This window comes from Osmerus mordax, chromosome 16, assembly GCF_038355195.1.
Source record: "Osmerus mordax isolate fOsmMor3 chromosome 16, fOsmMor3.pri, whole genome shotgun sequence".
Taxonomy (NCBI): Eukaryota; Metazoa; Chordata; class Actinopteri; order Osmeriformes; family Osmeridae; genus Osmerus; species Osmerus mordax.
The window spans coordinates 3,330,071-3,401,214 of record NC_090065.1 but is presented as its reverse complement, the minus strand read 5'-3'; the positions used below and the strand labels follow the sequence as shown (position 1 = coordinate 3,401,214).

At 46.7% G+C, this 71,144-nt stretch overlaps 5 protein-coding genes across 6 annotated transcripts in view; 1 reads left to right on the top strand and 4 right to left on the bottom strand.

The window, feature by feature from the left end:
- The window catches only part of LOC136958830 (collagen alpha-1(XV) chain-like), a 24,227-nt gene extending 20,581 nt beyond the window's left edge, over positions 1-3,646 (bottom strand). The window contains 3 exon segments of the mRNA XM_067252943.1: positions 555-1,099; positions 3,369-3,553; positions 3,555-3,646. Coding sequence (XP_067109044.1) covers positions 555-1,099; positions 3,369-3,553; positions 3,555-3,646 — 822 coding nt within the window.
- A 15,701-nt stretch (positions 3,647-19,347) lies between these two features.
- On the bottom strand, positions 19,348-40,183 carry LOC136958558 (solute carrier family 12 member 7-like). Of its 2 annotated transcripts, XM_067252551.1 has the most exons (26): positions 39,895-40,183; positions 33,483-33,574; positions 32,727-32,858; positions 32,440-32,586; positions 32,025-32,079; positions 31,807-31,937; positions 31,257-31,498; positions 30,670-30,881; positions 30,323-30,490; positions 29,904-30,002; positions 29,721-29,778; positions 29,130-29,304; positions 28,915-29,033; positions 28,620-28,718; positions 28,300-28,419; positions 28,095-28,199; positions 27,100-27,268; positions 26,210-26,405; positions 25,633-25,802; positions 25,244-25,375; positions 24,848-24,955; positions 24,159-24,275; positions 23,165-23,337; positions 22,856-22,870; positions 22,129-22,262; positions 19,348-21,839 (listed from the first exon to the last, which is right to left on the bottom strand). In XM_067252551.1, the coding sequence occupies exons 1-26, from the start codon at positions 40,007-40,009 to the stop codon at positions 21,748-21,750; spliced, it is 3,375 nt and encodes a 1,124-aa protein (XP_067108652.1). In that variant the 5' UTR covers positions 40,010-40,183; the 3' UTR covers positions 19,348-21,747. The 2 variants fall into 2 exon arrangements, with proteins under 2 accessions (XP_067108652.1, XP_067108653.1); XM_067252552.1 differs by lacking the exon at positions 24,159-24,275.
- A 2,080-nt stretch (positions 40,184-42,263) lies between these two features.
- Positions 42,264-44,371, bottom strand: LOC136959230 (zinc finger protein 648-like). Its single transcript, XM_067253502.1, has 3 exons — positions 43,925-44,371; positions 43,656-43,722; positions 42,264-43,526 (listed from the first exon to the last, which is right to left on the bottom strand). Exons 1-3 carry the CDS (start codon positions 44,327-44,329, stop codon positions 42,556-42,558), a joined length of 1,443 nt encoding a protein of 480 aa, XP_067109603.1. The 5' UTR covers positions 44,330-44,371; the 3' UTR covers positions 42,264-42,555.
- A 315-nt stretch (positions 44,372-44,686) lies between these two features.
- LOC136959231 (uncharacterized) lies at positions 44,687-47,297 on the bottom strand. Its single transcript, XM_067253503.1, has 4 exons — positions 46,913-47,297; positions 46,650-46,774; positions 46,240-46,360; positions 44,687-46,059 (listed from the first exon to the last, which is right to left on the bottom strand). Exons 1-4 carry the CDS (start codon positions 47,166-47,168, stop codon positions 45,167-45,169), a joined length of 1,395 nt encoding a protein of 464 aa, XP_067109604.1. The 5' UTR covers positions 47,169-47,297; the 3' UTR covers positions 44,687-45,166.
- An 846-nt stretch (positions 47,298-48,143) lies between these two features.
- On the top strand, positions 48,144-65,673 carry dnaaf11 (dynein axonemal assembly factor 11; the record flags this gene model as incomplete). The annotated part of the gene is made up of 11 exons (XM_067253756.1): positions 48,144-48,315; positions 48,452-48,529; positions 48,727-48,899; positions 49,107-49,327; positions 49,438-49,614; positions 54,262-54,339; positions 56,191-56,256; positions 56,362-56,431; positions 57,784-57,879; positions 59,458-59,537; positions 65,475-65,673. Coding segments are annotated over 11 exons (1,410 nt in total), but the record flags the coding sequence as incomplete, so codon positions are not given.
- Positions 65,674-71,144: the final 5,471 nt, after the last annotated feature.

Genomic DNA, 71,144 nt, shown 5'->3' with positions numbered 1-71,144 from the left:
ACATGCACCTCCATGGACACACAGACACACACACAGCCATAGATACACACACACACACAGCCATAGATACACACACACACACACAGCCATAGATACACACACACACACACACAGCCATAGACACACACACACACACACACAGCCATAGACACACACACACACACACACAGCCATAGACACACACACACAGCCATAGATACACACCCACACATGCACCTCCATGGACACACAGACACACACACAGCCATAGATACACACACACACACAGCCATAGATACACACCCACACATGCACCTCCATGGACACACAGACACACACACAGCCATAGATACACACACACACACAGCCATAGATACACACCCACACATGCACCTCCATGGACACACAGACACACACACAGCCATAGATACACACACACACACAGCCATAGATACACACCCACACATGCACCTCCATGGACACACAGACACACACACAGCCATAGATACACACACACACACAGCCATAGACACACACCCACACATGCACCTCCATGGACACACACACAGACTTACCACAAACCTCTCCATGCCGGCGCTCCCTGCGTTTGCCACAAAGATGCCCGACTCCTGGTGGAAGCTGACCTTCCCGCTCCTCCGGGCCAGCGGCAGCACCTCGGCCGGGCCGCAGTCCACCGTCAGACTGGCCCGGTCCCCCTCCACCACCACGCTCAGCATGGCCCACTCCTCCGTCATGGGCGCCACGGTGAACACGGCCGACAGCTTGTGGCTGCGTCCCTCGCTGTAGTGCAGCACCACGTTCTGGTAGCGTGCCCTCGCCGGGCGCACCTCCAGCCCCAGGCGCACCACCTCCTGCTTGGCGTCCGTGATGGCAAACAGCACGCCTCCCCGGGCGCTGGAGGGCCGCACCGTGGCGAGGACGGCGAAGTCGCGGTAGAAGGGGGAGGGCACGAAGGAGCGAGCCAGGCGGCCGATGTTGGAGTCCGGCCCGAAGCTGTAGGCGGGGCCCCCGTCCTCATAGCCCTGGGTGAAGGAGACGGAGGGGGGGAGGGGCACCCCCACCAGCTCCAGCAGGTCCACGTGGGGCTGCGTTCGCCGCTCTGTAAGGGGGGGGGGAGGGGAAGAACAATGCATTGTGGGATGGGGTTGGGAGGATGGGAGCCTGGGGCTGTGCATGCGTATGGAGTTTATGCTTCTTACTGTAATCCGCTGTGGCAGAGCAAAGTGCTGTTTTACAGGGTCTAATGCAATTCGACTGAACGACTTTCCGAATGACAAGACAGGCAGTCGATAACGTCATATTGGTTTGAAAATGTGTATTGTAGTTTTTTTATGCGTGTGTGTGTATATATGTGTTTGTTTGTGTGTGTGTGCATGCGTGTATGTGTAGGTATGTGTGTATGTGTGTGTGTGTGTGTCGGTGTGTGTCTGTGTGTGTGTGTGTGTAGGCTGTTGTCACGGAGGAGGCCTCAGACAGGCGGATCCATCCCACTCTCTCCATACTCCTCCTCACACGCCAGGTCTCCCGTGGCGACCACTCACATTCCACACCGCTGGCCTTGCCATAACCGTGGCCCCTCCCCCTTTCACATCACCCACATCTCTGTCTCTCTCACCCCACACTCTGCCTCTATCCCTCCAGCCTCCTTCCCCCTCTCTCAGTCCACCCTTTACCTCTCTCGCCCTCTCCTTCCCCCTCACTCAGTCCATCCCCCAACCTCTATCGCCCTCTCCTTCCCCCTCTCTCAGTCCACCCTCTACCTCTCTCGCCCTCTCCTTCCCCTCTCTCACACCTCCACTCCTCCTCCCACCTCCCTCCCTCACACCCCTCCAGACCAGACAGGTCATGTATGGACTCTGTAATTCATCAACTCAGCCAGCTGGAATCATACAGGATTAAATACTGGGGGTCTAGGGGTCAGTTTTGGACAAGCCCAACAGACACACACACACACACACCCTACATTCACCTTCCCCTAAGCACTGACTCTGTTATTAAGCTTTAAATTGACCGTGTTCCTTCAGCTCCTGTTTCCTCCACTGCCTGGAGAGTGGGCATGTCCTCCATACATCCGTCCATCCATCCGTCCATCCATCCATCCATCCACTTGACCTACAGGTGCAAACACAGCTCTGCTCACTGTGCGTACGAGGTGTACAATGAGGCCCCGAGGGTGTGTGTGTGTGTGTGTGTACTGTACTGTAGGTGCGACTACTGAGCCGGTGTGTGTAAGCGTCAGGCCATGTTTATGGTTCTCTCTCTCTCACACACACACACACACACACGCACACACACACACACACACACACACACACACACACACACACACACACACACGGTTTTACAATGCTCATACTCAAACCTCCATTGAGCCCCATGTCTCATCCTATTATTATAATATCATGTGATAGGGATTTACCTGGGACAAGAGGCTAACAGGAACCTGGAGCCCAACTCCTGGACGAACAGCCTCAACCTATAGACCTGCTCCAGTCAACCAGGCAGACAGACGCTATCACTCTATTCAGATATATATGTACACACATCCAACTGTCAGTCAGCCAGCCAGCCAGCCAAAATAGTGCAGCCGGTCAGCAAGTTAACAAGCTATCCAGCAGGTCAGCCAACCAGGCAGTTAGTCAGAACGTTAGCCAGCCAGCGAAGCAGTCAGTCAGTCCCTCAGTCAGTCTCTCAGTCAGTCCCTCAGTCAGTCCCTCAGCCAGTCCCTCAGTCAGTCCCTCAGTCAGTCCCTCAGTCAGTCCCTCAGCCAGTCCCTCAGCCAGTCCCTCAGCCAGTCCCTCAGTCAGTCCCTCAGCCAGTCCCTCAGTCAGTCTCTCAGTCAGTCCCTCAGTCAGTCCCTCAGTCAGTCCCTCAGTCAGTCCCTCAGTCAGTCCCTCAGTCAGTCCCTCAGCCAGTCCCTCAGTCACTCCCTCAGCCAGTCCCTCAGTCAGTCCCTCAGTCAGTCCCTCAGTCAGAAGGTTACTACAGCAGGCGGTGGGACGATTCTCTCGTCACTCTAATCCCAGTCATGATCCCAACAGCAAGATGAGAGCTGACAATGAACCATCACTACAGGCCGACTGACACACACACACGCACGCACACACACATCCAGGCTCTGTAGACTGTTCAACATGAACAGTTAGTCTCTACAAGCCACGTACTGAAGCTGACAGTGGACCCTTCCTCACTGAGAACATCCACCGCCATGTAACAACAGAACTAGGTGAAGCAACTTCTGTTCCCTCCATACTGTATGCCTCTCCAAGTACAGTATGCCAAACACTACCAATCCTCCTCCTCCTCCTCCTCCACCTCCTCCTCCTCCTCCTCCTCCTCCACCTCCTCCTCTCCAATGCCAGACTCACCACTCTTCTTCCTGAGTTTGAGGGGTCTTTTCTTAGCCTGTAGCCCAGCCTCAGGCTCCTGGTCCTGGACCGGGGCAACAGTAGGCTCCAGGGTGGGCACGTCCTTCTCCATGTCCCCTGACCCAGCCTGCTCCAGGACCAGGGCAGCTGTGGGGGCAGGGGTGGTGTTGAGGGGGGGGGGGGCGTGTGGTGGTGGCAGCCGCCCAGAAGTTCCACCACTGGCCCTGCACTGGAGCCCATAGCAGAGACAGGCCGAGGCACAGGTGCAGCAGACCCATCCTTACACACACACACACACACACACACACTAGCAGCTGGCTGTAGCCACGCACCGATAGCTACACACGCACACAACTGTGGAGTCACTCTTCTCCAGGAGAATCCAGCTTCAGGTCTCCACAGAAACGCTTAAGATTCTGGATCCACTTCTCTCGGGTGTGCGCCCTCTCTCTCTCTCTTTCTGCTCCCTCGCTCGGTGCTATCCCCCGCCTGGCCTTGCTTCTCTCTCCTTTCTTTACTCACTGTCTCTCCCTGTCTCTCTCTCTCTCTCTGCCCAAGCACACCACTCTCTCACAGACAAACTCTACTCTCTCTCTCTCTGTTCTCTCTGATGCCTGTGCCTTGGCTACTTCCCTCCCTCCCTCTCTCCCTCCCTCTCTCTCTTTCTACCCTCCTCCCAGTCTGCTGTCTCTCTGTAATTACCAACATCGACTCCCCCCTCCCTCCCTTGCCTCCAGTTCGTGGAAAATTAGGCCTTTACCCAGGCGGTTCTATACATCGTCCTCCCTCCTCCACTCCCCCCTTCCCTCTCTCCTGTCTCCCCTACCCTCTCTCTTTCCCTGCACAGTGGGAGGTTCACAAGCCGAACCCACCCTGTTAGCCCACCCCTCCTTCTCCCCCTTTCCCACCTTCCCCCCTCCTCCCTGTCCTGCCACCCCCCCCCCCCCTCCTGAATACTCCCAGCACCCCATCCTCCCTTTTCTCCTTGTCTTCTTTCTTCCAAATCTCACCACCCTCCCTCCTCTCTCTTCCTTACCTCCCTTCTTTCTCATGCCTCCCTCCTTGTATCAACACCAGCAGGAGTCGATCTGACCCCAGACCAGATCTGTGGGCTACACATGGATGTTAAACTCTGAGGACGGGGGCTTTCCAGACTGGTCTCAGGTCAGATGTGAGGCTGAGGAGAGGGGCATGTCTCTCAGTGTTCAGGACCAGAGGAATGCTGGCTGAGAGAGCCGGGACATGACCACTTAGGGCTGTCATTAGCTGAAACGTGTCTTGCTAATCTGGACAAAGTGTTTCTGTCCCCAAAAACGCAGTATGGTGGAAGTGGAAGTCACTTGGGAGTGGGAGTCAGGTGGCTGAGCGGTGAGGGAGTCGGGCTAGTAATCTGAAGGTTGCCAGTTCGATTCCCAGCCGTGCCAAATGACTTTGCGTCCTTGGGCAAGGCACTTCACCCTACTTGCCTCGGGGGGGAATGTCCCTGTACTTACTGTAAGTCACTCCGGATAAGAGCGTCTGCTAAATATGTAAATGTAAGTATGATACGGCAATCACAAACGAAGAAAGACTTGGAGAACTTCAATAATAATGAAGTTCCCCTGCTGCAAAAAAGACAGATTTTATAGATACTGACAATCACCAGAAACAATTTATTAATTCAAGTTCACTCAGCTTCAGTTAACATGGAGGCAACACTAAGTAAGAACTGTTTATTAAGTGAATACATTGGTTTAGTTTTTCCCTGGACAGAACTGTATAAACTGATACATTGACAGCAGGGGTGTACTGTATAAGGAAACAAAGGAGGTAGAAGAGAATTGATTGGAGGTGGTAAGGGAGTGATCTGATTGGAGGTGGTAGGGGAGTGATCTGATTGGACGTGGTAGGGGAGTGATCTGACTGGAGGAGGTAGGAGGGAACTGAATAAAGAATAAGGTGATTAAATCTGTCGGTAAGTAAAGATGAAGGTTAGGATGTGACAGAAGCAAGGGAGATGAAAGCTTGTCATGGATGCTTGTTATGGTGTGTGTGAGAGTGAGTGTGTGTGTGTGTGTAAAGCAGGCCACACTGCAGCAGGGATATGGGCCAAGACTGTGCAGCTCAGTGATCACAGAGAGGGGCCCCCGTGGGGACAATGAGAGGACTGTTCCTGCGGCTCAGACCTGATAGGGGATGGGACCTGGAGGGTAGGGGTGGTCCTGGGGCTGGAGGGGAGGGGGTGGTCTTGGGGCTGGAGGGGAGGGGGGGTGGTCCTGGGGCTGGAGGGGAGGGGGGGTGGTACTGGGGCTTGAGGGTAGGGTGTTGGACCTGGATCCAACACCCTGGACTGGAAGGTGGGGGTGTGGGGCATGGTCCTGGGGGCTGAAAGGTAAGGGTGGAGTGAAGTTCCTGGGCTGGGATTGGGATTGGAGGGATAGGGTCTAGGGCCTGGCTCATGGGTCTGAGTACTGGACTCTGGTTGTGGTGTTCTGACTTCGGGTCTGGGGGGCTGAGGGGTTCTGAGCCTGGACGCCTATCTACAGGCATGAGTGGATGAGTGTGGACAGGCTTGTTCCTGTCAGAGAGTTGTCTAATGGTCCAGATGATAGGCTTAGGTTAAGGGTGGGTGAGGAGAGGAAGAACAGCCACTAGCCTGAGCCCATCACCATGGTTCATGAGAGGGGGTCTCACTGGCCTTCACTAATCCCACTCTAATCAGGGGTTCTGTGGGTAGGGGTTAAAGGGCTAGGGGGGTAGGTAGGGTGTGTTTAGGGGTGTAGGAGTCTGTGGATAGGGGTATGGGGGCTGGAGGACTGAGGGAGGGGGCAACCATGGGGCCATATTAAAAGGGGTTGAAAGCAGGAAAGGATGGGCCCCATGGCTAGCAGGCTAGCCAGGAATTCAGTAAGGGTAGCCCCCTAACCCCTAACCTCGCCTCCCACTTCCCAGCTCCGTCAACACCAACCACCACAACATGCAGTAATTGGTTTATTGTCAGGTCCAATCAGCTTTGGGATGTTATGAATTTATTCCAGGAGATAAAACGGTATCTGAGGGAATCTGGTAAATAGTGTAGCATGACCTCTTACGCTATAGGGGACAAAGTCTTTTTTTATTTCAACTCAATTGATTCCCTTCATCGTCCGACAACGGAACACAGACACACGTTGTTTCCGAGACAAGCGAGGGCATGCCAGGACAAGGGGAGGTTCTGAGGGTTCTGTAAAACGGTGTTTCTGTCTTAAGTTGACTGCCCAGGGTTTTGTTCCACAGTGCCCAAGGCTGCCCCTCTCACTCCCTCTTGTGGGCAAAGGCAGAATAACGGCTAGTGGAGAAACAGTCACACAGAAAACCTCACAAAGTAATCTAGAGGCAGGCAGGCCAGATCATCAACCCCCTCCACCCCCTCCACCGGTCCACGACCCCCCCCCCCCCCCCCCTCCCGCCATAGCGACCGACCCCTGTGATGTCATCAGGGGTCCTGGTCCTGATCCGACCGTCGGGGATTACAGCCCCGTCACGGCAGAGAGCGAGAACCAAGCCGACAGACGGGGGGGGGGGGGCCCGAGGGGGGGGGCCCGAGTGGGGGGGCCCGACCGGGGTCCCACCAATTAGCGTGCGGCGGGAGGCTGGTCTGGAGGAACAACAGCCGTGCCTCGCCGCGTTGAATCATCCTCAGAGAGGAGCGGACGAGGACCCCGGCTCGTCAGGCCCTGACCCCTCCGACGCTGCCGCCCTGGGTGGGCAGCACATCAAGGGTGACCTGGGCCTGGGGGTCTGATTCGGCCAGACACATGGGGGCACCACGCTGCCCGGACACAGGCACACAGACCTGCTCCCCTCCAGACAGGACGTTGTGTACCGGGGGTAGATCTGATTTAACTAGATCTGTAAAGGGTAGATCTGTTTCTGGAAGGGTAGATCTGTTTTTTGCTTCCTCTGCGTGAATGAGATCAGTGGGTGGAAGCTGTGGAGTCTTAAAGGCAGGGTGTTCCTGAACAGGCGTGTTACAAGCTGCTAATGAGGGTGTTTAAAGTCCAACTGTCAAACGGAAATAAAAACATCATTTTGAATTTGTGTCGTGGGCCTTTCCGGACTTGAGTTGAGAGGGCTGGGCTGTGATGTCAGCCGTCCAACTGTTTACTCACCCTGCTGACTGACATGTCTCTCAGCCAATCCCTTAGCAGAAGGAGGAGGGGGAGGGTCCGAAGTAAGGTACACACAGAGCTGAACTGTTCTCTACACTGGGCCAAGTAATAATATATCATTCCACTTCTTGACTCTCTCTCCACCCACACACACCCACGCACACACACACTCTGCCAACCCGTTACCTGAATGCAGGCTCTGTTGCATATCTGTTTTCTTACGCCACCCCCCTCCCCTCTCCTGCCACTCTGATGCTGTGTTGCTAGGTCAGACTGCAGGTCCATGTCCTCAACAGGAAGTGTTCCACTTGATTTATTTGTAAGTAGAAAGACCAAATTCTTTATAGTTTCTTCTCGTCTGCCTTAACAGTCTTTTACAAGACTGAAGGGGCCAAAGCAGCCCAGGTCACATGGATGCTGCAAGTCTGCAAGTCCACAACGAAGGAATGTTTTCCACAAGGTCATGGAAAGCTGGAAAATCCTCATTGTCGGCAATGGATGACATCAGACCCTGATGACTGTGTATGTGGTGCAGTTTGATGTGACAGTACTGCTACTACTGATGTGACAGCTACTGTCTGAGTCAAGTCCACTCCTGGGACATTGTGACAAGGCCACTGTGAGAGATCAGGCCAGACCAGACCAGGCTACACTTGGCCAGACCAGACCAGACCAGGCTACACCAGGCCAGACCAGACCAGACCAGGCTACACCGGGCCAGACCAGACCAGACCAGGCTACACCAGGCCAGACCAGACCAGACCAGGCTACACCAGGCCAGACCAGACCAGACTACACCAGGCCAGACCAGACCAGGCCAGGCTACACCAGACCAGACCAGGCCACACCAGGCTACACCAGGCCAGACCAGACCAGACCAGGCTACACCAGGCCAGACCAGACCAGGCCAGGCTACACCAGACCAGACCAGGCTACACCAGGCCAGACCAGACCAGACCAGGCTACACCAGGCCAGACCAGACCAGGCCAGGCTACACCAGACCAGACCAGGCCAGACCAGGCTACACCAGGCCAGACCAGACCAGACCAGGCTACACCAGGCCAGACCAGACCAGGCCAGGCTACACCAGACCAGACCAGGCTACACCAGGCCAGACCAGACCAGACCAGGCTACACCAGGCCAGACCAGACCAGGCCAGGCTACACCAGGCCAGACCAGACCAGACCAGGCAAGGCTACACCAGGCCAGGCAAGACCAGACCAGGCAAGACCTGACCAGGCAAGACGAGGCCAGGCCAGACCAAGCAAGACCAGACCAGGCAAGACCTGACCAGACCAGACCAGGTGAGGATGGGGACAGCCAGACCAGGCCAGCTGGCTGTTCTTACAGTGATGTAAGAAATGGGGATGACCCCCCCCCCACATGAGGCCAGGTGAGGGCTACAGAATGCCAAGAATGAGTCTGATGGAGATGAAGTTACAGCTTATCTTACCACACACACACACACACACACACATAGCACACACACACACACACACACACACACACACACACACAGACAGACACACACATAGCACACACACAGACACACACATAGCACACACACATGCACACACACACACACACATAGCACACACACAGACACACACTTATACCCATGGAATCCGCTAGTTTCAATAGTAGACACAAATATTGAGATGTGTAGGGGCGAAAACCCTACACTCCTCAAAAAGAAGTCAAAACCCTAACCCTAAGTTAAAAAGGAAGCAATGCCAGAAATACCAAGCCCTGAAGTGAGCTCACTCTGGTAATCTAAATTAAATCACAGCCTTAACTGCTGTTTAACAAAGTGCTAACAGAAGAGAGAGAGAGAGAGAGAGAGAGAGAGAGAGAGAGAGAGAGAGAGAAAGAGGGACGAGAGAGAGAGTGATGGAGAGAGAGAGAGAGAGAGAGGGACGAGAGACATCCTTCTTCTCTTTCTTCTGGAGAAGCTGTGACTTCCTGCCTAGTCCATCCAGCCCCCCCCGTTAGAGGGTCATTAGCCAAGTCATAAGAGGAGCACGAGAGCACGGCAGACACCCTGCCAGGGACAGCCCCCTTACTGAGTCAAGCCTTGCATTCACCTAGCGTACAGCTTCATGCTATGGCTGCGCTGACGTTAACTGCATTACAGAGGCCCGATGTGGTGTGGGTTTTGTAATAGCATTAGTAAAGGGAAGCATGCAAGGGGATGTTTAGGACATCAGAGCACGTGCAGAGTCCAAGCAAACAACCAATAGTTGAGTAGAGTTCCTGGGCCTGACACGGTAATTTCATTGGTTGTGCATTCCCCGATGTAAAGAACCGAAGCCTTTGAGGTGAAGCTTGGATGTAATGACTCAAAGGCACGGGAAGCCAGGGGTCAGTCTGTACATCTGGAGGAGAGGATTAAGGAAGGAGCTGCTTTCATTCATTGTCTACACCTCCCTCGCTGTTCCTTCCTCCCTCTCCCCCTGCACCCTCTCAACCTCACCTGACCCCCTTCCTCCCACCTCCTCCTCCGCCCCTCCCTCTCCCCCTAACCCTTATCCTTTTCATCCCTAAAGCGCTGTCTCCTTTCAACCTCTGTCCTCCTCAATACACCCCCCCAGCACACACACACACCTCGGCAATACAGGATGTTTATTAGCTACACATTCCAGGCCGATGTGTGTGCTCAGCTGTGGGTTTCTGTCTACTCATCTTCCCAGCATGCACCGCTCCAAACACATCGTTCCGTCTCAAAAATGTGAGGACTGTTCCCTGCATCCTTACGCAAATCCTTCTTGTTTCCTCCTTGTTTCCTCTCACCTCCCTGCATCCATCTTTCCTCTCGCCTCCTTCCTTCCCTCCCTCCTCTATCTCTCCTTGCTCTCATCTCCCTGCATCCCTTCCTCCATCCCTCCCTCCATCCATCCTTCCGCTCACCTCCCTGCATCCCTCCTGCATACAATTCACACAAACATTGTGAAGTGAAACATCTCTCCTAGTTCCCCCCTCCACCCCACATCACTGAGGGGCAGACGGTTCAGGCCAGGCCCTGTAGCCTCAGGCAGGACAGATTAAAACCTCTCCATTAAGCAGCGATAACAGCTCGAGTTGTGTGTAAACAGCCCAGGCCCCAGGGCCCTGGCATTAGAGCAGCACCGTCATTAACCAGAGACTGAGCCGGGCTGCGCTGAGAGGCTGAGCAGGGCCCTGGATTAGCCCACACCTGGGGCCGCAGAGATACAGAGGATCCTGTCTACACCCCTGCTCTTCACTGGGACCCTGGAGCTCACAGTGGTCATGGGGGGTCAGAGGTTACTGTTCCGCTGTTGCCGGGCGGGGTACACTGCATTCCATTGGAGAAAATCCCAGGTCGAATTGAAGGAGTTAAGCAGGATGTTCTTGCTGGAGCCATCCCATAATGACTGATATCCGTGGTGAAGGTGACCTCAGCTAAGAATCAATCATAACCACAAACTGTGAGTGTGACAGGCTGACAAGAACTTCAGGTGACACAGTATTTGGATGGTCCACTCGGAGATGGCATTAACGTGCAAGGTCACGAGGGGACTGAGAGGGTGATTCTGGCCCAAGACGGCCTGTTAGGGTGGGGGGCGGGGTTGTGTTGTTCACCCCGGTCCAATTAGTGGTACTGGCACGCTGGGAAGAGCAGTGGGACAGCTTTGTGTGGCCCGTTACTGAGTGCCATTCTGGGGGATTGGGTCAGACAGAACGGGGATGAGGGTGGAGGTGGGGGGCTCCTTAATAGAGATCTGTTAGCAGGACATGGATGGGAAAAACAAGCTGAGACACACACAGACACACACACACAGACACACACACACAGACACACATACACAGACACACACACAGCTTCTGACCGTTGGACTGTACTAGGAAATCGGTTTAGTTTTCTCTGAGGTCATTGAAGTGCGAGTCAGGTGAGGTCAGGTACCGTCACTGATCTCTGACCTATGACCTGTGGCCTTTGACATGAGGAACCGTCACTGTTGTATCTCCAACTGCTTATCTGTTCTTAACTGATTCTGTCCTGACACATGACATCGACCCAGACTCCTGTGACTCATCCTTGTGTGATAAATAACAGTAAGCTAATTATCAGACTTCAGACAATAAACTTCTGTGATAAAAACAACTGTTTCCCTCATCTTGTTCATTATGTGAACCAACACCAGAGTACATCAGAGAACACCAGAGAACACCAGAGAACATCAGAGAACACCAGAGAACACCAGAGAACACCAGAGAACACCTGGACACGAGCCTGCCCTGAGCTCATCGTCCTGCAAACAGACTGGAAGGCAACAGACAGGTCAAACACAGGTAACCACTAGAAGAACAGGAGCTCTGACAAGGAGCACCAGGATATCACGGACACCTCAAGGTTATGAGCTGCTAAGATTCATCGCCTGTTGAAACGAGGTGATCTACAGTGAAGCTACACTCAGGTCAAGATACGGTTTGATGAAACAGGCAATGCAGTAGAGACAGAAAGAAACAAGAGACAGAACTTCACAGTCCATCACACATGCATCCACACACACACCTAGGTATATGTTAACGCCCAAATAATGGCCTCGGCATCCATTCTATCTCCACATTTTCAGCAACTGCTCTACAAACACACAACCAAGGATGCCAGCGCAACCACCTTCCAACGTCCTTTATGACCACATGGAACAGGGATAGTTTAACCGACAACTCCTAAGAAAATGTTTAAAAAAAAGGTAAACGTTAAGGCAATTTCCACAGTCAGAACATTTTCGCTTCAAAAGTCAAATATAACCGTTACATCACAGTTCCAAGCAACACCAAAGCTAAGGAGTTACAGTTGGCCTTTGTTCAATTCTCTATTTCTGCCGTGAACTTACAGTTGCCTGAATGGAACATTCTGGGACTGCTTCCAGAAAGGAACAGGGACTTTATGAGACTATAAAAACCCCAATGAGGTTGATGTGATGGATTGTGGAAGACGTTTCAGCAGCTTCTAGGAACACCTCCCACTGCTGTACCACACCGGCCAAACATGGCAGTCTTTGTGAGGAACTGAACCATGGAGAAATATGACGCGAAGGCCAGAGTGCTGACACGGGCTCCTGGGTGGTTCTCTGAGATGAGGAGAGAGTCCGGCAGTGTGTTTTGCGTGCACCACATCATGGGCTCAAATTAGACTCAATCCGAGGAAGCATAGTTCCATCCTGAAACGCAGCGCTCTCTCAATGCAGAACAGGGACAGAAATAGGGGTGGGACAAAACAACAGCTTTTCACTTTGCGACTCTGTCCTGACAAACAGACGGTCACAGCCAGCGCTGTCCGCAGGGGGACCCTGGAGGCAATGGGAGGAAGACATTAAAGGATTTGCATCTGAATCAGAGCCACCAGTTGACACCCAGGTGCTGCATTTGCCCAGTCCGCTCTGGGGCCCCCTGCTGTGTGGCCTCAGTGCCTGGTCTCAGAGGACGGGGGAGGAGGCCTGGGGCAGCTAACAAACACCACAACAAAACACATCCTGTAGCGGAGCAGTATGAGAGTCAACGGGTTATAGAACTGCGTCAAGAGCCGTGTCTGAAGTAGGGGTGGGTGGTGGCGGTGGGAGGGGGTGTGTGGACTTGGAGGTGTTCAAATAAGATTCTATTTTTTCGGTTTGGGTTGGTTTCCCGGTCGCACATCCCAGTGACCTTACTGACCCTACGGTAGTCGCTGGACTGGAGAACACTCACATCTCACACGTTTCACCACAACATCAGCAGCCTCCATCAACATTCCTGTCAGTTAAAGGGCAGATGCCTACAGTAAATTCAATCTAGCAATTTCTGCAAATTTTGACTCTATTTCCAAATGCTGTGTCACATGAGCTTCTGTGCGAGTGGAGAAGACATGGCCTTCATGCAGTCAGCTACTTATTCATACATCTCTACTCTGGAGGTTGGAATAACCATTTAAAATCATAGACAAGAGGACTAAAGTGCTCTTGCACATGTAGCCTGTATTTAGCTAACCCCATAGGCTAGATAGGGGGGTTTCCCCATCATTTTGCGATTTAATGTATCATTTTGCGATTTAATAAATCTTAAAAAAATATTCATTCCAACTAATGATTTTTTTTCATGAATTGAATACTTATTTGAGTCCATGCATGTTTTCACTTGAAGGTAAAATCCCAGCTATCTTTGATACCAAAGGTAGACCCAATGTAAAACAAAGTTTGCAACTTTTTCCTGACATGCTGCATACAACCCAGGAATGCATTTTTATAATTCATTTTCCAAAGAACCCTATCAATGAACAGAGAGTAAATGTACTGAAAGACACATTCACGAAAGTGTGTATTTAAATATCTTACCCTCAATGACCTCGACGGCGGTTGAACAGTGATAGAGCAGGACAAGATGCAACCCCAGACACCACCTGGAGAAAGGTAAAACAGATGAGAAGGCGAAATGTGTGCAGCTTTGGGAAAATAAACCTATACGGAACGTTGCAACCTACCGAATATTCATCTTCAGCACAAATACAGAAAATATCGAAGCATCCAAAACGGGTCTGTGTTTATAACATGTGTTTAAATTTCCAAGTAGAAAACCGCTCCCCCTCCGTTCGCTCTCCCTGCTGACTGCGCTCTCTCTCTCGCACTCGCTCTCTCTCTCTCGTACTCTCTCTCTCTCTCTCTCTCGCTCGCTCTCTCTCTCTCGTCCTCTCTCTCTCTCTCTCTCTCTGAGTACCAATTGAACAAAGACTGTCTTAGTTCACTGACTGATTCACTGGCCCACGGACACGGAAATCTGACTCCCTAAAATCCCCTCACTCAGTAAACTGCCGTCTTCACATTTGAACCTCTGTGGGAGAAGGCCCTTCGGACGACTAGACAGTCTACTGTAGATTAACGAGGCTACTGTAGATTCCCTTTGCATCACGAAGAAAGTTGCATTTGATGTAATTCCTTTGCTCATGTCGTAGCCTGCTGACTCTTCTGAAGACGGCACATCGCCTGGTTGGTCCTACCTAGGTCCTACCTAGCCAGGGATCTGAGACAAAATTCGTGATTTCGATATTGTCCTTCGACTGTAAACAATTAAGATGTTTGCGGTTCATAATTGCCCTAAACACAAAGTAAAGTGGAAAGTAAAATTTGGCCAAAATGGCATTTGTTTGAACGGCAACAAAGGCTGTTGTAATTGTACTTGTTAACACCAAATATTTCTTGCCTGTTTATTATGGAATTTCAAGTCCTTTAATCAGCCAGCCACATTTCTGCAGCACATAAAACTTCCTGACAAACCCACAACACTAACCCCAAACACTTAAAACACTTAGAACACCGTGGAACATCATGTGTTTCCTTGACAAACTCTTGTGTTGTGATTTGAAGACAACTATTTCTGTTGTGTTGCTCCATGTGCACATCATTTCCTCGGGAGCCAGAGAAAGAGAACAGATAGATAAGGACATTTAAAGACATTCTGGTTTCTTAGCACATGACCTCTATCTACTTCAAACAACAAATGATATCACAAAGTGATGGATCACAGCTGAGATGTCGTCATATTTGGATCCTTACCTTTTCATGCCTGAGGCACAGAAGTAAATTGATTTCCCCCAAATGGCATGTGAAATAATTGCCCGACCATTTGTGTCACCCAGAACAGGACAAGAGCTGTCAAGGTCTCTGAAGTGTTTTGTTAACATGGCTGATACGTTAACAACCTGTCATTAGTGGATGTTGGAATGATAATAGTTTTGTGGGAAAAAAGACACTCTCTCCTTAAACCTCCACCTGGAGAGTGAAGACAACCAGACTGCTCCCCCATCCACTATAGTTCAGGCTCAAACACTGCCCATTGTGAATATGTGTGTGTGTGTGTGTGGGGGGGGAGTACTTGTTTGACCAAGTAGAGAGAAGACAGAAGACATAACCACTCCCTACATATATATATATATATATTGCAGGGCACTGGACACTGAATCAATAGCTGTTACCCTCCTTTCTTGACAACGTATCCCCCCCTTTCTGGTGGCATGCTTCTCTCAGTGTTGTGTGTTGTAACACATGCAGCCCTGACCATGTGACCATGTGACCATGGGAGACCGCTGAGGTTCCAGCACCCGTCTCTAAACCACTTTGCTCTTCACCATGCCTTGGGAAAGAGACTGAGGATGAATGGAGACAGATCGAGAGAGGTGGATCTGCCCTGTGGCTGCTCTCTGGAGCGCGTTGGGACACGCCTAGGTCACTCTCACACACCCACACACCCACACACACACACACTTTCACACTTTCACACACACACACACGCACACACGCACACAAACGTACAATTGTGAACCCCAGGCCACACAGCTTAGTCTAATGTGGCCATTCAGCGAACGTGAGGTCAGGTGTCACATGACCTCTGTTACTGCGTATGTGTGTCACATGACCTCTGTTACTGCCTATGTGTGTCACATGACCTCTGTTACTGCGTATGTGTGTCAAATGACCTCTGTTACTGCCTATGTGTGTCACATGACCTCTGTTACTGCCTATGTGTGTCACATGACTTCTGTTACTGCGTATGTGTGTCACATGACCTCTGTTACTGCGTATGTGTGTCACATGACTTCTGTTACTGCGTATGTGTGTCACATGACCTCTGTTACTGCGTATGTGTGTGGAAATGTGTTTGTGTGTTTATTTTAGAGTCTGTGCGTGTGAACAAGGATGATAAACTGAGTTTTTTTTTCATTACGGTCTCATCTAAATTCAGCTGACTATGTTCTTTGTTTAAATCAACACCTTTAAACATCAAGTCTCTGCTTGAAACATGAACGGCTGTCTTATTCACACCCTGAATGTGACATGTGTTGGCTGTGTGTCTGTGTTAAAATCTATCACTGCTACAAAGACCCACTCTATTCCACCTACTTAGATTGACTACATTTAGAATGAGGTGAATCAAGTCTAAAGCCCTTCTAAATGAGTTAGAAGTAATTGAGTTGGAGCACTGGCAACTGTGTCTGGTCAAAGACCTTCTGTGGAGGAAGAAATGACAGTATTCCTGTGTTTATGATGTCATATCCTGTAACGTGTCACCTGAGGGAGTTCAGAGAAGGAGTGTGCTGGTGCTGTAAGACTGGTGTCATGTGGATCGGATCTTCTCCATCACATTTACATACAGATTACTTGACTTCTACTCATACTTCAATGCTTTTCAACCTTTTGAAAAGTATATCACTAAGTTACATTCAAAAGAAATGTCCAGCTGTCAGAATTCTGCAGGAGTCTTATAATCACAAAACACATTTCTTCATCCAAGGAGCAATAATGAAATCATCTTCTATTTCCACTGATTGAAACTCCCAGTTCTGTTCTGGGAGTTTCAATCAGCGTCTCAGTAAGTGGTTGAAAGGCGAGTGAAGTGTGGATTAACATTTTCCTAATAAAGTTCTGATCTAACTATATTAGCGGTGAGGAATCCGACAGACTTGCTGTCTTTCATATCTGAGATGTCAGCACGGGCTCATGCTGTGTATTCTCCTGTGTTTACAGTTTGTTGATTGATTGCTCGGGTAACCGGAGTAATGGGTGACGTACTCTGACACTCTATTTGAGTGTGTGTGTGTGTATGTATGTGTGTGTGTCCATGGGAGAAGACAGCCTTTGTATTCACAGCGCTGGTGGCCGGGTAGAGTGACTTGGAAGGAACTCTGATGATGGTGGAAGCTAGAATGCCCTTGAGCCCTGATTACAAGATCCAAGTTTCCTCAGTACCGATTCCATTAAACAGCACAGGACCCCACTAATCTTCCCCTGTAGACCAGCCTCGTTCAGCAAGGTGTGTGGCCGTGGGACAGAGGCGTTGAGCCAGGCAAGGTTTCTGGAGGGAGATTCACCGAAGCCAAAACTCTGAAATAACCCCCAACCCAACAACATTACATTTACATTTAGTCATTTAGCAGACGCTCTTATCCAGAGCGACTTACAGTAAGTACAGGGACATTCCCCCGAGGCAAGTAGGGTGAAGTGCCTTGCCCAAGGACACAACGTCAGTTGGCATGACCGGGAATCGAACTGGCAACCTTCGGATTACTAGTCCGACTCCCTCACCGCTCAGCCACCTGACTCCCAACATCATCTTCTAATAAAATCAGTGTATTCCTACTGTTGTTTAGATTATCAGAGCACACATGAACGCATAGACATTAGTAAAGGGAGCCAGGTGGCTGAGCGGTTAGGGAATCGGGCTAGTAATCTGAAGGTTGCCAGTTTGATTTCCGGCCGTGTCAAATGATGTTGTGTCCTTGGGCAAGGCATTTCACCTTACTTGCCTCAGGGGGAATGTCCCTGTACTTACTGTAAGTCGTTCTGGATAAGAGCGTCTGCTAAATGTAAATGTAAAGAGTGTTTTGGAAACACACTTGTCTTAATTCAGCACTATGGGACCATGGGTCTGGGGGAATGTCCCTTCCTTGGAGGTAGAAGCTGGAGGAGTATGAACCTAGCAGGGGTTCAGTCCTGCTGGGTACAGTGAGTCATACTACCCAGTTCTCCCTCCTGTAAAAATGGCTAAATCAGTGGTCAGTTTTGGTTCCCACGCCCTCATCTCACTAGGGAACACGAAAAGCAGCAAGAGAGTTAAATCAGTCTGCTTATTCATGTTAGAGATCCCATCCAGTCACATTGTTTTAGTGTAGTGAGAGGGAAAGAGGCTGTGTTTGAGCTCAGGGTAAACAACGACAACACATAAATGCACCATGTGTGCCAGCGTACTTATCTCTCTGTACTATATTTGTATTCTACGTCTAGCTGTTGAAGACAACAACATTAACTGTACAAGTTGCAAAATGCAGATCAAATAAATAAATAAACCGTTTTGGGATTACAACTGATTCATTAACCATTGTGTTATCTTCGGGTCATTCTGACCCATCAGTCATTGTGACCCACCGTCGTATTGCGACAACTTTACCGCATACAAAAACAAAGTGAAGCATTTTCTTTTAACCGTTGGGTTGTCTCAGACCCCCTACATTGCGAAGGTTAAAAGAAAATTATTTGTATTTGTTTTTGTATTGGGTAAAAACAACGATGGTTTGTTATGAACCTTTGGGTCATGTGACCCGAAGGCAGTATAAGGGTTCAAAGGGAAGAAAAGGGGAAATCAACCTCTTTCTGGAAGTCACGAACATCCGTCGTCATGTCTTATTGTGCCATCGACCCTTCAAGCTGATCGTGGGGAGGAAACGGAGGCAGGGGAGGCAAAGGCAGGACGAGGCATGGCGCCTCTGAGGGCACGTCAGGCGTGGCGGCGACATTTGGACGGAGAGGAAAACCCAACCCTAAAACAACGCTAACGCCCGTAAACACCTCGGCCTGGATGTCAGCGGTGTCTCTGTGAGCAGACACACAGCCCCCTCTCTCTTCTTCCTCCTGGGGTTCCGTGTCTAGTCAGTCAGCCGGCGCTGGGTCAGTGGGTCTGTGTCCAGCTGGTCCGGGTGCAGTTACATAAGCGGCTGCAGTAAACAGGGCTGTGTTTGTCCTGGCTGGACAGGGACAGACTCGAGGAGGTGGACATCCAGGTCACAGGAGAAGATGTCTGGTCTTTGTAGTGCATTTCTTTTCTTTTTTCACTATGATTCTTCTTCTGTTCTTTTGTGTGTGTGTGTCCCCTGCACCCCTCCCCCTTCCATTTCCCAACTTGAATTAATTGTCTTATCTTATTTCAAATATAAAATGTACTGTAAATATTGCTGACATATTTTCAGGAAAGGTCTTGAACTGGCAGAGATTAAGGGGCAGAGTGGTATGATCTTTGTAAAAGGTGAGGCTTTATGTTCCCATGGTGACATGACGCATAAGGAACTGGTCAGGTGACATGACGAGGGAATACAACATTTTATTCACATTCAATAAATCCACAAGTGTTCTGAACATGTCTCATTGAGCTGTATAAAACAAAACGCAAAACATGAAATATATCAAGCGATTAAACAAGATAAGTGGATTAAAGTATTGTTGATATCATCCTAAACAATACGATTGTGAGGGGTCATTATGTTTCCTAAATACAAACAACAACAAAATTGTATAAATAAATATTTTCAGAGATGATGGCCCAAAGGGGTGGGTTGCAAAGTTTCTTTAGATCTTATTATGTATCTCATCTTACTTATTTTTTAAATAAAACGTGTCCAGTCCAGAAGCCAACTGTACCCAGCAAAAGTTTTTACAAAAAAAACAACAAAGTGGTTATCTATACAGTGTCCTAATATTTAGGAATCTTAACCAGAGGTCAATTCTGCTTTCTAGATCAGCTCTGTGACTGTCTGATAAAGACCCGTCTTATTAATTCCAGGTTATCAGATAGATCTACCTTTTCTACATCTACTGGATGTTATCATACAAGATCCAGACTGTCTACTTCAAAATATTTTGGCACGTTATGGACTCTGGATCTTGCAGGGTGTCAGACCTCAGACTATGAAGTCATCGGCGGCGACAAGAGAACTTTGTAGATTCCATCTGTAGCATACATGGTTGAACTATGAGCTGGGACATAGTGGGGGTAGACTGGACAGGGTAAAGAAGACAACAACCGCAGATAAGCTGTATAATACAGAGAACCACACTTCCATCTGCGGTCTGATAAGAGATAAGACAGTCACTATGGAAACCAGGGACACTGTTATATGAATTCAAATGTAGACATTATGAAACTGTAGCATTTGATTTTGTGTGTAGTGGGTGCTGAATACATGAAGCGTTCCTATGTCGAGTTGATATGCTGTGAAGCAAGCTGCAAGTACCTCCAAGATAGAGCTAGCCTGTTCCGTCAGGGAGTACACACAGGACCATGTCAATAAAAACAACATTATGAAGGTGTATAACCTCAGCTAAAAACCATGCCCATCCACGTGCTGTAGTAGGACATACTGCCACTCAGGGTTGACTCTACTGTTAATAAATTCCATAAAATCAGGATTTACACGTCCATTTAAATTCCTCTGTTTGAGTTCCTTTCCATTGATCCTTTAAATTGCTAAAAATGTAAAAAAATTCAAGACGTTTTATTTTCACTTCCTAAATTAGGTGAGGTGAAATGGTTTAGTGGCCTCACAGACAGACTCTGGTAAAAGCAGTGTTACCAAACACTGTAGAGCCTCTACTGAACATGAACCCAAACAAACAATGCCTTCAATGTATCAATCATGGCTTTCATCCTACAAAGTGGAGCCGACTGACCCAATGGCATTACCAGGCAACAGACCACGACAAACCAGCCTCTGCAGACCTGTCTCGTGTGTTCTGATCAAGGTCACATGTCTGAGCACCACAGAAGGAGGGCTGCTTTGCTCATCAGCCTCCAACTGTGGACCATCAAACATCAGCCCAAGGCTGCACAGGGGTTTACAGCTTGTTCAGTCGTGAACGTTTCGAATACCCCAGATGGCTGTTATCCGCTGATCGAATCTCATCTGTTCTGGTGCATTTCTTAGGTTGGATCTATGGTTCTATGTATCGTCTGATTCTGGGTCTACTATGGCGTAGGTCTAGTTATAGTTCTGGTCTAAAATCGTTACAGTGCTTGTTTCCTGAGCTGCTCTGAGGTTCTAGGCTCAGCCAGGCCTGGAGGTGGGCCTGGAGGTGGGCCTGGAGGTGGGACTGTAGGTGGGACTGGAGGTGGGCCTGGAGGTGGGCCTGGAGGTGGGCCTGGAGGTGGGTCTGGAGGTGGGACTGGAGGTGGGCCTGGAGGTGGGCCTGGAGGTGGGACTGGAGGTGGGTCTGGAGGTGGGACTGGAGGTGGGCCTGGAGGTGGGCCTGGAGGTGGGTCTGGAGGTGGGACTGGAGGTGGGCCTGGAGGTGGGCCTGGAGGTGGGACTGGAGGTGGGCCTGGAGGTGGGACTGGAGGTGGGCCTGGAGGAGCACAGCCACAGCCCAGGCAGAAGAGGAGTCACCAGGCTGGGGAAGGCAGCAAGCTCAGCTGCTTCACTAGGGGTGTGCTCGCACTACTAGCACAGGAAAGCCAAACTTCAGAGAGTTATTATTGGATAGAGGAACCAGGGCGTTGGGGGGGGGGGGGGGGGTGAATGGTCCTCCCAGACAGCCTGCTTGCTACATGCTCAGCCTGCATCGCACTGGCATCGCTCCCCTCCCCACCTCCACCTCCACCAGGGTCCTCCAGCCCTGCAGAGGATAACCTTCTCCTCTTCTTCCAGACCCCACCCGCCCCCCAGGCCAGGCGTCCCAGCCTGCCCCGTGTCCCGTCCGCGGCACGCCGGCGTTAGGAGTAGATGGTGATGACCTCCCTGCCCCCGCCCCTCACCAGCAGGACGCGGTCCAGCCCGTCCATCAGGACCTCCAGGAACTCCATGTCTGCAGCCGGGGTCAAGGGTGGAACCGCTGTCTGGCAGGAGGGGGGCCACACACACGCAGAACACACACACATTGACCACACATCCCTGCCACCATCCCCCAATACACACACACACACACAGCCAGATTTAATGTGTGTGCATACTTGTATGACACACACACACACACAGCCAGATTCCATGTGTGTGCATACTTGTATGACACACACACACATACACACACCCACACACAGACAGCAGTATGATCTGCAGTCAGAGGCCCAGAGGTGGCCGGAGGGGGTGAAGGATACAGTTCTCGTCCCCTCCCTTGTTCTTGGGCGGTCCGGGCATGTTGAGCAGCACCAGCTGAGCGCCCTGAGACTTGTTCACCACCACCTCGTTCAGCTTGACCGCTGTGTGCATCCTCCGCACGTTTGTCTGGTTCCTACACACACACACACACACACACACACACACACACACACACACACACACACACACACACACACACACACACACACACACACACACACACACACACACACACACACACACACACACACACACACACACACACACACACACACACGGTCGGTGCACTGTTCTGTGTGACCTCAGGGGACTCGGACACACCTCTGATGTGCGAGTCAGACTCCGCCAGCAGAGGGCAGTATCACCACCCCAGTCCTGGGACACGACGACAATTAGTTGAATCGACGATAGCAGCGTGAAAAGCTCCAACAGGGTTGATGCGTTAATGTGTTAGAATTACTCCTAAGTGGTTATATCGTATTATAGGAGATCAACAGCTTATTGTTTATTATTCATCAGTAAGCAACAATGGTCTGTTAATCATTGGCAGGATATACAGGGGGAACTGGACATGCAGATGGAATGACTGTGCTTCCCATGTAGCTCAAGAATGCTTGTGTGAGGACGCATGCTTAGTACGGAGGAGGGAAGAGCAAAACCACACACACACACACCTACCTACATACACACACACACACACACGAGACAAAGGGAAACTTGACTTACAGACTCTCCCACTCTCTAGAAGGGAGGAGAAACAAAACAGAACACAGCCAGCTTAGATGCGTCTGCAGTACACAGACACAGCACACACAAGTAGGGGACATCATAGATAGATGGATAAGAGAAACACTTCATTTTCAACACAACATCCCATAACAATGTTTTCTAACACACACTGGCAGAAGATAGTCCATGCCAAGTCAGAGTGTAAAGTGTGTTACAATTCAACAGATGCACTATAGACAACTGAGTTAGGTCAGCCTGCCAGCATGCTGCTGCAGCACCAGCCACTAGGGGGCGCCAGCTACTCACGGCTTCATGTTGAACAGGTCCTTGACCCCCATGTTGGCCTCGCGGCTCCGGTTCCTCTCCGTGGCCAGCTTGTCTTTGGTCCAGGTCATGTGGACGCGGTCGGGCGTGGTGGGCACGGCCCGGTCGTTGATGGTGGTGTGAGATGCTGTGTTCCTGTCGTGGATCAGCTGGGCCTATAGGGCGACGGGACAGGGGTGATGTCATTACAGCGCTGGGCGTGCGGCGTGGGGGAATCGCCGCGATGTCGCCCACTTTCTAGAATGAGCCGTTCTGAATCCGAGGTGTATTAAAACAGTGGGTTCTCAACCTTGGTCCTCAAGTACCCCCTGTCCTGCATGTTTTAGATGTTTCCCTGCTCCAACACACCTCATTCAAATGAATGGATCGTTATCTAGTTATGCAGAAGCCTGCTAACGACCATTCCTTTAAATCAGGAGTGTTGGAGCATGGAAACATCTAAAACATGCAGGACAGGGGGTACTTGAAGACCAGGGTGGAGAACCACTGTGTTAAAAGGTCAGAAGCGTGCAGGAAACCATGCACAGAAGTGGTGACGAAAAGAAAGGGTTGAGAAATGAAATGATAAGAGAGATGAAGGGGTCGTGTCCAAGGGTGGTGGTGGTCCGAGGCAGGCTGGAGGAGTCTACACACTACAGTGCAGGGGGAGGGAGGAGAGAGGAGGGAGGAGGGAGGAGGCAGGGGTGTGTGCTGCAGTCTGGAGGACTACCAACATATAAAGAAGGAAGACTCGAGTCCGAGCCTGAGTTGCACAACGCTAAAGGCGCTGCAGATACCACACGCGTTGTCACTGGCAACACTCGGGTGATGCGACACGTCCTTCTTCACATGTTTCTAAGCAACACAGATTCTAACGTTCTACTCGACTATCTAGGAGGGTGATCTAGAAGGCGACGGAGAGGGGGAGGGTAGAGGTGCACGACGATCGTCTTATTATGGGATGGCGGACGGTCCCGTGGGATGGTTGCTAGGCTACCTCGTCATTCCAGATGCTTATCCCGGGGACCTGTAGTGTGTTGGGGGTGGGAACATCCACCACGGATGATCTCTTCCTCTTGATGGAGCTACGCGATTCGTCAGTGATGCTCTGAATCTTTAGATCCGCACCAAGCAGACACGAAGCAAACGGGATGTCAGGAGAGGTGACAGGTCAGAAAAACACCTGAGAGGTGATGTATCCGTGTAACAGGCTGTGTAACAGGTAGTGTAACATGTGATGTAACAGGTAGTGTAACAAGAAGTGTAACGGACAGTGTAAATGGTAGTGTAACAGGCTGTGTAACTGGTAGTGTAACAGGCTGTGTAACTGGTAGTGTAACAGGTAGTGTAACAGGTAGTGTAACATGCTGTGTAACTGGTAGTGTAACAGGAAGTGTGACAGACAGTGTAACAGACAGTGTAACAGACAGTGTAACAGACAGTGTGACAGGTAGTGTAACAGGTAGTGTGACAGACAGTGTAACAGACAGTGTAACAGACAGTGTGACAGGTAGTGTAACAGACAGTGTAACAGACAGTGTAACAGATAGTGTGACAGGTAGTGTAACAGACAGTGTAACAGGTAGTGTAACAGGTAGTGTGACAGGGTAGTGTGACAGGTAGTGTAACAGACAGTGTAACAGGTAGTGTGACAGGGTAGTGTAACAGCGTAACAGGTGGCAGTACCTCTCTCTCCCTCTCATTCCGGGACAGCTGCATCTGCTTCAGCATCTGGGAGCGCTGCTCCATCACCAGGGTCTTCTCATAGGTGAACGCTGAGATGTCACTCTCATGCTGGAGAGAGAGGGGGGGTAGAAGGTGGGGAGAGAGATAGGAGGTGGGGAGGGAGGGAGTGAGAGAGGGAGGGAGGTGGGGAGGAAGGGAGGGAGAAAGAGAGACCAGACTTGCCTGATGACATACTGATCTTGGTGCCTGTACATTTCTTTCCAAACTCCAAATATGTCTACATCACTCCTATCCCTCACACAGGAACTTGTGCTGTCACTACAAAACTCTATAAAAGCTGGTCTCTAAACATTTAGTGTAGTGCCTCCCTCAGGCGTGACAGGGTCATGAGCTCACCATCTCCACCACCTCCACCTCGGCATCGAGCCGCAGCTGGTACAGGAACGACTGCAGGTCCTTCTTCATCTGAATACTGTTGTCATCCATGTTGGCCACGGTGAAGATGCGCATCTTACACTTCCTCCACACCTAGGGAGAGGGGGAGAGAGGGGGGAGGGAGTGAGGGAAGGAGGGAGGGAGTGAGTGAGGGAGGGAGGTAAAGGGGGATGAGAGGAGGGGAGAGACACCATGAAAAGTCTAAAGACACTTCTCTACGCCTTTGAAGAAGCCATTTGACAAAGTGTCTTATCCCTCAATGAGAGCGAACAGTCCTGCTGACATTTGCCCCAACAGGAAGTTGCACAAGAAACAGGAAGTAGTCGTCTCAACAGGAAATAGGAACTCACCTTGTGCTGCCTCAGCAGGAAGGGCAGCAGCATAAGCAGACCTCCGTCATGGACGATCCACCACACGTCAATGGTCCCTTGCCCAAGGCGTGCCTGGTTGCTAGGGAAGTGGTCGATGTTCTTAGCAACGAGCAGGGCCTGGTGGGCCGAGGTGGTCTCTCTGACGGTCTCTGTGAGGAGAACGCAACTCTCAGACTTTACTGATCCCCAGGGAAAGCTGAGACAGTTGATTGGAAGTATGAACTGAGGAACAGCTACAGCATGTTTGGATGTTTTTATTGTTTAGACTTGTGTGTCTGCTCCTCACACCTGTGTGTGTGTGTTTCTATATCAGTAGACCAGTCTGTCAGTCAGTCTGTGTGTGTGTGTGTGTGTGTTTCTATATCAGTAGACCAGTCTGTCAGTCAGTCTGTGTGTGTGTGTGTGTGTTTCTATATCAGTAGACCAGTCTGTCAGTCTGTCTGTGTGTGTGTGTGTGTTTCTATATCAGTAGACCAGTCTGTAAGTCTGTCTGTGTGTGTGTGTGTGTTTCTATATCAGTAGATCAGTCTGTCAGTCAGTCTGTGTGTGTTCTGACCTATGAAGTTCTTCCAGGGGTAGGAGTCCTGCGCCTGTTTCCACCCCCCAGGCCAGGCCATCAGGACAGCGTTGTGCTTCATGCCCCCCAGGCCTGCTGACTGGATGAGGTGGGAGAAACCATCTCGCAGGTTGGACGACACCACCACGTGACAGAAGCCTTTGGTACGCTCCGCTGACATGGCCGCCTTCAGGTTCTGCGGGGAACAGGCGTGGACTGAGGTCAGAAGGGAGACTGGAGGGGAAGGTTATTCCAGGAAGTCCTAATTTTTTGTGTTTTTTATTTAACCAACTGATGGTGATATACAAGGTTAAATGATAAGGTAACAGCATAAGGTCCTTGTCAGCACATGCAGTGACACAACCTCGCTATTCCTCAATGGGATGTTGTTTTTGCATGGGTGTACATAAACAGTATGTGTGTGTGTCAGTTTGTGTGTGTTTTGTGTTGGTGGAAACATCTTTTACGGGACACAGTGCTGACTGTGCCGGCACCAGAGTCACAACCAGGAACAGATTCATTACTTGTGACCCTGAAGCCAGGTATTGATACTGCAGCCAAGACAGTCTGAAGCAGTTTGGGAAATACATTTCATAGTTTTGTAACTGCCTAAAATGCTTTTTCTACATTGGAATGTCGAAATTGCAATACAATTCAAGTGGGAGAGCCTTTGTAGGTTCCCATGCAATGTGTTGTGTGCATGTATGTGTGTGTGTGTGTGTGTGTAAGTGAGAGAGAGAGAGAGCGAGAGAGCAGGCTTTAATTACAACATCGATCATGGCCTCAGGGTTGCATGACAAAGCAGATCCACAGCGGGCTCATGGACGAGAGTATCTTTGTGCCTGGCTATGTGTATGTGTGTGTGTGTGTGTAATCAGGGCGCCTCCCACCTGCTCCGAGCGCTTGGCGTCTGAGCCCCTGGCCATGTATGTTCCCTCCAGGACAGAGCTGACGATGGTCAGGCCCTTGCCTGCCTTCAGCTGGGTGGTGAAGGAGAGCAGGCGAGGGTGCTTCACCCCCAGGTCACTGTCCAGCTTCAGCAGCACCAGGAGCTGGGGCCTGGGAGGAGGGGGAGGAGGAGGAGGAGGAGGGGAGGAGGAGGGGAGGAGGAGGGGAGGAGGAGGAGGAGGAGGAGGGGGGGGAGGAGGAGGAGGAGGAGGAGGAGGGGGGGAGGAGGAGGAGGAGGAGGGGGGGGGAGGAGGAGGAGGAGGAGGAGGGGGGGAGGAGGAGGAGGAGGAGGGGGGGAGGAGGAGGAGGGGGGGGAGGAGGGGAGGAGGAGGAGGAGGAGGGGGGGAGGAGGAGGAGGAGGAGGAGGGGGGGGGGGAGGAGGAGGAGGAGGAGGGGGGGAGGAGGGGAGGAGGAGGAGGAGGAGGGGGGGAGGAGGAGGAGGAGGAGGAGGGGGGGGAGGAGGAGGAGGAGGGGAGGAGGAGCAGGGGGATGAGGGGAGGAGGAGGGGGAGGAGGAGGGGAGGAGGAGCAGGGGGATGAGGGGAGGAGGAGGAGGAGGAGGAGGAGGGGGATGAGGGGAGGAGGAGGAGGGGAGGAGGAGGAGGGGAGGGGAGGGGAGGGGAGGAGGGGAGGAGGGGAGGAGCAGGGGGATGAGGGGAGGAGGAGGGGGAGGGGAGGGGAGGGGAGGGGGAGGAGGAGGAGCAGGGGGATGAGGGGAGGAGGAGGAGGGGAGGGGAGGGGAGGGGGAGGAGGGGAGGAGGAGGGGAGGAGGAGCAGGGGGATGAGGGGGAGGGGAGGGGAGGGGAGGAGGAGGAAGACAAACAAGGAATTGTTCAGTTCCTGAGCCAAGACGTCAGTATTCTGTTCATGACTCTTCCTCCGCGTCCACATCACTTTCAGTGAGTCACACACACACACACACACTTCAGTGTCCTCACCTCCAGTTCTTGGTGTGTGGCGGCGACTCCTCCAGGCGGATGAGGGCGTAGCGTGCAGCGTTCAGAGACAGTCCTCTGAGCCCATCTCCCCACTCCTTCTCTGCCCTACACACACACACACACACACACACGCCAAAAATAAAGTATCAATGGAGGGAAAAGACAGACGGACGGACGGACTCGGTCCCGTTGCCGTGACACCCACCCTCTATACTCGATGTACTTGTAGATGCATCCGGCGATGAGCATGGCGACCAGGGCGTAGTACCAGGAAGAGATGAACATGAGGGAGAGACACAGGCTCATGCCCAGGAAGGACAGGGTCCTGGAGGGGACACACAGCACCAGGAACACACTCACACACCAGCACCAGAGAAGAGCTCTACATAGACACAGCTGCTAAATGAATACAGGAAAGACTTTGTGTGTGTTTGTGTGTGTGTGTGTGTGTGTGGTTACTGGTCGTTCACAATTGTGTGTGTCCTGTGAGTGTCTGTCGCCAGGGCGGGGAGGGGTGTGACGGACCAGTGGTAGAACTTGAAGCGAGGTCTCCAGTTGGGCGTGCACAGCAGGGTCTGGACGGCACAGGCCAGGTTGACAAACAGGTAGCACATGAGGAAGAACCTGGAGCAGAGAGGAGGACACACAGAACGGCTTCATCACATCTCCAGTTCGATCAACACGCACACAAGTCACAATCATGGTCTTCTTGGATGTTGGTATTCAACATCTCTCCTCCCTTCTTGATTTGTAGCCTTTCTACATCCCCTTCCACCGGAGATATACTGTCTCACACACACACACACACACACACACTCACATGGACAGGATAGGAGCCACGGCGTCCAGTGATGCGATGAGGATTCCAATCTCACAGATGCCAGCCGTCATCAGCAGAGCCCAGGTGGGTTCCCCGTTGGCCTTGCCGTGACCAAACACCTGCTCAGCGAACAGCGTAGTCAGTGAAAGCGCTGGAGGGCTCTGATAGTGCTCGGGGAGATTGAGGTTCCCCCCCCCCCCCCCCCCCCACCTCACCTGCAGGAAGGGCACGATGCCGTCCCGCGCTATGGCCTGCAACAGCCGGGGGGCGCCAGTCAGACTCTGTAGCCCCGCCCCACAGCAGGAGAAGAAGGAGCCAATCACAATCACCCAGGGGGAGGGCCATGCCAGAGTACCAATCACTAAGTTCTTGTTTACAGAGTCTCCAAACCTGGGGAAGAGAAAGGAAATGACCTCACACACACATCCAAAGCTCAAACCAGCGTGATAATCTGGATCTGCTCAGTTTCAGTTGGTTTAATACAACACTGGTCTGGCTTTGTTATTTCCTGCAAGATACGTCCGCTAGGTTTACCTTTGTACCGTACTGTGAGAGTGTGGAGATACTGTGAGTCCTGACACAGCAGTACTTGCTACTGTATCAGGAGACACACACACACACACACACTTTAGCACACACTCTCAGTCTGCCATCATGTCAACTGTTGCTGTCCCGTTGTATGAACCTCACAGTTTATGATTTCTATATGTTGCAGGGTAGCTGTGTGAGATATGGCTGAGGTTTGATAACATGTTTAAATATGATTTTTTTTGTACAGAGCAACAGGACAATGTCCTCTTACTCACTTGTCTCTCAGCACAACTCCTTCAATACACGCTCCAAACAAACCCACACAGGAAATGTCTGTTTGGTGAAGTTAAGATGGAAAAAGCACTTGGGTATGCAGCAAAAACACGTGAACACACACACACACTACCTCACACACACACACACTACCTCACACACCAACTCTGCGTGTTAAAGGATACAGATGAAAGAGGTGGTTGCTATGGCGAGGATGGTGCCAATGGGAATGGACCTCTGAGCGTCTCTCAGGTCACCTGATCTGTTGGAGCCTGCCATGATTCCTGCACACACACACACACACACACACACACACACACACACACACACAAGGATGAGATGAAGATCAAGAAATGAAAGGTGAGGAGAGAGAGCAGAGAGAAGTAGAAGAGAGCAAAGAAGAGGAGAGGACAAACAGTAGGGAAGATGTGTTGCTAGGCTTCAGTACCTGTGACGGAGGGGAAGGTGTGTTGCTAGGCTACAGTACCTGTGACGGAGGGGAAGGTGTGTTGCTAGGCTACAGTACCTGTGACGGAGGGGAAGGTGTGTTGCTAGGCTACAGTACCTGTGACGGAGGGGAAGGTGTGTTGCTAGGCTACAGTACCTGTGACGGAGGGGAAGTAGATGCCCACAAGCAGGGTGAAGAAGGTGGCGATGTCGTTTGACACGTAAGGCTTGTTCATGTCGTTAGAGCTGTCCTGAGCTGGGACCGACGCGTGGTTCTTTGTCTCAACCAGCATACCACTGGGACCATAGTCCCCCCACATGTTGTCTATAGCACACAGTCACACACACACACACACACACACACACACACACACACACACACACACACACACACACACAGACACACACACACGTTATGCATCATGGTGAGAGTGTAAAGAGAAAGAGAAACGCACACCCATCTCTCCTCCCCTCCCTCCGTCCATCCTCCGCATGACCTCTGACCTGAGATGACTCCGCTGAGCAGACCGGGGATGCCCTGGATCTCCGTCACGTTGTTGAGGGTGAAGTACTCGTCGCAGGTGGCGTTGAGGGCGGCGCTGTCGCAGAACAGGCCCCACAGCTGCGTGGTGTGGGTCACGTTCCTGATCACCTCCGTCTTCAGACACTTGTCGAAGTTGTGGTTCTTCAGAGAACGGTTCCCCAGAAGACAGATACTGAGGAGCGAAGAAAGCCACACGTGGAGAACCCCACACCGTTACCTCACCATGCAGTCCTGGAACTGTATATTTGGGTGTGCTTGCCTTTCAAAAAAAAAAAGTTAACTTTTTTTTATCGTTTTGTGTGTGGATAAAAGTATCTACAAACAAGTTTTTTTACAAAAAACTTTTTTTTCCACACACAACACGACATAAAAAGGTTTCTAGTTCTTTCAAAATTATTTTTTCAACATTTCAAAACGTTTGGATGATTCGAAGAGAGATTTTACTAAATTGTCTGTGTCAAAAAGGATGCGCTGCGTGTCAATGGTGTCTTTTTGAAACGAGCAGCTAGTAGTACGGACTCCAGTGTGTCCTGTGCCTCAGACTCACGGGAAGTCAGGTGGCTCGATGGCGGTCTTGATGACCCCGGCGTAGATGGCCATGATGGACAGCACCACGCAGGAGAGGAACACAAGTGCCAGCTTGTTGACGTACTTCACCCCCACAAACACCACCAGGGCCATGAGGGCCAGGCAGCAGGTGCCGTACACGCGCATGTTGTTGAGCAGGGCTCCCTTCTCATCCTCCTGCTTCTCCGCCACAAACACTGCCCAGCTGGGAACGATGTAGGTCTGAGGGAGGGAGGGAGGGAGGGAGGGAGGGAGGGAGGGAGGGAGGGAGGGAGGGAGGGAGGGAGGGAGGGAGGGAGGGAGGGAGGGAGGGAGGGAGGGAGGGAGGGAGGGGAGGAAAGAGGGAGCGAGAGAATGGAGAGACAGAGAGGGAGGGGGAGAGAGACAGAGAGAGAAGGAGGGAGGGGATAGAGAGGAGAGAGAGGGACGGAGATAGAGAGGGAGGGAGTGGGAGAGAGACAGAGAAAGATGAATCTCATTATTCTGGGACACCTCTCTCCGGACGCCTTGAGACCTTCACTGGAGCTCACCAGCAGGATCTCGATGGTTCCCAGGATGTACATGGATCCAGCGAACGTTGTCCCAAGGTAGAAACACAGACCCACGGCTCCTCCGAACTCCGGACCCAGAGACCTGGAGATCATGTAGTACGAGCCCCCAGCTGCAGTGAAACAGTTGGGGTTGGTCGGTTAGTTGGTTGAATTGATCTTCACACGGAGATGAGAAAGGCATTGAGGTTGAACAGTACCTGGTACTACTCCGTTGGTTGCGATAGCACTCATGGATATGGCAGTCAGCATGGTCTGGTAGAGAGACAGACAAGTAAGAGAGACAGGTAGATACTGATAACTGATGGCACTGAGTTTTTGTGTGTGTTTGTGTGCCTGTGTGGGCAGAGATAGGATTTAACAATGTACAAATAGCTTACTTTGTTACTTAAGTCGATTTTTTCTGGTATCAGTACTTTACTTAGTATCTACTTCTTACATTATAATTCAGGCTCGTTGCTTTAGTTTTAATCTAAAAGTTAAAAAAATAACGTTTTGAAAAAAAAAAGGTTTCGGGAAAAAAAGTTTAGTTCTTGAGTGAAGGATGTGTGTACTTTTGCCATATGTCTTTCTGTGTGTGTCTTTGTGTGTGTGTTTTTGTGTGTGTGTACTCACACAAGCGCAGCACATGAACACAATGGCGAAGGTCTCCATGATGCCTGCGGTGCCGACGATCCAGGTGAGTCGCAGGAAGAGGATGACCCCCAGGATGTTCTGCATGCAGGGCAGGTACACCCCGATGAACGTGCCCATCTGAGGGGCCTGCGCACACACACACACACACGTACAGATTTGATCAGAAACTCCAGAAGGGCACATGGACGTCCTCTGTGAAAGAGGATGCAGAACCAAACGGATGCAGACACTTTCAAAATCCAAGATGGCGGCGCAGGCTTGTTTACCGTGACGGTGACCTTCTTGGCGCCCTCCTCGTTCTCCGCCTCCTCGTGCTCGATGACACCCTGCGTGAGGTTGGTGTAGTTGGCCAGCTTGTTGAGGAGAGACGACACCATGGGGTGGCTGTCCATCTCCTCCTGTAGAAGACACACAAACACAGCAGGACTGATATTCAGTCCAGTGCCTCGAGATACTGAACATGCCTTCAATACAGTTTAATGTCAAGTATGATGTAATTATCTAAAACTGACAGAGATGTTTACATTTACATGTGTTCATTTAGCAGACGCTTTTATCCAAACCGACTTCCAAGAGAGAGCTTTACAAAAAGTGCACAGGTCAACGATCGTAAACAACGAGCCCCAAAACATTGTGGGTAGCCAAAACATGAAGCATAAATTGTGAAAAGAAAATAAGTACTAACATAAAAATATAGTATCGATAAATATAGAGATGTTTGAGACATTCAAAGATGGAATGCGAGCGGGAGGATAGCGCCAGGCATGTAGGCTGTGAAGAGTCAGGTGGCTGAGTGGTGAGGTAGTCGGGCTAGTAATCAGAAGGTTGCCAGTTCGATTCCTGGCCGTGCCAAATGACGTTGTGTCCTTGGGCAAGGCACTTCACCCTACTTGCCTCGGGGAGAATGTCCCTGTACTTACTCTAAGTCGCTCTGGATAAGAGCGTCTGCTAAATGACTAAATGTAAATGTGAAGAGAGGAGATGTGTGGTGCTGCAGTAACCCTACAGTGCAGTAACCCTACCTCAAACAGAGCCATGTTCTTGCCATCGTAGTAGGCCCCTTTGTCCTCGTCGTTGATGAAAGGGCAGCTCTCTCGGGGAGTGTCATCTCCAACTGAAATACCAAAGTCATGTGTCGTCATCACTATGGAACCACACGCCTGCGGACCGCCATCAGAAACTGCCCCTCACCACAGGAACTGTCGTTTCTGTTCGGAGCTCTCGGAATATTCAAGCCTCAGACAGACCTTTCCAAAAACCTTCCTGCCTCCTCGATCTGCTTGTTATTCTGTATCTGGTGTAACTTTTCACTAAGCTGACTGATAACTAAAGTTTAAATTCCAGAACCTGAATTTATCTCACATGTGGAGATGGACTATAGTCTACCAGAGCAGTCAATACCAACTGTGATGTTACAGTCATGATCACAAGGCTACAGCTGATGAAGCTAATCAATGATGCTGACGTCATCATTCACCCCTCAAAACACAACAACAACAAGCTCACGGTTTCACATCCTAGCCTCACTCCTGATTGGTTTGAACATTGTTACATGTGTGTTGGATAACTTGAGCATGTCTACCCGAGCAGAAAAGTAATTTCTAAAAAAGAAAATCTGATTAAAATGCATTAAATTAGAGATTACTGTGATATATTTTCATTATTTGTCAAAGTGTACTTAAAATGAACTAATTTGGTATTTTCACATACCCATTGACAACGTATATGCACGTATGTACTTATACTTTGTAAGTATACTTTAAGTATACATTTTCTTTTTGCTTGGGCAGTGATGTCCTTATGGTCTACTGGTAGTTTGGGCTTGTCAGGAAGGGGTGTGGGTGCTACGGTTGACCCCCACTTGCACATCAGACAGCTCTAAAACTGCTGTCCGACACATTGGAGATCTGTATACCTGGACAAGGGCAATGCTGACCAACTGTCTGACTGTCTCCTCTCATTACACACACACACACACACACACACACACACACACACACACACACACACACACACACACACACACACACAGGACAGTTTTAGCAGCAGTTTGCACCAGTGCATAAAACAACCATAACATGACCTAGGGGTCTGAGTTTAGGTATACATAGACTGTACCATAGTCTAAAACAGGGGGGGGGGGTCTGAGTTTAGGTATAGATAGACTGTACCATAGTCTAAAACAGGGGGGGGGGGGTCTCATGAAGCAGAACAGAGCAAATACACAAACTGAATCTTTGATCCCTGAAGGAAAGGCACTAAAGTCTGGCTGCACCTGAACGCTCTTTCCAGGGGGAGAGGGGATAGTTCTGCTGGTGTCAGATGTGGGCAGTGAGGAGGACTCTCTCTCAGGCATTACTGGTGTCAGATGTGGGCAGTGAGGAGGACTCTCTCTCAGGCATTAATCACATATTTATAATCCTGCTGCTCTACCTGTCAGACACAGACAGAGAGGTGAGAATGTGCGTGTGTGTTTGCATGTGCGTGTGTGTGGTTGCTAGTGTGTGTGTTTGCGTACGTGTACGTGCTTTCCTAGTGTGTGTGTGTGTGTGTGCAGAGCAAGACCCCATCCTTTCTGCACTGCTCAACAAAAGCTGTGCCCCCCCCAAAAAAAACACCAACCTTCCTAAACCAAACTGGAAGAGGGGTAAGACAAAACCAGCCAGAACTTCCTGTCCAAGATCATGACCAATAAAAAGCCATCAATAGGGCAGTACCGAATCTTGCCCCATGTCCAAATGACCCAGAGTCTGCAGCACGGGCAGACTCTGACTGGAGGGTCCAGCGTCCCCCTGGACACGGACGATCAGGTGTGCCCCAGACTATGACAATGCCACCGTCTCTACACTCCTACTGAAAGACAATAGCAGCTATTTATAACTCTGTAAGCCTGTTGTGAAGCTCATCTATAAGCTGCCTACTGCACCTGAGCACAGCACAGCCTGAAGGTGAGATCCACGCGCCTGGACTGATGGACACACACACACACGCACACACACACACACACACACGCACACACACGCACGCACGCACGCACGCACGCACGCACGCACACACACGCACACGCACACGCACACGCACACACACACACACAATAACATAGAAAGTCTGTGTTATCAAGTCCCTATGTGTTAACACAAACCCTCTTCCTTCCCCTCACCATACATAAACACTTCAAGACAGACAGACACACACAAAGTAGTAGTCATGTAGACACAGGGATCTAATGCAAACAGAGAGACATAGGCCCTGCAGAGTTCACACTTCTACAACTCCTCTGGAATGTTCAGGCCAGACTGCATATATTTAAAACTGGCTTGAGTTTAAATGGCTGCACACACACACACATACACACACACACACACATACATACACCTATACATACACATACACAAAGTACATACTGCAAAACAATATACATACACACACACACACTCAAAACTCACACTGACCTGATCGTCTCCGGGACCCCTCCCCTCTCTCCATGGTAGTGGGGGGGAGTTGTGGGGGTGCTCTGACCCCGGTCCAGTCTGATACCCCTCAGCAAGATACTGTCTTTCTGTCTACCTGCCTGCCTGCCTGTCTGTCTGTCAGCCTGTCTGTCTACCTGCCCTCCTGCATATATGTCCACCTCTCTATCTGTCTGCCTGTCTGTCTGTCTGTCTACCTGTCTACCTGTCTGTCTGTCTGCTTGTCTGTCTGCCTGCTCGGTCCAACACTAGAACTCAGTCCTCTATCTGCTCCATCTGATCTGTGTAGCTTAGCAGCTTTGGCTCAGCTGGATATGCCCGCGCGTGTGTGTGTGTCTGTGTGTGTTCTGGGAACAGTAACCATCCCTACTCTGTCCTATATGCAGTCCAGTCCCAGTGCTGTCCCAGCAGGGTAGCGCAGCACCTGACCTGAGCACCCCCCCCCCCAAGAGAGGGAGTGCGAGAGAGAGAGAAACAGGGAGAGAGAGAGAGAGAGAGAGAGAGAGAGAGAGAGAGAGAGAGAGAGAGAAAATTGGGGAAAGGGAAGGATGGAGGGATGTGGAGAAAGATCGAAAGAATGAAAAAGGAGTGAGGGGAAGGGGGTAAAAAGGAGCGAGGAGAGGAGGGGAAGTGATTCGCCACAAGATGTCATCACTTCCCCTCTGCTCAGTTCTACTGTTTGGAGGTTCTGCCACCATTTCAATCCCATTGGTCCTCTGTGAACATGACAGCTACGGGGAGCGATGACCCAACAAATCACAAATCAGCCTGTTTCAACAGAATTGATCATAAGCCTTGCTGCCTCAGGCCACAACAACCCTGCCCACAGACACAGCTAAGAGTTGACCAAACCCCACTGTCACAGATAGGTTTCCTGATCAAGCCTGGTCAGATGAGACGATAAGAGTCAGTTGAAAAAGGCCACAGTTACACAGAGAGAGCACACTGCAAACAAATATATTTTACCTATAATATATAATATATTATAACTTTTACCAAGTACACAAGCAATAAGACGTCATCTATTGATTGTTTTTTTGTTTTTTAAGTGTCATTTTTTCTAGCGTGGCAGCAACAGAATAGCCCCAGGGAAACATTCCAGACCATATAAAACTGGGAAGAGACAAAGCATTATACTGTGGAATCCCAGACTCTGCCAAAGACTTCTGTTCTATTAGGAACAATACTGGAGCCTTTTCCACTTGGCTTGATTGTCAGTAATTTAATCTGATGTTTACGACAGTTGGCCTGTTTGCTACGCTGGTTTGAGATGATGATGGTTTACTAGGCAAGACCATAGCTGGCTTCTTCATAGAGGAACACTCATCAGGTCCATGGCAGGTAAACTAAATGAAGACCATGAACAACCAGAACCAATCAAATACCACTGGGACATCCATCCCATGTAAACACATGGAGGTAGTGCTCCAATCAGATCACACATCATCGAGGTAGTGCCCCAATCAGACCACACAGAACTGCAGAAAGGACCCATCCTGTCTAGACAAGCCTCATATTTCACGCATAATTTAAAATAGCTCTTTGGAAACGCAAGCAAAAAAAGTTTGGTAATTATGGGTAAATTCAGCATTGTCAATCTCAGACAGTTTAAGGCAAAGCTTCGACACTAACAGCAAGGCCAACCATCCAAACCCCATTTCAGAGTTAACTATGGTACACAACGAAACAACAAGAAATATGAGACATGAGGATATGAAAACCTAGTGATTTTGGCCAACAAAGGGTCTGGGAGGTTGTATTCACCGAATGTGATGAATGCTTTTGTTATGTCCTTACTCACACCCAAACATCTCCTCATTAACCTGTTATATTATGTTTGGGTGTGAGTATGGCTCAGTGGTAGAGGATTTGAATGTTTATAAAAAATAAAAAGATCTCAAGCTTAAATCCCCCGTAAATAGTGTGTGATTTGGATAAAAATGTCTGCTGAATGATACACCAGTACATTACATATTTGACTGTAGAACATTCAGTTTGCTTGTGTATACAGTGCACTATGCAACCACAAATACCTGTTCTACCAGGTACATTACTCACACAGTCAATATAAACAAAGACTGTCTGCACAGCATTTTGGTGGCACCATTCGCATGACATTCGATGACATTGGCCACTGCAATCTGCAATTATATCTCACTTGGAATGAGTGGTTGAGTGAGTGTGGTTGAAGACCGGCAGTCAGTGTGGGTCACCAGACTGTGTTTGTCTTCAGCAGATTTAAAAGGACTTCCTCTAAAGATAGACACCTCTTGGTGGAAGCGCTGTTGTTTACCCCACCCAGTGGAAATCTCTGGTCTAACATCAAATTTACAAAATGTCAATATCCCCACAGCCCCTGTCCACATTTTCCGAAAGTTGATAATGCTACTATTTATTTACATTTAGTCATTTAGCAGACGCTCTTATCCAGAGCGACTTACAGTAAGTACAGGGACATTCCCCCGGGGCAAGTAGGGTGAAGTGCCTTGCCCAAGGACACAACGTCAGTTGGCATGACCGGGAATCGAACTTTGTTGTGTTAAAAATTTGCATATTTGAGTGAACACGACAGTTGGAAGAATGATCTGCCAAGTGAATCACGACAGGAATCCTTGTAAGATTACATAACACGTTAGAGACTAACCATATCTTTTCACTTATTTGTGTGGGATGTTGGGTAAACCACTGCATGTGACTTGAAGTCAAATGTATTTTCAGGCATAAAGTCTGCATGCACATGTAGTGACCAGGGGAAAGGGTTAAATATTTGCAGTAAGGCCAGTCAGCCAATTGAAGAGGCGTATTGGAGCAAATACTAACCCTCATCCCAGACCAATAGACCAGGGGCCAATAAATACCACTGATAGGCAGTGGAGAGAGTTGGAAACAAACAAGAAAAACACTAGACACACGCGTCCACACTCACACACGTGCACACACATACACACACACACATCTGGCTTCAATCATCCCCATGAATAGATGCCCCTTATCCCACACTCACGATATCAGACAGCGCCAATGGTAATAAGTGTTTTCCTGTGAAAGCTTGACTATTAACCACAATGACATTCCACAGACACACCAGCAAACGAGCTTTCCTCCAAAAGGGAACTGAAAGCCGAAAAATCTGTCATTCACAACAAGTTAATACTTGACCGAGGAGAAGACAGCGAGGAAGAGATAGTTCGCAATATTGCCACAGGGAAATAAGTCTGATATACTGACAGCCCTCTGAGAAGTGCGGCGGTTACGAGGTGTTAGAAAGAAGGGGAGGAAGAGGGGGGAGGGAGAAAACAGGAGTCGGGGAATAACAAAGAGAACACATGAGAGAAGTAAGAGACAAAGGGGACAGAGAAGGTTGCATGACAAAAGATCCTCTCCTGGGATCTTGAGATGAAGCAAGTGAGAAGAAAGGGAGGGAGTGGGGAGTGAAGAAACAGAGAGCTGGAGGGAGGAGAGAGAGAGAGGGGTTTCTGGAAGTCTTGGTTACTTCCCAGAAGCTGATCCCACATCAGACACATAAACAAGCTCAAGAGATCCCAGCTGTCTGTAAGCACACTTTCTCCACACTACGGCTTCTCATAAAATGCATTCAATATCGTTCATGAGAATGTTAGTTGACGCAGGATTAGGATTTACTTAAGTAGCAGACAAATTCACACAACATCCTAGATTGTCAACAAAGAGACACAAACAAATACATCCAGTCATGCTTATCCCTATTCTAGCATGCTAAACCACGACCTCGGTCTCTCAACAGAAACACATCCCACTTGTTTGAGCCTGTCCACCATTAGTCATGGTGAGCCGGAGTGTGTGTGAGTGAGTGTTTTTCAATGAATGAGTGCGTGCATGAGTGTGCATAGGTGAGTGCACGTGTGAAGTGTGTGAGTGTGTGTGAGAGTGTGTGAGAATGAGAGTGAGTGAGTGTGTGTGTGTGTTCCTGGTGTGTCCAGCTTACCTGAGTATCCCCCAGGGGTCAGTCCCTCCCTGGCCTCTTCCAAGCAGACACTCCCATGCCGAGACTCCCTCCGCCCGCCATCCTCCACCGGCACCACCATGAAGTTGGTGGGCATTTTTCCTGCGCCACACGTCTGTGTGTGTTTTTCCACAGAACAGAACTCAGCACCTCTGTGTTTCTCACTTCTCACCTTCTCATGATAAGATTCCAAAGTTCTTACTCCCTTTCCCTCTTTCTGTCTCTCTCACACACACACATACCTGTACATAAAGTACAACACAGACTTTTCCCTCTGTTGGTGAAGTTCTGACCTCATGTGATCAGAGTTTCATCAAATAAGACCAGAGTTTTTTTGGACTCCTCCCCTAATGGCTTGTCCTCAACCCCCACCTCCACAAGGAAGTAAAATAGAGGCTCCTCCCCCAGTCTGTCTTCAACACACTAACGACAGCAACACAGAAACTCTGTCAACTCGCTCTGGATAAGAGCGTCTGCTAAATGACTAAATGTAACTCAGGAATTCTGGTTCAAACTCTCAAAATTCTCCCAACATGGAGTTGAAAGTTCGCTTTAGCAAACATACAACTTCAAACTAAAGTGTGAAACGAAATCTCTCTTACACCTCTCCTTCTCAAGTTCCTTTTTTTTCTCTGCGAGGAATCAAGAAGACCGTGCAACACAGGTAAACAAAGGAGGGTTTCCTTTCCAGTGTTGCATTATGGGTAAAAGAGGTAATGCCTGGGAGAGGAAATGCACACTCACATACAGAGACATACACATACACAGACATGCACACCCATTCCACTGGGAAAGGAAAATTGCTTTAAGGTTACAGGAAACACATTACAACTTAAAATACACAGAGAGGAAACAGAGGCAATCAATGGAACAATTGTCCCACTGCAACTTCTTCTGTTCCAGTAAATGTCAACTGTTAAATGTAGTATAAACTGCTGTGTTTGAAACTGGTCTGGGGTCACTTAGCTAAAATGAAGGAAAAAAGGGAATAATAATAAAATAGATAAATGGAAAATGTTGTTGATGATTCTATACTGCATTCACAGATTTGGAAACAAAACATACTAAAAATGTATCAAACCCATAGTTTTCAACAGGTTTCTCTTAGCCATGTATCTTGTCCTGGACCCTCATAAAGGCACTGCAAGGCGGGGTTGGCAAGATAAGATAAGGCCTTGAACTTCTTGTAACACCTGTAAAAAACATCCCTACACTGTTCAGTGAACATTTACAGTTGTCACGGGTTACAGGGTTGAATTTCAGAGTATAAACCGATAGACTCAAGGTGTTTCTCAAAAAGGATCATTACATAATCCCAACAGTCAAGTATAATTCTGTACTAAACCTTTAAAACCCGAAATGCACCATATGCAATCTACACTTAGATAACGTGAATGAATAATCTAAAGCAATCATAATTTGAGTTTCTCGCTGCCAAACTGTCAGTCAAAGCTCTATGGTGACACCTGGTGGTTCATGAAGGGACTTCTGAGGCTAAATTTAGCTCTGGCTAAACTAAATTGAACGAAAGAAGATCGGAAACACCTTGCCTGGTATGACGAGTCTCTGTATCTGCAGTGACATTCAATTTGTAGGCTCAGAATTTGGCGTTAACAGTATTAACCCTTGTGTTATCTTCGGGTCATTCTGACCCATCAGTCATTGTGACCCACCGTCGTATTGCGACAAATTTACCTCATACAAAAACAAAGTGAAGCATTTTCTTTTAACTGTCGGGCTGTCTCAGACCCCCCACATTGGAATGGTTAAAAGAAAATTATTTTTATTTGTTTTTGTATTGGGTAAAATTGGGTAAACACAACGATGGTTCGTTATGAACCTTTGGGTCATGTGACCCGAAGGCAGCACGAGGGTTAAAGCATGAATCCATCCTGCCTTGTAACGGTTCAGGCTGTGTGTGGAGGCATGGGCTGTTCTTGGATCACTTTAGGTCCTTTATCACCAAGTGAGCAATGGTAAATAACCAACCTACCTGAATAGTGTTGCTGACAACTTCCATCCCCTTTATGACCACATTGTACCCATCTTCTAATGTCAAGCAGAATGTGCTCTCACATCATCTCAAATTGGTTTCTTGAACATGAAAGTGAGTTCACTGTACTCAAATGGCCTTCACAGTCACCGGGTCTCAATCCAATAGCGCACCTTTGGGATGTGGTGGAACGGAAGATTCACATCATGGATGCTCAGCCGACACGTTAAAATGTATACAATACACTGATACACATTATTAGACAAAGAACATTCATAAGATTATTGTTTAATCTAAATACAACTATTGCAGAAGAAACTGCTGTGATGAATAACAGTCACAAATTAAATCAGCTACATTTATAATTGTATTTAAAAAAAATACATTACACTAATGTTAGAGTAAAACAGTTTAACTTGGTCTCTAATTGTCATACTTTGTTAACTATAATACATGTTCTACTATAGGGTCGGATTAAAAAAACATTTCACAATCATACCACAGTACGATGAAAATGAACCTCCACTTAGATGAAACAACAAATGTATCAAAAGTAGATATAATAAACATCAACATTATAGACAAGCTTTTGAATGATTACCACAAGTTCCTAATTAGATTGAACTGGTTTATGGATGACAGTTTAAGCTTTACACATTGGAGTGGCATTTCTTCATATGTAACTTCATACTATATTTCACTATGAAACTCTTCCCACAGATTCCACACGCGTGTGGACGCTCTCCTGTGTGAATGTTCAAGTGTGACTTCAGATGGGCGGACTGAGTGAACCTCTTCCCGCACTGGGCGCAACTGAAAGGTCGCTCTCCTGTGTGAATCCGCATGTGTACCTCGAGGTTCTGGGAAGTGGCAAAGTGCTTGTTGCAAAGTCGGCAGATGAAACGCCTCCCTTTACCGATTGCGCCCGCCTGCACTTCGCCGTGTTGCAGCCGGCTGGACTGTTCGTCGTAGACCGTGAAGGCCATCAGGTCGGAACCATCAAAGTCCATGGAGGTGTTGATTTCCGAGGAAAGTGGACAATGAGTGGTAGTAGCCCCCGACACGCTTATTAGCTTCAGTCCAAAAGCCTCGTTCTCATCGTTTTCACTTTGATGGAACCGAGTAAAATCCAAATCACTATTCCTCTGTTTTGGCCATGGCGAGCACAGGTCCAGCTCTAGTTTATTAGGCTCAGAGTCAATCATGGCCTCACCCTGAGCCTCAAAGTACACCTGACTATTAGTGTTAATATCTGACACTGGTGAGCAGTCCGGGTGGTCTGGGTGAACCAATAAGCCCTCTGCGGCCGTGTCAGAGGAATACGAGTGACTGGACTCCGCTATCGCCATCTCATCACCCTCTAACTGCCCAGAACAACCAGGCTCATTGGAGGCTGCACGCAGTGTGAATGGAGAGCCCATAGTCTTCCTGTTGCCGGAATTTATTTTGGGTGCGGAGCGTTTGAAAGTCTGTTTTGACGTCTTCTTCCTCAGGTCCAACTGCAGGTTTCCTTCAGTGTCATTTCCTGGCCAGTTTCTTATCTTGTTTCTGAACTGTCCTGGGCTGCTTCCTTCCCTGCCTCCTGTGATGGCTTGTGGCCGGGCTTTAGTAACTTTGGCACCTGGAAATAAATTATAGTAAAAATACTGGAGACACCCAAGTGATTCTTTGAGTACAGGATGAAGGGGGATGTCTATACCACTGACATGCCTTTGAAATGTTGGTTGTAAAGGTTTAAAGCATGAATTACCGTCCTTGCTCTCCTCGTTGGCCTCATTATCTGAATCTTCATCTTTGATGAGCACCACATCGGGAAACTGCAATGAAATATTGGTGAAAGTTAATTCCTCACTTTTCACGACGGACTTCTCGCGAGTTTAGCTTTCACAACAAAGATCAGATAAACACAAACGTGAGCGATGCGCCCTACGTAACCAGTTAATCTGAACATGAAACTGATTAGAAAAGAAAACACATACGGATGTGCATAATTAGTGAACATCGCTGGCAAAAAGTTACCTCTTCTCGTTCCATTAAGTATCCATCTCCGGGAGTTATTTTCCCATCATCGTTGACGTTTTCCCCGTTGTTATTCTGTCGATGTTTAGTGCAGGTAGCATCTCGCGATAAGGACACCGCGTCTGTGCTAGCTACATTTGGAGCTTGAGAGGACGCGTTGCCACGCGCAATAATAGATTCGATCAAATGCAGCTTTTTCTTAAGGTCCTCGTTTTCCTTATGCCTTTTTGATATTTCTAAATGCAGAACAGCATAACCTTCGTCGACGATTTCACAGATCTCTGCTACAGCTGCTTTGGTCAACGCCCCCATAATAATCACCAATTGATCATGCATAGCCTTTGAATTCGGCATGTGCATGGCCATTTCGTTCATTTCCCGGTGCGACTTCAGTTTAATCGACATTATAGACACTACTGCAGTTGTGCTATTCAAACGGCGATCGGTTTTTCTGCTGGCGGACAGACGTCAGGGTAAACTGCAATCACCGATCCGAATTATCCAACTTCCTTTTTCCATATTGTTTCAAAATAAAAGTTTATTCCTGAAACGTTGATTTCGTGTTTCTTCACATTCGAGTTTAAATGCCTAATAACGAATATGTCATACACCTATCTCCCTACAATTATTGTGTTGTTAAATTCGCTTTAATGCTTTGTACTCTTCTAGTGTTTGCATTGGCAGTCTCAGTGCTTCCTTGTACAAACTGTTCCCAAAGACAATAAGAAAGGCAATGAGAACAAGTCAATAGTTTCAGACCAGTTGCACACAGTTTAATGTTAGCTATTGCTGACCTATACACCAAATAATTAACAGTTACATGCCATTTAAGAGATGTACAACTCAATACAGAGAGTATTTAGTCTTTCTAAATCGCAAGAACCAATCAATAGTAATAGAGGTCCATACATGGCCCACATTAGAGGTAACAGTTGTTTTATGTCAGTTTACACTAAACATTGTATTAGTAAGTTATTCAACCACCTAAAAAGTTAATATAATAGATTTAAAAGGATAAGGCATAACAAAAGGTTATTGTGATTTGATAATTTAACCATCCGTTCTTTCATGTTACAGACGTGTTCTGACAGGATGGACAAGTTAAACAACGGAAGGCCAATGCACACAAATCCATCAAAATTAGATACAGTAACATGGTATCAGTACTACAGTTCACCGCTTAAATGATCAACAACTACGACGATCCTTTCAGCAGCTTACTCGATGAGCTAGTTTACAACCCTACGCGTTGGGGTGGTGTTTCTGTTGGTGTATTCTCAAGTTTTGTTTGCCTGCAAATCTTTTCCCGCAGTGCTCACAGGCAAAAGGCCGTTCCCCAGTGTGTACGCTCTGGTGCGTTTTGAGGTGTCCAGACTGGGTGAACCTCTTCCCACACTGGGCACAGCTGTACGGTCTCTCTCCCGTGTGAACGCGCACATGCGTCTCCAAGCTTCGCGATGAGGTAAAACACTTCCCGCAAAAGTTGCAAATAAACCGCTTGTCCTTGCTGTACTTGCTCATGTCCAACTGATCGACCTTGGAGGAAGAGCCAAGGCCCAGGTTCATTTGATAGTTGGTGGATGTCAGGTCAGAGACTTTGTCCGGATGTAGTCCTCTTTGGTCGGGTTTATATTGTGCATGCTGCATGGATACCATCCCTGGCAAGCCCTGGTTACTCCAGGAAGAGCACATCTCCAACTCCACGTCATACGGCAGAGAGCTGAGCATGGAAACGCCTCTTTTCGGCTCAAAACCCCCCGCGAGAGAGCTGGGACTACCGCTCGACTCGAAGAGTTTCCTTGCAGACTGCCCAGCGGTGACCTCGGAGTCCGACTCGGAAACTAAATCGAAAACCTGCTCCGCGGTCTCGCTTTCATCGCCCCCTGTTGGACTGGAGGAGCCCGGTTCACTCTGAGTCTCTTTGGGTTTGTAACGAACGCTCAGGGTCTTCTGTCTTGCAGTCCCAGGCCCATACCTGGAAGTGGAGGAATGCTGGGAGTCCTCTTGTTCAGAGTGAGGGGGGCTGGGCTCCTCTGCACTCTGTTCCCAGTGGGTCAGCTTTGTTGGCATGGCGACAGAAGCTATCAGCCTGGATGGTCCCTCCTGACAGTCATCCTCTCCAAACACCTCCATGCCTAACAGACGGATCGTGAAGACATCATGATGGGTTAGCGTGGCACACTTCATGGAGATGCTGGTGATGTGTCTACAGAAACAGTATTGCGTGATGTCATGGAAAAGGGATTTTGTCTTTGTTTACTTAACCAGAATCATAATTTGGTTGTGTTTGTAGAATGTGCGTTGCGTTTGCTTACCCTCCTCGTTGATTAAAAGTTGGTCCTCAGAATCATTACTACTCAAGTGGTCTGCCTGCTTTTCCTCCTTTATCAGAACTATGTCAGAGCCCGTCTCTTCCTCTGGTGACTGGAAAATTACCTAGTGGGTGCAAATATGAGCCACTACATCAATTTAAATTAATTCCACCACAGACCAATCGTCAATATGTGGGTTGAAAGCGCTCATTCCTAACTTCCTAGAGTATAAAATAACTTTGACAAGTTTAATTTAAAAAAGATAGTGTCATGCTTCGGAAAATAGCATAATCAATTTCATAACTTTGTTTAAACCTTTTGTAGTAATAGATCATGAAAATTGTGAATATTGCATCACTTATAGGTCAATAGGAAACTTTTTGTCTAGAAGTCGCCTGTAATCTTATTCTTACCTGATTGGTTCCAGACTTTTCAGAAACCTGCTCTTCTGTTGATTCTCTCAAAGTCGTTGTCTTGCCAACTCTTCTTAAACTACCAATCGGCTGCTTTCCACCCGATCCTGATAAAAAGGCACGTTCTGGAACAGCACGAGACACATCCTTACATTAATAATTCAACTCCATATTGTTACACACATAAAATATGAATGATTGGCAGTGCTAAGAAACCATGTGCTTATGGCATCAACAATTGAAAGTGCCACTCCTCAACTTACCATCGCACATCAATGCACCTATTTCTTGCAGGTTGCCCAAAGAAGCTATGTTTTTGTTGTGCCCACGAACGATAACTGTCTCGATCAACTCAAGTTTCCTTCTCAAAGCTTCGTTCTCTTTGTGACTCCGAGATATTTCCAATTGCAAAATCGCGTAACTATCATCTACGAGCTCACAAATCTCTGCCATTGCCGCTTTGGTCAATGCCTCCATGATGGACGACAATTGAGTATGAAAAGCCTTGTAGTTCGTCATTGTCAACGGGGGTATTGGGACAACCACCTCGCTTTAGTTAGAAAGGTATTGACATTAAGGGCGTATTCCCCTTAAACAAGCCAACCCTGTCCGTAATTAAATATGCGGGTGTGATAGCTGTTAGCTTTGCTACTCATTCATCAAACCCTGGTCGTAAGGGATGCTACAGTACTGTTGTCGTTGCTGGTTCTTTCTGCTGTACCAACTTCCGTGTTGGGACCTTCAAAATAAAAGCTCATCGTGCGCCCCCTGCCCGTCAAACATTGTACCACATTGACGTTCTGAAGTTGGTGTTGGTGGTTTCCACAGCAACGGTAATTAACATAGGCCTATGTTGACATCAAAAAGATGGTACTCAGTAAGTATGCGCGAAACACAAGTAGCTACAGTACTAATAACGGAAATAATTAGCCAGATTTTCTTTTTCAAGCTCTTACGTAAAGACATCTAGCGAGTTTGTTGCTTACTTGAATTGGTTTGTAGTGTTACTAAAAGCCTACAGCTATGGTGGGCCATCATTTAAAGCGCTTCTCTTCGTACAGGTCAGGTGGCACCTAGGCTAGCAGTAATACTAGCCTCGTAGCTACATTTACATTTATGCATTTATGCATAGCTAGTAGTATTTGAAGCCTGGCCATCATAGCCACCTCTGATCGTTCGTATCAGCTAGTTGATAACGTCGTGAGCAAGTTAGCTAATTAGTCAGTAACATGTAAGATAGCTAAATGACATAGGTAATGCATATATTACACATGGGGCAAATCTTACTGTATGTCCAGTGAATTATACAGTACCCTTTAAAGAAAGTAAATTTTATGGTTTTACAATAGATATGGCTGCTACTTTATTGCTACAACTAGGCAGTTCAGTAGCCTACAATTGTACCGTATCCTCTTAATTTGGATTGCAGGTTTATATTTGTATAAGTATGACTTCTGTCTAGATATGTCATAAACCTTTCTCCCCGTTTTGTTGTCAGTTACAGAGGAGATGGTTCGAAGCCGGTCTGAGCACAACAATTGTGAGATATTTTCGCTGGAGGAGGTGTCCTTGCATCAGCAAAACATTGAAAAAATAGAACACATCGACAGGTGGTGCAGGGAACTCAAAATCCTGTATCTTCAGAACAATCTGATACCCAAAATAGGTGGGTGTTTCTGGGATCAAAGTTTTTATTTAAAAAGCAGCAACACAGCTGAACTGAATTAAAGATTTTCATGTGTGATTTTCATTAACATCAAATGTATCGTTTTATTTTGTGACATTGGGCCTTTTCTCAACAGAGAGTGTAAGTCGATTGAAGAAGTTGGAATACCTTAACCTCGCCTTAAACAACATCGAGATGATTGAAAACCTGGAAGGTATGCTTGTTCAGTGCTCGTTTTGTATGGAAGCAAATCAGTGACATTTGAATTTTAAAAGGCATTGAATAGACTAGTTATTGAAATTTTAACACCACCGAATCAAAACACACTCAGTGTTACCTGAATGCTGGATTTATCTCCGGGATCAATAAAATGTATGTATTTGAGAGTAATAGTACTCTGCTCTCCAACAGGATGCGAGAGTCTTCAGAAGCTGGACTTGACTGTGAACTTTGTGGGCCAAGTAAGCAGTGTGGAGTCATTGAGGAGCAACCTCCATCTTAGAGAGCTCTTCTTGGTGGGAAACCCCTGCACTGAGTTTGAGGGCTACCGGCAATACATAGTGGCTTCCCTTCCCCAGCTGAAGGTAGGAAGCTGGAGATAGCAAATATTTTATTATAATGTTTCAATTAGTTAACATATTTGTATGTAAAAGCCACCTTTTTCCTGCTGTTGTACATTGTTGTTACATTCTCTTTGCAGTTATATGTTTGTCTTTCTTGGAGAGCTTAAAAACAATTCTGTATCTAATGCTTTCTGTCCACTTTGTTGCTATGGATGACGTTTCCTCCAGTGGCTAGATGGGAAAGAGATCGGCCGGTCAGAGAGGATTCGAGCTGGGCAGGGATTGGAGGAGGTGAGGAGGCGCATCAAGCAACAGGAGCAGGAGTACCTGAAGAAGAGAAGGAAGGAGAAGGAAGAGAGCAATAAAGACAAACTGGATGACAAGGTCCTCACCGACGAAAAGAAACCAGGCTTTGATGGGCGCTGGTACACGGATATCAATAACACTGTGTATGTGCAAGGAACAGGGTTTTGCGACACAACAAATCATTCTGAGACGGCATAGCATTTACTGTAGGTCCAGATATGCCTAAATAACTCTTGGGTTTGTTTACCTCTAGCCCAGAGCCAGAAGGTAATGAGGAGAACCCGAAGGTGGAACAGTCAGAGAAGGAGACCGCCAGCCTCTCGTCGGTGGAGAAGGACAAGGAGTTCTGGGAGAAACCATGTGCCTTCACTCCCGAATCACGCCTGGAGGCCCACCAACACCAAGAGGACATGAAGAAGAAAAAAGAGAGGTAGCCAACGACGCCTTGTATGAAAAATCACACAGCCACAAACCCAGTCTGCTGTCTGTCACCACTGCCTTGGACCTGTCTCCTGAGCGGTATTGGGGGGGGGGGGATGTTGTTTTTTCATTGTCATCCTCTTCATCCCTCCACTTACCCTCCTCCCTTGACTCCTCCTCCTCCTTAAGAGGTCAGCAGAGGTTTTAGTCTCTTATAGTCTGTGTTTATGATTGAACAGCAAACTAACTCCCCAGACAGGGATGTCAGTCGCCAGGGCCATGTTCTTGAGAGTAGGGGTCATCACACTTCCCCTCTCTCTGGTCTCCCTTCCCATGCCAAGTACGTCATCCTCCATCCCTCCTCAATTAGCCAGCTGCCTCTTTTAATCCAAATGTAATCGGCCAACGCGGCGGAGCCCGCAGAAGCTGAACTGTCAACAAGGCCCTGGAGAAATGTCATAGTTATCGATCACGTTAATGACAGACTCGAGAGCAAGTGAGGGTGGTTTGAAAAGCTTGTCATCAGCAACCTCATTAACCCTAATGATGCTCTGTCTGATTTCATCTTAATAAACATGAAAACATGAAACATAAACTGACAGTTGGACAACATGCGTTCTGAATATTATTGAGCTCAACTCATTAGAACTGTTGAGCCTGTGTGAGATTTATACTTTTTGAGAGCTTTGTTAAAATATTACAGAACATGTATTTCAAATTTTTAAATTAATGAATTACAAAAAAAATCGTAGAATTCTTCCTAGCCTCTGCGTGGTCACTGTCATGCTAGTGTCAATGTGCTTTAAGTCAGCGCAGCTACTTACTTTGTCCACTGTGTGTCAGTGTAACATAAACATCAGTTTAAAACGCCAATGTGGTCCCACACAAATTAAACTTGAACATGAACTTCATTTAATTAACTGTCATCTTAAGCTTAAATGCTGTACGGTATGCAATCGAAAGTGTAACAGAGTTAAATTCAACAAAAATCTTTAACCACTTATTGCATCAACCTTTTTTATCCCATTGATTTAACTGTGTCAGAGCCACAGGTACCAAGCACATGGCTTGTCCTGTTCTGTTGTCCTGTTATTATGCACACAGGACTGCTATAGACTCTATCCAAAACGTCTGGGGGATTTGGTAACCATAGCATTCCTGCCTAGCACTGTCAGTCAGACTATTCCCATCTCCCCCACTACGAGAGAGACACAGAGGTAATCACAAGCTTCCATCTTTTGACTCTCTCTCAGGAGTAGGGGGTAAACCAACCCTAATTAATTTGCCCACCATGCCATTAATTAATTGCGGCCTGCTCACCCTACAGGTGACCCACTTACCAGGGTGTTAATTGAGTGTGTTTTGTACCTGCTCTCCTCCCTGGTGCTACTCTCTGTCTGTCTGTCTGTCTGTCTGTCTCCCTCTCTCTCACTCTTTCTCTGTCTGTCTCTCTGTTTCTCAAACTGTCTCTCTCTCACCTCAGTGACGGCAGTAGCCATGCTCCCTCTACCCTTGTAGCCTTTGGCTGCTGCCACCATATTAAAACAGGGACCCAAGACACAGACATTTACAGTTTAGCGATTTATACAGTGAGACCCCAGAAAAGATTACTTTAGAAGTTAATCATGTATTTAAGAGTGGCTGTGTTTAGTTTAATATGAGAGTGGAGGCAGTGGTGACCTGAATTAAGATGTTAATTTGTCTCAGGTAAAAATAGGCACCAGTATTGGAGGAAGCTGGTGTCACCACGTGCAAATGAGGGTTGCTTATTTTTACTTGGCTGTAATCACGCCTTGGAAATAGGAATTCCCTTTGAAGTGGTGGGGGGTGAGTATCTCGGGCTCCCCACTGCTGTGATCGTCCCCCATCTCCCATCTGCTTCTCAGAGACATGGCACGCTTTTGTTCCGTAAGTATTACAAATAGGATAAAACAATATTGCTTCTGGCACTATCAATGGAGCCTTAGTGGGTTTGGAAGGAAAACGTGTTAGGTTGCACATATTTGAGACATGTAGCTTTTCTTAACGGAAGTGGCTTCGATAGTTTTAGGGTAGTATAAGATCCATGCTGGATATAGGTCATATAATAATATCTGGGTTGTGACAGGGAACCTTGATGCCGTGTGACAAAAGCTGACAGGTAAAAACGAAAACACCATACGTAAGTGAAAACCTGTTTTAAACCACGTGTTGTTCAAGTGCAAAATCATGATATCCTGTCTCCTCTCTGAGTTGCCCGGTCCGCTGACTTGATGCATGAAGCCATCCTTCACTGTGTTGTCAGGAAAGATGAATTTTCTGTTCCTGACGCAGGTCCTGTGAGAAGGTCAGTCAGAAACCAATATGTTTGGGTTAATGATTTTCCACGGCCTCTTAGAGAAATGGTTTTGGGTGTATCTAACCCTTCATCTGTCACCTGAAGCAATCACCCGAGCCCTGCCTGTCTGTCATCGCAGGCCAACTCCTAAGTCTTATGTTGGACAGAGGTTAGATAACTTGGCGTCTGCTTGTCTGCAGAGCCCCCCCCCCCCCCCCCCCCCTGTGGCTCTCAGAAATTTAGTATTTGAATGCACCAATGAACAATTAGGTTTCGGGTCACCTCACAATAAGGGAAACATTAGCAATTTGCCAGGAGTTAAAATCTTTATGCTGTCCATCCACGCTTGAGCAGATAGATATCCTCAATACATTAACTGTATTCAACAAAATACTCACCCTGGAAAGTTCAGGTTATCCTGAAAGAGTCAAATGGAAATTATTTTCCAGTTTTCAATTTCGGTCCAAAAGCCCTAAAAACAAGCACATAGTGCCTGTAGTGGCTTTTCTTATGGCTTGCTAAGTGGCTGTCGGAACACATTCTCCTCAGGGTTGGAGTCCATAACCTGCCAGCAGAGCAGGAGAGGCATGCTGACTCAGTGTCCTGATGGGTGATCCAGCCAAAAAGTTTCAGAGGAGGGACCTCTGTTTGGGGTGTGCAATGCTTTACCCTTGAAAAGTCCCGCACAGCAATAACAGGATGAGAAAACGGGGAGAGATGGGAGAGAGGAAGAGAGAGAGATGGTGGGTGGGTGGCTGTGATATATTGAGGGAAGCGACATTTTATGACAAAAGAATATCATTAAAGGACTTTTTTGAGTTAGAGCTCGTCTTTGGCGGGGTTGACAAACTGTTCTTTATATGCCTTTCAAAAAGTTTGACGTTGAAAACTTTTGAACCGTTCCATCTTGCTAACTTCCCTCCCTCCCTTCCTTCTATATCTTTTATATGTAAGTCAATCTATCCATCTGCCTCTCCCTCTCTTTCCCTCACTCTCTCTCGCTATATCCGTGCTAAAAAAAGAAACCAACCCCACAAAACGAGTTTAAATGAAGAACTGAACTGTACAATTGGGAACTTATGGGACTGAAGGCTGACAGAGGAGCCATCTTCTCCTAGGCTGCTGTCAGACGTCGTACCTCACTGCTGCCCTACATGGTTGATATACCGCAGCAAGGCCTCTAATGGTCAAATCCCCACAGGGCGCTGAAGGAACAGCACGGTATAGCTTTAAAGTGGTAGTTCTCCTTGACCAGGAGCTCTTATTAATTTGCTACTGGCTCTTCATAGTGGGCGCCTGCTTCTTCACAAGAACGGCGGTGGCTTAGGTGTTTGTGTGTCTGTGCGTGTGTGAGAGACATCTGCTTCATTCCCTGCTGCTATGTCACAACGCTGTCTCCTGTGATTTCCTCTAACTCGGGCTCATACCTGTGCAGAAGGCTGCTCTACGAAAGCCGTGTTGCAGTGTTTCATGTGTGTCTGCGACGAGAGTGCCACACCACATGTGGAGGGATGTGTCTTACGCCTCAGGAAGGCCTCTCACCAGACCTGCCTCTGCTCACTTTATGAATCCCCCCCAGCCCGGTCCTCTGACTAGGGCCTCACCTTCACCCTGACTAGGGCCTCACCTTCACCCTGACTAGGGCCTCACCTTCACCCTGACTAGGGCCTCACCTTCACCCTGACTAGGGCCTCACCTTCACCCTGACTAGGGCCTCACCTTTACCCTGACTAGGGCCTCACCTTTACCCTGACTAGGGCCTCACCTTTACCCTGACTAGGGCCTCACCTTCACCCTGACTAGGGCCTCACCTTCACCCTGACTAGGGCCTCACCTTTACCCTGACTAGGGCCTCACCTTCACCCTGACTAGGGCCTCACCTTCACCCTGACTAGGGCCTCACCTTCACCCTGACTAGGGCCTCACCTTTACCCTGACTAGGGCCTCACCTTTACCCTGACTAGGGCCTCACCTTCACCCTGACTAGGGCCTCACCTTCACCCTGACTAGGGCCTCACCTTTACCCTGACTAGGGCCTCACCTTTACCCTGACTAGGGCCTCACCTTCACCCTGACTAGGGCCTCACCTTCACCCTGACTAGGGCCTCACCTTCACCCTGACTAGGGCCTCACCTTCACCCTGACTAGGGCCTCACCTTCACCCTGACTAGGGCCTCACCTTCACCCTGACGGCCCCATAACTCTGATGTAATTTGTTGTCTCGCACACAGACACACGCATGCACACACACACACAGACACACGCATGCACACACACACACAGACACACGCATGCACACACACACACACACCATGTTCATGCTTTGCTTCCTGCCTCCAGGGGGAAGGAGAAGAAGCCCAAGGCTCCCAGGACTCTGATCACCCCTGAGGGACGAGTGATGAACGTCAACGAAGCCAAGTATGTACACACACACACACACAAACACACTGTACTGTGTCAGTGTGTCGAGGCATGCACACACACACAAACTGTACTGTGTCAGTGTGTCGAGGCACACACACACATACACTGTACTGTGTCAGTGTGTCGAGGCACACACAAATGACTAAATGTCACACACACACACTGTACTGCATCAGTGTGTCGAGGCATTTACATTTTACATTTACATTTAGTCATTTAGCAGACGCTCTTATCCAGAGCGACTTACAGTAAGTACAGGGACATTCCCCCAAGGCAAGTAGGGTGAAGTGCCTTGCCCAAGGACACAACGTCAGTTGGCATGACCGGGAATCGAACTGGCAACCTTCGGATTACTAGTCCGACTCCCTCACTGCTCAGCCACCTGAGGCACACACACACACACACTCACACTCATAGATACAGTGTCAACCTATTTCAATCAATGTCATAGTAGTTAAGTGTATACACTGTCTGTAATGTGGATAGGAAATGCATTTCTATTTCCCAATCTTCCAATAAAACAAGAATAGTGATGAGATCAGTAAAAAGGCCTGTTATCAGGTACACAGTGTGTTTTTGCCGATCAGATGCATGGATCGGTAGGTGTGGACTGGGCTACAGCGACTGACACAATCGTATAGGTTTTTCAAAAACCATGTGTGTTCTTGCACCGGGAGCCACTGTTCTGTGAATGTTAGACTAAACCTTGGATCTGTTTATAGCTCTGTCCCTCTCCCTGAACCTACTGCTTCGTAATGCCCAAATGGCTTTTCCAGCAAGGATGGTCATAGTGCTGAATAAACCGTAGTACTACCCTGTTATGGCGGGCCTAGCAGAGTGCTCCGTAATGGAATATAATTGGTTCTACGGCTGAAAGAGGTCCAGTTTCCCTGCACAGCGACGAGCAGCCGAACCTGAAATGAAAACGCATTCAATCAGGCGGTCCAGTTAATGTTTTGAAAAGGTCACAACATCTTCCCTTTTACAGTTTCCCTCTCCCTCCAATATGTTTTTATTTCCTTTCTTTTTTTTCGAGTCCCGCGATTGTATTGCTTTGTCGCAGGTAGGAGGCGAAAACGCATGGTCAGCGAACCTGGGTAAAGAACTTGCCGGGGAATGGCGTGATTGGTACATTAGTAATCTCACCGCCACATCTACTGTGCAACACTCAAACGGGGTGTTTGTGTTCTGAGAAATGAGCGCCCCTGGTTCCCCTCCATTACACGAGGCGGGGAAAGTCGGAGGTCAAGGCCTTAAAAACACCTCTGATTTTATTTCTAATTTGTCTCTGCCTGTAGTTTATGATATCAGTATCCATCAGTTGTGAGATGGGGGTTGTAGTTTTATGGCGGTGTGGCTGGAGAGGTGGAGCGGAAGAGCAGTGACTACTCACACTGAGATCTAGGAAACCTTCAATTCTGCCAAATTGAGTTTGAGGCTTTGGTTGACTACTCTGAAAAAGGTTCATTAAGGCTCTCTTTGATGTAACAGTAAAATGATTTCATAAGTGGAAACGTGCTTTTCTGCCCAGGATTTACTACACCGGTTACATCTGAGATGAAGGAAGGAGAGTAGCTGGTTTACTACTACAAAAAAAACGCCTGATCATCTGTATGATCTGCCAAATAACAATAAGGTGTTTTAGTATTATTCTTTAGATTTTCAGTAGAAAATAAGACGTTTTGTCTCAAACAACTAAGCAAGGAGCAAAGACATAACACTATGCATCATTGCTCCTCGAGTTACAAATTGTGATAAGTGATTCGGCCAACAAAGACATTTTTATTTGTGTTTGTGTCAGTAGAAGTTGTATACACTGCCTAATCACACAGGTGTCACTCATAGGCTAGGTTTTGTGCTCAGAGACGAGGAGGACAAGAACATGCTGGTTTTGGACCTGGAAGTCTACAGGTAAGCTACAGTATCATGAGTTAACAAGACCGAAACCAGAGCAATTACTTAGTCAAAATGGACTTAACCAGTGCATCTTCCATTCCCGTAATTCTCCACAAACAGACATATGGACACCTCTCTCATGGATGTTGACATTCAACCAGTGTACGCTAGAGTTACAATCAAAGGGAAGGTAAGTTTCTGAGTCAATGTAAAGCACGCCCTGCTGACTTTGACAAGGAAAGTGTCATTTGATGCTGGGATATACAGAACAGAAATGGGGGTTGCATTTGGGGGGTATGCCGCATTTGTGCGGTTATTTATGAACCTCTTTACGAGGTAAAACAGTCATTCATTCGTGATTTAAAGGTTCTAGCTTTAATTCAACTGAGTTATTCGAGTGCCACATCAATGATTGAGTGTGCCGATCAGTAAGATATAGTGAAACATTTTATTACAAATCAATATGGTTTTGAAGGTCCATACTTTTCTAACTTGAGACAGTAAATTCCAGTGGGTGGAAGGAAGCTACCTGAACCTAAAACATCCTGTTCATAGGACTCCACACACTTTGACAAAAAGAATTAATGGCACATCTGTGAAGCAATTTCCTGCCTGTGAACTTTGGAGTTTTAAAAGATGGCGCTCGTCCAATGCAGTTAGAGCACAGCCATGCTGCCATCAGTCAGTGTGTAATCTCCCTGATTACCATAAGGCAGTGTGTGTTAGGGATGCGTTTATCTACTTCCTGTGTGCAGGACAGGAAAGATATTCCTTAACATGTTGAGACAAGTGCTGGGTATTTAATCTCCCTCAAACAGACCAGTGTGACCTTTAAGCCTGATTAAACAAACGTTTAGACGTAGCGAAAACAGTTTAGTCCGTTTTTTATTTTTTATTTAACTGCAATAAACAAATTAAAGATTTATGACCTTGAAAAAGTGCTATAAAATATTGCCAGTTGAGCAGTCACTGTGACCAACCCAAACAAACTGGTGTTTGTGGGGAGACTTGAATGTCAGGGCTGTGCTCCAAGAGGATTTATGGATCTGCATATTAAGACCAGGGTCAGTTCTGATTGGGCCGCTAGTGAATTAATAGTCGATGCATAATCTTTGGAACGATGTAGACCTATAAAATCTCTTAATAATACGAACTAATGTAGCGAAGAAGGGGAGACGGATCTGTGGAGTCATTCAAGGTGTCTATCAAGTCCGTTTTACAGTTTGAACACCTGTTATTTTGATAGTTGAAGGGAGTCAGGAGGAGTAGGGAGAGGGCCGTGAGATGTTTGTACCTGTGAGTTTGGTCATAGTTGTTCTTAGCATCACGTGACTGAAAGGAAAACAGTTTTGGGAGAACTGGTAAAGATCCATGAACTCCAGTCACTCTCTGTAAGATATTCTTACAAGTGCCCCAACTTAGAAAGTGTACCTATAAAAAGCCCCACTAATGATTAAAGCCATTTGACCGACTGTAACTGTCTGAATTCATAATCGGTGCATTAATCTTGATAATTAAGTTTGTGAATAATTGATGCCCCAGATTTTCCAGCTGGTGCTGCCTACAGAAGTGCAGCCAGACAGCTCTACAGCCAAGAGGTCCCAGACCACCGGTCACCTGGTCCTCACCATGCCTAAGGTACAGCAAGTCCCCTGACTCTTCACCCCATGTTCAAACCTTAAACAGCAACGTTACAATATGAGAAAACTAAATAAAACCAGAAACTATATTTATTTAGCTCTGGATAAGAGCGTCCGCTAAATGAATACATGTATTTACTTAATAACAATCTGTTATGTTAATATACTGTGATTTATGTTTTAGATTAAGTTGTATGTATGGTTTGAATGCATGTCTATAGTAAAAAAGAATCATTTCCTTTACATGGTATCATAAATGAATACTGAATACTGTAATTTGACTCTATGATAACAGCATAATAGCAAAGAAACTTGCATACTGTATGTTTACACTCCTAGAAAATTGAATGAATTAGTCAACATCTGGTATATAAGCATCCCCATTACACTTAAATCAATAATTAATTTAGGATAAACAATGATCAAGCATGCCCGCTCCTCCAGTGATCTAAACAAACCGCTCTCTCAGATCCATGTCCCCCAGACGCATGCGTCACACTTCTGACTGGCACTTGGACTGATTCTCCACGAGCTTCATCATTAACTGCTGTTCACCGCATTTATCAGCATTATGGTTCAGACAACCTCGTTATCTCACTGCTGTCGTCACGCGACACCATCCCTGCATCAACCGCTGGTGTGGAGGGGGCACATAGAACGACCAAGGGATTTTATAACTGAAAACCGTTTGTGTGTCCTTGTGTGTTTCTATACAGGGGTGTTTTTAGTGTTTCTGTGTAGAGGTGATATTGTTTTATAACTGTATCAGTGTCGTGTTGGGGTTCATCTAATCAATCTCTACTTCTGTGGGAGTCTGTATGGTAAGAATGTTGTTGTTGACTACACACGGCTATATAGTTTCCGAGGCTAGCAGATCTGATTTAACACAACATCATCTGCATTGTCATTACGCAAACAGATGCTCATGAATAAGCCAGGGCAGTTAAACCTGGGAGACGCTCTTTAATCTTCTTCCAATCGCAGACTTGTGCTTGAAGCAAGCGACCAAGACTCTATGTTCGAATCCCCGCGTCTCTGGTTTATGGGGAAGGAGAAAAATAACAGATGATGCATTTCCTGAATTCCAGGTGGAAAGCGTAGCTGCAGCCAATCATTACACTTCAGAAGCCATGATTGAGAGAGTGCTAAATCACATCAAAGTTTGTTGATGGCACTGTTGATTTGTGATGACATATATATGGCAGGGATTTCCGTGATTTATCTTTGTTTACGGTTGTGTTTGATTCTGGAGCTGAGAAGGTATGATGTTTTGTTTGCCTAATGTTGCATAAAACATATAACTGCATAAAAAAATATATCGGTCCACATCTGCAAGTCAGATTAGTTAAATCAAGCATTTGCCTGACTCCCGTTGCATGTTGACAACCAATAGTTGATGGTTATTTGACCTTTTTCAACAAAAGATGAACGAAATGTCCCCGTGCTGAGGTGAAGTGTCCGCTAAAACTTTATAGAATCCATAAAGTATGCCAGGTGGTGTTTTTACAGACCTCTTTGTGTTTCTATAAAATGTCCATATGGCTCTCTGCTCACTCCATCCTGTAATCTATTGTAGGCTCAAGGTGAAATCAAGCCAGCAAAAACTGCATCACGTCCATCAAAAGCTTCTCAATGCACATCAGAAGAAAAGATAAGGTATTTATTTTAATTCATTCCTCATGATTTTAATGTCATTACCAACCTGTTTGTTACTGCAAGGCTTATGAATAACTCTTAACTTCCATGACCCCAATTAAAAATAAATAAATGTAAGTGTATATTTTTTGCCTGATCAATTAAACGCTGCATGAAAAAAAAAAAAAAAAGTAAAGCATAAAGCAGCATGAACTCCATTCCAAGTAACACAATCAGTTGTCCCGCCTGCAGCGTTGACTGAGGATGCAATGATGAATCATAAAAACTTGAGTAATGGCAACACTGACCTTGCCTAACAGCCTAACATTAAACACCTCACAAGGCTCAACTGTGCATCTTTTAAATTGCCCAGCATAGTTTTCATGGACTGTCTTAGCCTTGAAATCAGTATGCACACCTCTGTCAGTGCCGTTTTGCCTGCCTGCCTCCCGCTGCGTATTGAACTCTCTGACGGTGGATCTCATCAGGAGTACAGATGATGCCTGTTAATGATCCTGTCACCAGAAGGGTCTTACAACCCTGACCCTTGACCTGCTTGCCGTAAGGACTGCAGTGAGATATTCACAGTTTATATGGAAATGGCATCCAAGTGCTGCTCTAAGACCAGGCATTCTCTCTGAGTGCTGGTGGTGAAGGTCTGGATTGGTTGGATTGGGAAGGTTTACAAAGGATGACACCTTTTTGAATGAATGTGCTGCGTCACAAAATCTTACCTTAACCTGGACCTAAATGTTATGGGTAATAGTATGGACTGTGAAACACTTCACGTTAACGATGCAGTTAGTAAAACAAAATAAAGTTGCTTATCAGATTACTTATTTGCCCTAAAACTAATGTAATTTACATATTTTAATTACAGTTTGGTAATATTCCCCCTAATTAGTTTTAATCTTGAGAAGTTCAGGAACCTACAGTTACTAATGGGGCATCCATGCTTATCTATTGAGCCTCATTGTTCCTACAAACACTAAGAACAGGCACCTATTTTTTTCTTTTTTATATTTTCTTGTTGTTTTTAAATATATATATATATATATATTTGATAGATCTGCTTCTGGCTGTGAGTTTGCCTCGACAAAGCCAAACTAAGATCCCAGGGGTCCTCAGCTGATCTCCTGCTAGCCTGTTATTTGGTTTTCATTAGTCTCCATCACCTTGCCTTGGGCTGGGCTGCCACTCTTGAACAGACTGCCACATTTCCATTTTGTGACCCGTGCCCCTGTCCTTCAGAAAGCCCATCAACCAGACAGAAGGCTGCACTGTAATCCTGTACACCCAAGTTGAACATTAGATTTGTAAAAAAAAAAAAGTGCTAAATAACTACAGTGACTATTAGCCAAGTGAATTGCAGTGGCTGAGCCGTTTGGACCTGATTAAATGTGACCTGTGACCCATCACGTCTGGCTTGACTACCAATTGCAAATCTCTTCTTGAGGAAGGAGAGAGCTATCTGGAAGGGAGATTGTGTTGAAAGGATTTACTTGTCAGCACTAGGCAGAGCAAGGCAAGACTTTAATTTACATTAAAAGTTATAGACATAAACAGCCACAGTAGGGGTGTTAAATTAAACTGCAAGGCACAGTGTTAGTATTTAACGTCAGCTAGTAGCTGGTTATTTGTGGTGAAAACAAATTAGTTTTGCTTGAGTTTGGCGACCCCCTTGTAGAATAATTTGAGTGTTTTTCCACATCTCTTGGTCTGGGCTGACCCTGTACAGCACCTTTTATAAGACCTCCCTATTCTAAGAGTAACTATACTTTACAGTCACTGCCCATCTTTGTTGATTATTCATAATCGTCCTCCTTTTTACCCTAACCTTTATCACTGTCAGCCATTTTAAGTGATGCACATCCCCAAACTCCTTCATACTGTGCATTATTATCGCAAGCCAAACTAATGACTCTATTTATCTGCCGTGGTCTACAATGCACTGACGTCCAGGTTTACCTGTCTATTACAAAGATGAGTTTGGAGTCTAAATTTAGGCCACGCTCACAGGTGTCATTAATCTTGCCCTGGTCTCTCATAATGAATTTACTATGGATTACCCTAGCTGTCACAATGAGAGATCTGTTGGTTAAAGGGACTCCAAAGAAGGAAAGAACAGAAACAAATTCATAAGTAACTCTCTTTAGTCCTTGTATTCTCCGCTTCTTTAGATTATGATAAGAGCACGCAACAGGCCCAGTTTGTTCGAAACCTAATTGGGCTGGGATCTGTGGCAGGTATTGAAGCAAACCAGAACACTTTGATGATGTTACAAAGTCTCCATCCCTGCCACAGTGTCATTTCTGTGATTTCAGTCACAGAAAACAGAAAGATGCAGTTCGAGCCTTAATACAAACCAACAACATCTCTGCAGGACTCCACTTCCTAAACCACGGCAACTCTGCAGATATTCGCCAGGCAGGCATTCTTCCCAGAGTCTGCAGGCGCAACTAAAACAACTGTTCGTTGTTATTTTCCACCAGCTTAATTTGCCTTTGCAATAAACAAGTTGCAAAATTCGAGATGTAATGAAGTGGTGAGCAGGGCCCCTCCTTTGCCTCTCCTCCACTGTAATTTGAACGGCTGCATGGTGAGATTAAATTATAATTGCCACGCTCTCCTCTATAAATCACTGGCTTTTGTTTTGTTGGTCTCGATGGTGGTGCCCACTCGGATGCTGCGTTGCTGTGTGTTGAATGGAGGAGGTGGAATGAAGCCACAGTTTAATACTGCGGTTTAATAACAGGCAAAGGGCAGCAGTGCTGTCTCAGTTTCGTTATCACTCCAACAAGATGGCCAATCAAAACAGTGCTTGCCAGGAAGTCCAATTACATTTCGTCTTTTAGATTCATTTTCCTACATAGAACTAACAAGAAAATGTCAAAGGGCAGATAAGGGTAGAATTTAATGAACATAAAGTGTGAATAAGGAGTGGCCAGATGCAGATGTTTGATTATTGAAAGAAGATATTTCCGTCTTTTAGTGCGAATGCACAATGTGGGGTTTTTCCTTCGAAGTAACCTTGGTTACTAGGACAGTCTCTCGTTAAGCAGGCGTTACATCACCTGTTCAAAAACTGCTCTAGCTGTAGTTCTGAATTGTAATTACATCAGTCGTTCTAGTAGATCTCTGATTTGCCACTAAAATGTATTACTAATGAGACATTTTGATTATTGCACTGCATCCTACCCAACAACATGTAGAAATGTCCAGACTGTAGGACTGGATACAACATAACTTTCTCCGTTTGATAACTAATTAGCTGGTGTGATAACTCGTTTTTAATGAGCACTTCTCAAGATTAAAAAACAGCACAATCTGGCACTGCAATGAAGTAATTTTCTTTTTCATGGAAATCATTTATCAAGGTGTGGTGGACATGTTGTTGGATAAATTAGCTCAAGTTATATTTGGGTGTGCTCAAGCCTTCGGCGAGAGCACAACCTTTGTTCTCTCACATATATATTTATTTATTTATTATTTATTTTCGCCCCCCTAAGGATCAGTCAATATTTGGACTACATACACAACGGCGGTGTCAAAAGGTTCGTCTTGGTAGCGATTGCGTTGGTTGTATTTTTATTTACGTTCCGTTGCATGGTTTAAGTAGAAATTGCATTTTTGTGGTGAAAAGTGAAGCTAACGGTGGCTAATTTGCTAGCCACAGTCACTGACGTTACTAACGTCACTACGTCACTAACGTCACGAAAACTCGCGTGACTACCTGTAGCAGAACATTCGTTTCACATCTGTTAACTTGGGGGATAGCTAGGCTAACTATAGCTTTACTGCAAGGCAGCTGCAGGAACGCCACAAGCAAAGAGGCCAGGGTGATAACTATTTACTCATTTTACTTTGTGATGTGAAACACAATTATGAAATGTAATGTACAATATTAGCTGATATTATTAAGGAAGTAGGCCCACATCTACTTTTGGAAACGGTAGTCTACTATTTCACTGAAGCATTAGCATCATGACATTAGCCTCTGTTGCCACAACAGAGGCAACACATACTACAGTGGTCTATGATGCATCTGTTTTCAATCTTTAAAATAAACATTCCTCACAAATACATTTTCGTTGTAGGATTTATTATGACATTACATTACAAGTAAACGATTTGTGGGTGAAATTATCATTACCTGTGGTTTCAAACCATTGTTGCTCACTGCAATGCTGTAGCCTACGCGAGACACTACAAAAACATCTACACAGCTGTAGGAAGTCAAACGGCGACAGAACATGTTCGGCACTCCCCTTACTTAATCAAAAGTCTATCTAACTACTAACCTGAACTTCATTGCCACAGCCTAAACGTTGCCAATCTGTTCATGAAAATAATTAATTTCAGCCTAAACCGTACAACGGAACGTTAAATCCAATTCAACCAACGCAATCGCTACCAAGACGAACACAGCAGTAGTCTACTAGTACTGTACCGTAGTAGTACAATTTACCGGGGCAGCTTCTCCACACAGGGCTATATCGCATTTTGCGTTGTTACTGACAATGATCGCTACCAGTGAGCTTTTTATGAATGAGCGATTTTCCACTAAATAAATGTCAAGCTTATTTACGTTTTGGGGGGCATATTTTCAGTTAGCAGATGGGACTGTCTGAAGTAGAAGATTCCATCTTCTACTGCCGGGTAACGTCGTAGAATAATCTTCAAAGGGGGTTCTTTATTAATGAATGAATGCAATGAGTAGGCTACATGCCTGAAAATATCACGAGAATGGAAAAACTTAAAATGACGTTTAAGTCATAGAGATTAGGTCAATTTTTACACCGGTCTGCCAAATGTATTCGTTTTGATTCAACGATGAGGCTGCCTCTTGCAGGGGAAATGAGAAGACATCTATTTCATTCTACACTTCACTCGCATTTTCAGTTGTAAATGAGCATCAATTTTTTTTTTCTTTAAATCCATTTAATCTTTATAAATTATAAGTATGCATTTTCATATAAAATATACAGAAATCAGTTGTAAAATTTTCATTCAAAAACGGACCCCTGTGCAACCGACGCAAGCAAGCACACCCTACAATTTCCCCAGAAATTGTACCCTCTCTAGTTTTATTAGCAATGTATGCAGCAGATGTTCTCTTATGTAAATAATTGGGACTTTGTTAGTGTAACAGCAAGTACCAACTCACAGTACATCTTCACTTTATGTAGTTGCATTCAGATCCCTTCTCTGTTCTCAGTTAAAGATTTTCTGAGATATTGAATCTGAGATAAGTATTGTGATAACTCATCCTCGTTTTACAGCAAAAGTGATGACCTACTTTATCGGGAGAGACTTGAAATATCTTTCTTAATAGCAATACCCTTGAGATAATTGTATGGACTTGATCCCCAGGAATGACTTGGCTAACTTTAGTTTGAACAGATTCTTAACAGGTTCTACTTTGGTGGGGGATTAATGAATAATTCATGCTCTCTCATTTTTCGACCATTCAACTACACCAAGTGAGAGCTGATTTGAATCCATCAAATCTAGTTCATTTGAGTCTTTTCTCACAACGTTTTAGGTATTTGCATTTACTTCATCCAAATTAACAGTGTTTGACCTAACCTTGTTTACTTCATCCAAATCAACAGTGTTTGACATAACCTTGTTTACTTCATCCAAATCAACAGTGTTTGACATAACCTTGTTTACTTCATCCAAATTAAGTGTTTGACATAACCTTGTTTACTTCATCCAAATCAACAGTGTTTGACATAACCTTGTTTACTTCATCCAAATTAAGTGTTTGACATAACCTTGTTTACTTCATCCAAATCAACAGTGTTTGACATAACCTTGTTTACTTCATCCAAATTAAGTGTTTGACATAACCTTGTTTACTTCATCCAAATCAACAGTGTTTGGCATAACCTTGTTTACTTCATCCAAATCAATAGTTTTTGAACTAACCTTGAGCATTTTATGACATCACAGGAAAGACGGGGGGGCCGAGCATTTGGAAGTGGACCCGAGCAAACATTCTGTCGTCGACTTCGCAAACATCGTACCGAGAACAACGACCACCAGAGGGGGACCGCTCGAGATCTCTCGCAAACAACATCCCTCGGCAACAGAAGACTTTACATTTTCAGCTGGATTTGTTGATGACCCCGACGTCCCCCCATTGATATGAGAGAAGAAAGCATATCAGACTGTCATATCTCAAGACATTTGGATCTTTACAAAAGAAGGTTAGAGCTGAAGCTGTCACAGAAGTCTACACTTGTCTGATTTGTTTAATCGAAACGCAGACACATTCCTCACACCCTCACTTCATCCTATATGGAATTACGTTATTTGCAGGGTTGTTTACAGTTGTACTGAAAACTAGCAAATACTGTATTTTCAAATGTTCTCACGAAGTGGAGATTAAGTTTAATATTTGTGTAAAACATTGTCAATTACGTCAAATATGCATATACATTTGAATAGTCTGGAATACATTGTTTCAGTGGTCCCAGCTTCCTTCCCAGCTGCATGTTTTTCTTGAGCTCCAATTGTGCTTTAAATTGAATTAAAATTTTCTTCTTCAAGATAGCAAACTTGGATGGGTCTTTAAGATATTATTCTGACACAGTTACTGCCCAAAGGACATAAAAATACCTTTGGACTCAAGATGTTCATCTTTGAATCCTCAATAAGTCTTTTTTTTCTTTACTTTGAGTTGTCAGTTGAAAGGCGTTGAGGTTGTGACTTCATGATCTCTTCTCTCTCACATCCCTCTCTCAACACTCACATGTCAGCATGGTATTCTTCAGAGAACTGTTTTAGGTTGGACCGTTTTTCCTCTGACAGCATGGATAACCTTTTTCCTCTGACAGCATGGATAACCTTTTTCCTCCTAGCTTAAAAAAAGAATCCACCAGTAGTACACAAATCCCTTAAATATTGAAATCTTGCCACCATATATTTATGTTAATATTAAATATGCACGGTAAGTAAGGGTAAGTAGAAGCTTTGAGCAAAAATATATTCTACAATACTTTAAATGCTAAAGGTCAATCCAGTTATTTCAATATTTAAAAGATTTGTCCATATTATATCTCAACCACTACATTTACATTTAGCAGACGCTCTTATCCAGAGCGACTTACAGTAAGTACAGGGACATTCCCCCCGAGGCAAGTAGGGTGAAGTGCCTTGCCCAAGGACACAACGTCATTTGGCATGGCCGGGAATCGAACTGGAAACCTTCTGACTACTAGCCCGCTTCCCTAACCGCTCAGCCACCTGACTCCCTGTAGCTAGCAGGTGTACCCTTCACAAAATGGCGCTCAACACAGCCCCATCATTTCTTCATGAGTAATGGTAATCTTTGTTGATATGGCAGTTGGTCTATTAAGATAACACATGTTGCTTGCATGATGTTTTCTTCTGAATCACTTCACAGTGAAATGAGGCAGACAAAACGGTGCTGATGGCATTTGAAATATGTCCACTGTGCTTTATGAAACACGGACACATTGGGAAATGTTCAATTATAATTATTTAATTTAATCCGAGTGTTGGCAAATCCCTCTGTAATCATTGGAACTCGGTCTGTGTGTCTTCAAAACCTTGTTTTCATTCTGAATAATCAATTATTCGAAAAGTAATAACTGTAAACGTTCACTTTATAAAAGGTTTTTGTATAATTTGTACCAGGAATACCATAGACAGGATGTAAAATCGAAGCTTTACCAGAAAACTATTCTCCAGGAAATAACTAATACTAAGTTCTAAGAACTGACTGTGCAAAGATGTCTGCTCTCTTGATGTACTGCCTGGTGAAGTCAGAGAGGAAGAGGAAGACAGTGTAGGACAGGACAGGAAGTAGGAGCTGGAAGTCTTGAGGTATAAGATGAGAAGAAGCACGTGATTGGTGGGGTGTCGAAACAGTCTGTTAGGCAGTATGTAGCAAATAGCAAGTTCTATCTCACAGAGAATCACAAAACCCTTTCTAGACACCTACGTTACCTTTTATTTTTACAATTATTTCAGGGAAGCAAACTAACTTGCGTTCTAACCCAGGTCGTGTCCTTGAAACGTTCCAGCCTCCCTTCCCTCGTTCGTCTTCCAGCTGTTCTGAGGGAGACTGTAATCCATGCAACACAGCCTTAGGCCACTCACACATGCATGTTTGCCAAGGTGCATATGCTGCAGTTCTGACAGGAGGGTATCAAGTGGTTTGAACTCTCCACCCAGCCAATACACCGCAAGGTCTCATTATTCCACGCACAGCCGATTATGAGTAATGGTTTTTATGCCGATGGGCGTCCCCAACAGTTCTTCCCTGTCTTGGTGATTTATGAGTAGTGCATCGAGTCAAACAGGCAATCCCTTTGAAGTCGTCAGGTGCAATCCTCTATGTGATACTGCAGCCAGGTAACCTGTACAAACCTTGACCCCTGATGGTGGAGTTAAGTCAGGTTTAGTTCCATTTCGCTCCTTCTCAGTGGCATCCAATAGGATTGAGGATGGAGCAGCAGCCTGGGTCAATGGCAGTGGTAGCGTAAGGGTCCTTAGTCTTCAACATACTATGCTACAAACATCTGTGTTTTCCCCCCAAGTCGGAGGTGAAGTATCGACAGTGCATCATTGTCCTGGTCATTACTTGACTACATTACACAACACAAAAACCGGCACCCGAATAAAACATTTATGAGAGGAAAATGTTCCTGCTATTTGAAACCTTATTGGTGATAAGTGTGTTATGATGTGTTGCTGTTACACTCATATAGTATACTTATGGTATATGTTTAAACAATCAGAATCAGAAATGGCTTTATTCGGCAAGTAAGTTCGTACAAACAAGGAATTTACTAAGGCAGAAAGGTACATACGGTAAAAATGTAGTTTTAAATACAAGATGTAGAAAATTAACAACAGTATCTAAATAATTCTAGCCAATACTATACAATGTAAACATGTAATATGAAATAAGATATAAAGAAGAGTGCAACATACATCAGTGTTTCCCCATACGGCCTCCTTCCTTACAAGTAAGGGAACAGGAAGTGAGATCTCTCTACCTGTGCGATAACCATGTTATTTGCTACCATTACTGGAAACATCAGCAAGAGAATTATAATCTTGGCAACGAATGATATGTGTGTCGCTTCCACATAAGGTCACAATGCATGAAAGTATTTCGAGATTCATCTATGAACTACCTTCAGGATAGAAGATTTACTGCCAATGAAGTAGTTGAAGAATCCGAAGAGACCAACGTTTCACCTTGCACGTTTTGACCTTTCGGTCGCTGTGTTGATAACCAAGGGACTTGTAAAGACAACATGTTCATAACCTTTACCAGCAGATGCTGTGAAATATCCTGGCTAGTAAAGTATCACTGCCTGTCTGTAGTGAGAAACAACCAATGTTTATGATTAGACAGCAAAACGCATCTTATGTAAGGGTTAGATGTAATTATAATATATATAATAAATGTTACTTTCATAGCCCTTTTTATTTATTTTTGTCACAGTATAACGGAAAACAAATGTTTTTGCTCGGCGTACAGCTCAAAACAAGCTCCAAGGATCCCTGTAATCGACACGATGCGACTCACTTACAAGACAGGCACTTTTACGGCCTTTGTCGTGTTTCAATCACACAAGCACATTAGGATAGATTCCTTTCCCAATGGCTGTGAACTGTAATTGTCTATTTACATTGTCGCTACAGAAGCCCTTAACACTCGTGCAGTCAAGACACACCAGAAACATTTATAGATTGAAAAATGAATGGCCGCACACGCGCTCACCCTTTTCTCTTACTCGCTGCTAATTCATCAAAAATAATAAATGATTTAGACATCCTGGGAACAGGATGTCATGAGGGAATCTTGGCCTCCCAGCAGGTTTGTGTGTCTTTCTAAGGTTGGCTGAGAACAGCGTTGGGTCCTCAGCGGCAGCAGAGGGATCCTGGAGCGATGCAACACCCAGCCAGTGTAGAACACGAGCCGTGGCCTGGAGTGGTTCCACAGCAGAACCTTTTAGCACGGCTTCTTGTGGGAGGGGTGCCAGAAGGTGTGTGTGATGTGTGTGTGTGTGGGTGTGTGTGTGTGTGTGTGGGGGGATGTTAAGAGAACAGGTAGAATATTATAGGGTCTGTGTTTCCTGGCAACCATATTGGATGCAGACAATCGGGGGGCACACTAAAACGATGCATGACTTGACAGATTGGATTGGATTTAATGTCAGAAAAAGGGAAATGGTTTTGTTTTATAAAAAAAACTGTTGAGCTACACCTTCTGGGTGTACACATGATGTATTGATTTCAATATGTTTTTTTTCTTTCTGTAATACAGCTATCATCCATCTGTTCATGTAGAATTCCAATATTATTAAGATGAATTGTTGCTGATAAACAGTTTGCTGACTGGAGTTGAAGACTCCTGTGCCTCCTGAATGGGGCTACATGTGTTTTCAAGCGACCTGTTCATGTGAGAAGTCCTTTAAAATACTCCATGTATGAGTGAACTAAAGGTGATGAAAAAATCTATATAGTTGCTCTGTAATGCATCTCTGTGTTGACGTGTTGAGATGGCTACTTTGCCGCTACAAGCAACCATTGGTCGGTTGAGTGCACTTGATGGTAAAATGAATGGCCCTATTGATTACATTTTCTTTCAAATGTTTCATTGCAACAATGAATGAATAATCTGCATTTCCTTTTTCACAGGAAGTTTGACTGTCTTTACTGGTTACTTGGTTTAATGGTTACTTGGTTTAATGGGAGTCAGGTGGCTGAGCGGTGAGGGAGTCGGACTAGTAATCCGAAAGTTGCCAGTTCGATTCCCGGTCATGCCAACTGACGTTGTGTCCTTGGGCAAGGCACTTCACCCTACTTGCCTTGGAGGAATGTCCCTGTACTTACTGTAAGTCGCTCTGGATAAGAGCATCTGCTAAATGACTAAATATAAATATATAAATATAATGCGCTTTAACACATTTACTAGTTGCGTAACGACTGACGCAGAGCTGTGGGATTGATAGGTTTAACCTCAGCATTTATGCTGAATCATCCGGTATCCCCCGAACCCTGAATGTCAATTCAGCAACACCTCAATCCTTCAGGGTGGGAAGATAAAGTCATTTGTTACGTGGGAGCAGACATGTCGCCACGGTAACACTTGATTCATGGCGAGCTTAAGTCATTGACTGCCTCCTGTGGCAAAATAGGCACTCCCCTCGCAAGGCTATATGCATTGATTTGAAAAGGTTAGCTAGAAGATGAAGCTTTTACCTTGTAGCCTAGGCGATGTGGTGACCTGGCTGGCTTCTGAGAATTCTTCTTTTACTATGAAAGATGGATTGTAAGGTCGGTACCTAAATGAGATTTTCATCTCGATCGGACTTGCAGGCTAAATTGAATTGCAAAACAAACCATGTCAGATATTGTAATATTTTCCGCAGCCATGTTACGAACTGCCAAGTTAAATGGCAACTGTTGGTTTACACGACAGGCTGAGTCATCATAGTTATGTCTTAAGGTTTCCTGTTTTATCACTACAGGTGGCTGTCATGGACATGTCGCCTATATCATAAAGGGTAGCATGTAGGTTTCCTTAAAACAAGGTTGCTGTGATTCTGTGGAGATTCAGTTTCATCAAATTAATCT

Bases quoted from the DNA above. Each gene is read 5' to 3' on its own strand.
- LOC136959231 (XM_067253503.1), bottom strand. From the start codon at position 47,168: ATGACGAACTACAAGGCTTTTCATACTCAATTGTCGTCCATCATGGAG. The intron at 46,361-46,649 runs GTAAGAATAAGA...TGCACCCACTAG, and splicing joins AAAAGTCTGGAACCAATCAG to GTAATTTTCCAGTCACCAGA. The intron at 46,060-46,239 runs GTAAGCAAACGC...TCCGTCTGTTAG, and splicing joins ACTTTTAATCAACGAGGAGG to GCATGGAGGTGTTTGGAGAG.
- LOC136958558 (XM_067252551.1), bottom strand. From the start codon at position 40,009: ATGCCCACCAACTTCATGGTGGTGCCGGTGGAGGATGGCGGGCGGAGG. The intron at 30,882-31,256 runs GTGAGTCTGAGG...TTCGCTCCTCAG, and splicing joins ATCGAGCCACCTGACTTCCC to TATCTGTCTTCTGGGGAACC. The intron at 25,376-25,632 runs GTGAGTTCCTAT...CCCTCTCCCTAG, and splicing joins TCCTGCTGAGGCAGCACAAG to GTGTGGAGGAAGTGTAAGAT.
- LOC136959230 (XM_067253502.1), bottom strand. From the start codon at position 44,329: ATGTCGATTAAACTGAAGTCGCACCGGGAAATGAACGAAATGGCCATG. The intron at 43,723-43,924 runs GTAACTTTTTGC...ATTTCATTGCAG, and splicing joins ACTTAATGGAACGAGAAGAG to TTTCCCGATGTGGTGCTCAT. The intron at 43,527-43,655 runs GTAATTCATGCT...ATTTATTTCCAG, and splicing joins CAACGAGGAGAGCAAGGACG to GTGCCAAAGTTACTAAAGCC.